General features: G+C 43.3%; 1 protein-coding gene and 1 long non-coding RNA gene across 2 annotated transcripts; both read left to right on the top strand.

Annotated features, from left to right (window-relative positions):
• Window positions 1-13,909: 13,909 nt before the first annotated feature.
• On the top strand, window positions 13,910-55,650 carry LOC111973654 (NMDA receptor synaptonuclear signaling and neuronal migration factor-like). Its single transcript, XM_070447100.1, is given in 16 exon segments — window positions 13,910-14,400; window positions 24,752-24,813; window positions 25,293-26,159; window positions 27,657-27,729; window positions 31,692-31,772; window positions 45,751-45,803; window positions 46,873-46,962; window positions 49,086-49,101; window positions 49,103-49,211; window positions 49,504-49,587; window positions 49,826-49,859; window positions 49,998-50,068; window positions 50,228-50,307; window positions 50,429-50,531; window positions 53,058-53,133; window positions 53,702-55,650. Coding segments are annotated over 16 exon segments (1,968 nt in total). The 5' UTR covers window positions 13,910-14,329; the 3' UTR covers window positions 53,800-55,650.
• Window positions 33,302-35,060, top strand: LOC111973655 (uncharacterized). Its single transcript, XR_002878611.2, has 3 exons — window positions 33,302-33,865; window positions 34,144-34,216; window positions 34,783-35,060. It is a non-coding gene; the product is annotated as an uncharacterized lncRNA (long non-coding RNA).
• Window positions 55,651-71,706: the final 16,056 nt, after the last annotated feature.

Below are 71,706 nucleotides of genomic sequence, written 5' to 3'. Positions count from 1 at the left end.
CAGCTTTCGTCTGGCTTTCGCAGATTCTGCCATTATCCCCCTGAAGTTGCCGATAATGGACTACACGAGGAGTCGGCAAACTTTCTCATCTGGAATGCCAATTTAACTTACCATTTCTCCTGATCTGCATGCCAGTTATAGTTTTCATATGCAAATTTTCATGAAACAGTTTCCTTTAACTTATAATAAAATCTTCATATCTCAAAATCATTGTCATGTGGTTAATCAAAATTCTATCCAAATCTAAATGAAAATGATACAAACTTAAAGAGTAACTTCTATTGCCACTATGTAAAAAAAGCCTCCTTAAAGCCATAAAGCCATAAAGCTGTTGGGACAGTTTGCACTAGCGAGTTTGCAACATTGTATAAAATATTCTGGGCACTCAGTTTCTGGCTTAGTGAGCTCGTGACAAGAGACAGGCTGTAGACTATTTGCTCATGGCTGGCTGGCGCTCTGGCTGCTCATGGCTGGCTGGCGACTCTGGCTGCTCATGGCTGGCTGGCGACTTGGCTGCTCATGGCTGGCTGGCGACTCTGGCTGCTCATGGCTGGCTGGCGACTCTGGCTGCTCATGGCTGGTGGCGACTCTGGCTGCTCATGGCTGGCTGGCGACTCTGGCTGCTCATGGCTGGCTGGCGACTCTGGCTGCTCATGGCTGGCTGACGGATCTGGCTGCTCATGGCTGGCTGACGGATTGGCTGCTCAGGCTGGTACTGGTCTGATGGCTGGCTGACGGATTGGCTGCTCATGGCTGGCTGACGGATCTGGCTGCTCATGGCTGGCTGACGGATCTGGCTGCTCATGGCTGGCTGACGGATCTGGCTGCTCATGGCTGGCTGACGGATCTGGGCTGCTCTTGGCTGGCGGGCGGCTCTGGCTGATCCTGGCTGGCGGGCGGCTCTGGCTGATCCTGGCTGGCGCGGCGCTCTGGCTGATCCTGGCTGGCGGGCGGCTTCTGGCTGATCCTGGCTGGCGGCGGCTCTGGCTGATCCTGGCTGGCGGGCGGCTCTGGCTGATCCTGGCTGGCGGGGTCTCTGGCTGATCCTGGCTGGCGGGCGGCTCTGGAAGATCCTGGCTGGCGGGCGCTCTGGAAGATCCTGGCTGACTGGCGACTCTAGCGGCTCCTGACTGACGAACGGCTCTGACGGTTCGGGACAGACGGGCGGCTCTGACGGCTCGGGACAGACGGATGGTCTGACGGCTCGGGACAGACGGATGGCTCAGATGGCGCTGGGCAGACGGATGAATCAGATGGCGCTGGGCAGACGGATGGCTCAGATGGCATGGGCAGACGGTGGCTCGATGGCGCTGGGCAGACGGATGGCTCAGATGGGCTGGCAGACGATGGCTCAGATGGCGCTAGGCAGATGGTAGCTCAGATGGCGCTGGGCAGACGGCAGACTCTGGCCGGCTGAGGCGCCTGTTTGTGGTGCGTGGTGCCGGAACTGGGTACCGGCTAAGGACACGCACCTTCAGGGCTAGTGCGGGGAGAAGGAACAGGGCATACTGGACCCTGGAGGCGCACATTAGGCCTAGTGCGTGGTGCCGGCACTGGTGGTACGGGCTGGGGACACGCATCTCAGGGCTAGTGCGGGGAGCAGCAACAGGACGCACAGGACTCTGGGGACACCACAGGAGGCTTGGTGCGTGGTGTAGGCACTGGTGGTAATGGGCTGGAGACACGCACCATAAGGTTGTGCGTGGAGGAGGAACAGGGCTTGAAGACGCACAGGAAGCCTGGTGCGTGGTGTAGGCACTGGTGGTACTGGGCTGGGGCGGGGAGGTGGCGCCGGAAATACCGGACCGTGAAGGCGTACTGGCTCCCTTGAGACTGAGCCTGCCCAACCTTACCTGGTTGTATGCTCCCCGTCGCCCGACCAGTGCGGGGGAGTGGAATACCCGCACCGGGCTATGTAGGCGAACCGGGGACACCATGCGTAAGGCTGGTGCCATGTAAGCGGCCGAGGAGACGCACTGGTGTTACCAAGATGCGTTGGGCCGGCTTCATGACATTCTGGCTCAATCCTCATCCTAGCCCTGCAGTGCGGGGGAGGTGGAATAACCCGCCGCGGGCTATGACAGTACAGGAGACACCATGCCGCTCTACTGCTAACACGGTGTCTGCCCTACTCTCGCTCTCCACGGTAAGTACAGGGCGTATGCGCAGGTCTCCTACCTGACTCGCCACACTCCCTTTCAGCCTCCCCCCAATACATTTTTTGGGTTGTACTCACGGGCTTCCAGCCTTGCTTCCGTGCTGCCTCCTCATATCCTCTCTCGGCTTTAGCTGCCTCCAGCTCTTCACGAGGGAGGCAATATTCTCCCGGTTGTGCCCAAGGACCTTTCCATCCAGTATCTCCTCCATGTCCATGAATCTTTGTGTATGCTCCTGTTGCTGCTTGACACGCTGCTTGCCGGTTTTGGTGGGTAATTCTGTCAACGATCGGCTTGATAAGAGAGAGAGAGGACCAAGGCGCAGCGCGTGAAATATCCATCCCTTTTATTAAGAGAAGATAAATGAACCGAACAACAAACTGACGAACGTGAAGCTATCTTAACAAATAAGTGCTGACACTAAACACTTAGACATAGACAATTACCCACAAATGCATGATGCCCATGGCTGCCTTAAATATGGCTCCCAATCAGAGACAAATGAAAGACATCTGTCTCTGATTGAGAACCACTCAGGCAACCATAGACATACCTAGAAACATTCACTCAACCATAGACATACCTAGAAACATTCACTCAACACAAACTCATACACTAAACCCAACACCCCCTTTACCATATAACCACCCAAAACGACAAAACACAAACATTCCCCATGTCACACCCTGACCTAACTAAAATAATAAAGAAAACAAAGAATACTAAGGCCAGGGCGTGACAGCTCTAGAGCAGTGGTTCCCAAACTGTGGGCTAGAACCCACATGTGGCGGCAGGAGTCCAGGTGGGTCTCGGGATGAAATGTTATTGTGAGGGAGAATACATTTTTGGGATAGAAAAACGCMTTCAGTGTAAACTAGGGCTGTCCCGACTAAAAAAAATCTTGGTGGACCGAAAGTTGTCTGTTCTTTTGACCAATCGATTGCTTGAAATGTTTAAATGTGTAATCAACTGGGTGCATTGAGCTTGTCTGATGCTTTAAGCTTACGGTTTGATGCCTCAAGAGAACCAGAAGAAAAAAAACTTAACCTGACCCAACTATTCTCCTCCAGSTTGTGCTGGCTTTCGCAGATTCTGCCATTACTCCCCTGAAGTTGCCGATAATGGACTACACGAGGAGTCGGCAAACTTTCTCATCTGGAATGCCAATTTAACTTACCATTTCTACTGATCTGCATGCCAGTTATAGTTTTCATATGCAAATTTTCATGAAACAGTTTCCTTTAACTTATAATAAAATCTTCATATCTCAAAATCATTGTCATGTGGTTAATCAAAATTCTATCCAAATCTAAATGAAAATGATACAAACTTAAAGAGTAACTTCTATTGCCAACTATGTAAAAAAAGCCTACTTAAAGCCATAAAGCCATAAAGCTGTTGGGACAGTTTGCACTAGCGAGTTTGCAACATTGTATAAAATATTCTGGGCACTCAGTTTCCTGGGCTTAGTGAGCTCGTGACAGAGACAGCTGTAGACTATTTGCAGAAGGGATAAGAAGCAGTGCTTGACTTGGGCAGGAGCTCACTGGAGCTGAGTACCAGCATCTCAAATGTTCTACTGCTTGAGCCCCTGTTCCTCTTATAGAATATTAGCTCAAAAGTATTGTGGAGCTCCTGCATCATATAAACAGTACCAGCAACCAAACTAAGTACGGGAACTTATTTCAGTCCAAGTCAAGCCTATTTTATGACGTTTCCACTGGATCAGAGCTTTACATTTTTCCCTTCTCATACTGAGTGGTTATCGAAAGGGAGAGAGCTGGAAAGATTTTTCAAATACCTTGAGGAACTATTGTAATTCTCAATGGATGTAAAAACAGGCTTTGTTTGCTTGCTGTTTGAGGTGAAGAAAACATTTATTTGAGAAGCTCCACAGGTCATTAGTGGTGGTGCGTTAAGCTAATCAGAAATACTATCAGATCCCCAAATGGGCACATTTATATGCCTACATTTGCACGCTGGCCAGGTAGTCTGTAGGCCTAATTTCTATGCGTGTGTCCGTACTCAACATTGACAGGAGCGCTCCAAACAAAAGACAATGACTAAATTGACAGAACTCGTCAATAAATAAGCCAAAACTTGTTTATCACAAGTGTAGCACAGGTTGTGCACTCTCAGTGGCGACCCTTAATTACATTTTTTTGGGGGAGGTGGTTGCCTGTTTTGCATGTTATTTTGCCATTAATACATGTCACATATCAGTTTGCAAACAATGTCAAATATATATGATGTCTTCACTATTATTCTACTAAGTAGAAAATAGTAAAAATAAAGAAAGACCCTTGACTGGTACTGTATATATACAGTTGAAGTCGGAAGTTTACATACACCTTAGCCAAATACATTGAAACTCAGTTTTTCACAATTCCTGACATTTAATCCTAGTAAAAAGTKTCTGTCTTAGGTCAGTTAGGATCACCACTTTATTTTAAGAATGTGAAATGTCAGAATAATAGTAGAGAGAATGATTTATTATCAGCTTTTATTTCTTTCATCACATTCCCAGTGGGTCAGAAGTTCACATACACTCAATTGGTATTTGGTAGCATTGCCTTTAAATTGTTTAACTTGGGTCAAACGTTTCGGGTAGCCTTCCACAAGCTTCCCACAATAAGTTGGGTGAATTTTTACCCTTCCTCCTGATAGAGCTGTGTAACTGAGTCAGGTCTGTAGGCCTCTTTGCCTCACACACGCTTTTTCAGTTCTGCCCACAATTTTTCTATGGGATTGAGGTCAGGGCTTTGTGATGGCCACTCCATACTTTGACTTTGTTGTCCTTAAGCTATTTTGCCACAACTTTGGAAGCATGCTTGGGTCATTGTCCATTTGGAAGAACCATTTGCGACCAAGCTTTACCTTCCTGACTGATGTCTTGAGATGTTGCTCAATATATCCACATAATTTTCCTACCTCTGATGCCATCTATTTTGTGAAGTGCACCAGTCTCCTGCAGCAAAGCACCCCTACAACATGATGCTGCCACCCCGTGCTTCACGGTTGGGATGGTGTTCTTCGGCTTGCAAGCATCCCCTTTTCCTCCTAACATAACGAGGTCATTATGGCCAAACAGTTCTGTTTTTGTTTCCTCAGACCAGAGGACATTTCTCCAAAAAGTCAGATCTTTGTCCCATGTGAGTTGCTTTTTTATGGCGGTTTTGGAGCAGTGGCTTCTTCCTTGCTGAGCGGCCTTTCAGGTTATGCCGATATAGGACTCATTTTACTGTGGATATAGATAATTTTGTACCTGTTTCCTCCAGCATCTTCACAAGGTCCTTTGTTGTTGTTCTGGGATTGATTTGCACTTTTCGCACCAAAGTACGTTCATCTCTAGGAGACAGAATGTGTCTCCTTCCTGACCGGTATGACGGCTGCGTGGTCCCATGGTGTTTATACTTGCGTACTATTGTTTTTACAGAATGAACGTGGTACCTTCAGGCGTTTGGAATTGCTCCCAAGGATGAACCAGACTTGTGGAGGTCTACAATTATTTTTTTGTGGTCTTGGCTGATTTCTTTTGATTTTCAATTATCTGTAAGCAAAGAGGCACTGAGTTTGAAGACAGGCCTTGAAATACATCCACAGGTACACCTCCAATTGACTTAAATTATGTCAATTATCCTATCAGAAGCTTCTAAAACCATGACATCATTTTCTGGAATTTTCCAAGCTGTTTAAAGGCACAGTCAACTTAGTGTATGTAAACTTCTGACCCACTGGAATTGTGATACAGTAAATTATAAGTGAAATAATCTGTCTGTAAACAATTGTTGGAAAAATGACTTTTGTCATGCACAAAGTAGATGTCCTAACCGACTTTCCAAAACTATAGTTTGTTAACAAGAAATTTGTGGAGTGTTTGAAAAACGAGTTTTAATGACTCCAACCTAAGCGTATGTACTGTATATAATTGAGTCAATAAAGCCCCCATACAAACATGGTCTCTTTTTTGCTTTCTTGAATAAAGCAGCTCCAAAATGCTGGTGTTTCAACCTAGCTCATTTCTTTCTGTAGTGGTGGTGCAGCCAGCGGAATATACGGAGCGTAGGGGTTGGTAATGTTCTCTAGTTGTGCCGTGATTGGCTCAGTGTTCTGCCACTCATGGGGACACTACGTCACTGCCAAACCTAAGGGTAGAGCAAAAAAATTCAAGCCCCTTAGAGTTACATTAGAAGTGCCCATCCAAGAAGGTTCAAGGTCATTAGCCACGGATAAAACAACGTCAAGTCACATTATATCTACAGTAGCTTGATTGGACTGATCATCATATTTTCAAAATCTTAGTTAGCAGTCATCATCGTGAATCAAGTTGACAATCTACTGGCAAATCCTTTTTAATCCTTGTCATATGAAGATAAATAATGAAGAGAAATTATAGATAAAATGTATCGGTGCTCATCAGCCAATGGACATGAACATTACACAACAAGTTGGAAATCGCAAATTCAACAATGAGTGGTTTTGAAGGAATCATTAAATAACTGCAAGCATTGCAAAGCAATCACTAGCCTGCTATTCAGTGGAGTGGGTGTGTGGTCCCAATTCTTGGTTTAAGGTACTATTTTCTAAGTTTAAAATTCTAAACATTCAACATTGGCCATGCAGTCAATCCAGCACGATTCCGGCCYCGCTCAAAACAACAACTCCAAACTGTGAAATCTGACTTCAGTGAGTTCAAGACAACTGGGAACTCAGGAAAAAAACAGCTCGGACTGGGAAAATACGTTTTGAACGGTCATCCAACTCGGAATTGTAAGTCGGGAACTCCGGCCTCTTTCTAGAGCAACGATTTGAAGATCACTGACGTCATCATGATTCAACCTTGTTTTTTCCCGAGTTGTCAGTTGTCTTGGAAGCAGCATAAATCCAGAGAATGCCAGACTTTGATGACAAAGTTTGATGCCACGAAGGACCGCGGRGCCACCTTCCTGTTCAAGTGGGCACAGCACAACAAGGTGAGTCCAAAAATGTCTTGTATGTTGCTGCAAAAATTATGTAATATGCCAGGGAGATATGTATACTGCAGCTAAGAAAGTAATAATAAGTATATGTTGTATAGTAAGCTGTTAGTAGCCCATGTGCCACCTCCCGGGTGGCGCAGTGGTCTAGGGCACTGCATCGCAGTGCTAGCTGCACCACCAGAGTCTCTGGGTTCACGCCCAGGCTCTGTCGCAGCCGGCCGCAACCGGGAGGTCCGTGGGGCGACGCACAATTGGCATAGCGTCGTCCGGGTTAGGGAGGGTTTGGCCGGTAGGGATATCCTTGTCTCAGTATGTAAAAAAAATGTAATAAAATGTATGCACTCTACTGTAAGTCGCTCTGGATAAGAGCGTCTGCTAAATGACTAAAAATAAATAAAAAAAATTAAAAAAAATGTGCCTCACCCTAATAATTTGGTATATTTTCCGCTCTTCATTTCGCCTACTGTTCTGACTTGGTGGTGCACATGTAGTCTATAACCTGTTTTAGAGAAATGGAATCATCGAATATTGTCAGTAGAATTGTCAGTAGAAACCGCATTTGTTTGGGAGGCCAGATTGGAACAATATTGAATGCATTAAAAGAAATTACCATAACCAAAGTAACAAACATTGTAGATTAGAAATTCTAGGAATTAATGGTAAATGTACTACTGGTGATATATGTAATGGGGAATTGATATACACCAACAATCAAACGCAAACAATTCACACAATGAAGTCATTAAACAATGACTGTGCACAAATTGGCGGGAGAGAGCGCATTCTGGAGAGAGAGGTGCATTGTGCATTTGGGCGCGTAGTCAATCCGACTTCTGCATTGGCCATGCAGCATTTACGGTGATATGGCCTCAACAGAAGTCAGGGCAAGAATGGCCTCAGCAGGACATTCATACATTGTGCGCTTCGAAGAGCAGTGCAAAGCTGTTGTCAAGGAAGTGAGTTTGTGTTTATACAGGATGTACCGCCCCCGCTTACCGTCAACCAATCATGTCAATGCGGTTTGTGGACTTCAGGAAACAGCAGGGGGAGCACCCCACTATCCACATTAACAGGACAGTAGTGGAGAAGGTGGAAAGTTTTAAGTTCCTCGGCGTACACATCACGGACAAACTGAAATGGTCCACCCACACAGACAGCGTGGTGAATAAGGCTCAACAGCGCTTTTGGCTTGTCACCAAAAACACTCACAAACTTTTACAGATGCACAATCGAGAGCATCCTGCCGGGCTGTATCACCGCCTGGTGCGGCAACTGCTCCGCCCACAACCGTAAGGCTCTCCAGAGGGTAGTGAGGTCTGCACAACGCATCACCGGGGGAAAACTACCTGCCATCCAGGACATCTACACCCCCAGATGTGGTGGAAGGCCATAAAGATCATCAAGGACAACAACCACCCGAGCCACTGCCTGTTCACCCCGCTATCATCCAGAAGGCGAGGTCAGTACAGGTGCATCAAAGCTGGGACTGAGAGACTGAAAAACAGCTTCCATCTCAAGGCCATCAGACTGTTAAACAGCCATCACTAACATTGAGTGGCTGCTGCCAACATACTGACTCAAATCTCTAGCCACTTAATAATTAAAAATTGGATGTAATAAATGTATCACTAGTCACTTTAAACAATGCCACTTTATATAATGTTTACATACCCTACATTACTAATTTCATATATTTATACTGTACTCTATACCATCTACTGCATCTTGCCTATACCGTTCGGCCATCGCTCATACATATATTTATATGTACATATTCTTATTCATTCCTTTACACTTGTGTGTATAATGTAATTGTTGTGAAATTGTTAGATTACTTGTTAGATATTACTGTATGGTCGGAACAATAAGCACAAGCATTTCGTTACACTCGCATTAACATCTGCTAACCATGTGTATGTGACCAATAAAATTTGATTTGATTTGGTAGCCATGCTGGTTAATTGCTGGTGACAGTGTCACCAGCAATGCACCCCCACACCATCCTGATTCACGCAGTCTCGTCTGAACAGTTGATGTTGAGATGTGTCTGTTAATTGAACACTATGAAGTATTTATTTGGGCTGCCATCTGAGGTGCAGTTAACTCTAATTAACTTATTCTCTGCAGCAGAGCTAACTCTTGGTCTTCCTTTCCTGTGGCGGTCCTCATGAGAGCCAGTTTCATCATAGRGCTTGATAGTTTTTGCGACTGCACTTGAAATGTTCCGTATTGACTGACCTTCATGTCTTAAAGTAATGATGGACTGTCGTTTCTCTTAGTTTATTTGAGKTGTTCTTATCAAAATATGGACMTGGTATTTTACCAAATAGGGCTATCTTCTGTATACCACCCCTACCTTGTCACAACACAACTGATTGGCTCAAACGCATTAAAAAGGAAATAAATTCCAAAAATTAACTTTTAACAAGGCACACCTGTTAATTGAAATGCATTCCAGGTGACTACGTCATGAATCTGGTTGAGAGAATGCCAAGAGTGTGCAAACTGTGTTGTGACGTTGTTATCGTTAATGTGATGCCATGCTATTTATCAAATAATTAACTATGTTTATAATTACGTGATGAAATTAATCATGTAACAATTAACTCAGTAAAATGGGGCACTACGGGAAAAGTTTGTTCAATGAGTTACTGTTTCCCGATTTAACTCAAAGAATATCAGAATTTATCGATTCCATAGTGGTCACTAATTAATTAAGTAATTTCCTCATCAGTCTCATTCTGAACATTGCATAATTTGTAAATCTGCACAAACCCGGGTCTCACTAATCATTCCGTACCACACAAATGTAGTTGATTTTTTATTTACTAACAAGCTAAATGATAACATAAGATACACATACACAAACAGTCTAGGTTATTGGTTAGAACTTAATACAATGGCAACAGGTCCCTAGCGAACCAACACAATATAACACTTGTTACACAAGATGGCGATTTAAAAAAAAGAGAGAGAGAAAAGCAAGAGAGAAAAGCAACACTTGGATGCATTTGTAAACTATGCTTAGTTTAGCCCTAACACCTTGCCCCGAACTGCCGCTCTTATGGGTCAGAATTGTTATTACGTGTTATTGATTATTTACGTGTTGAAGGTCTCCGTTGTGTATCTCTGAAGGTCTGGTCTTTCGTTTTCAGGTGTAAGTCTCACATTGTGACAAGATGTCACAATGTCCTTTCTCTTAGTTGTCTGTTCCCTTGCATTCGTTCTGTGAGAGTGGGCTTCTGAGGAGGCTAATCAGCTGTGTCGATGCTCCCAGCGTGGGTAGGAGGGCTGTGTAGACAACCGGTGACTTGAAAAGAAAAACCAGGTGCTCCTGCTTGAATTCACCTTCCTAGACACTGTAATCAACCGTAGCATTGACTGTTAAGAGGTTTTTTAAGAGGTCTTCCTTAACCTTGTGTAGCTTTTTGGGATCGTGGACCCTGGCTGCAGCGCGTGGTCCTCTAGTCTGATATGTAAATTCTTAACTCACATGTTTTCTACCCRAGGGTAGAAAGGGGCATTTCCGTCTTTTTGACACGCTTTCTGGGTTCCCTGGGGCGTAGCTAGTTACGAGGCAAAGTATCACAATTTATTATGATCTTGCTAGACAACTAAAATCAGCCTCTTCCGTCACAAAAATATTCTCTTTGATCTGGATATTTTCTACACAACGCACAGGATGTAAACATCATACACACATTATGAAAAATCTTTAAGTTATAAAGTTTCCGTTATAACGTCCTCATTTAACTTTTAATGACATCACAAAATCGACATTCATTTTCATATTCCATCTATCATTGTTACCACCATTTTGGCTGATGAAATATAATGTCCCAAAGTCCACTTATGGCACGTTACAGTTCTGAGGTAGACTCAGAGACACGCAGGCATTCCAATCCCCAACACTAAAGGAAAAAGGGTTATTCTGCTGCCTTAGAATTTACGATGGGCGTGAAGTGTCATAACCCCCCCCCCCATCAATCCCTCTATACCATTCCCCCTCTGCGGGAGGGAGAGATATCTCCGTAGAACTGTGATCCACTGTAACCTGATCCCCACAGGCCATTAATGACAGCTGTCATCAAGGCAAAGCGTGGCTACTTTGAAGAATCTCAAATATAAAATATATTTTGATTTGTTTAACACTTTTTTGGTTACTACATGATTCCATGTGTGTTATTCCATAGTTTTGATGTCTTCACTATTATTCTACAATGTAGAAAATAGTACAAAAAAATAAGAAAAACCCTTGAATGAGTAGGTGTGTCCAAACTTTTGACTGGTACTGTACATCCACCGTAACAAGAAATAGATGAAAATGTTGGTCAAATCAACTAGTTGTATTTTTACAGTCTGCTAAAACAGTTGTTTTATACATCAATGGTTATGAGTTCTAATCCCACATGGGGCAGATATCCCTTTCAAARACTTTATTTACAATATTCATCCACATATCCTGCAGCTATGTTCATCCCATGCCCACACACTTCTAATTCTGAAAAGTGAATTCATACCTGTGAGATGGGTCGCCCTGGTAGTAGTTGTAGGTTTTTATACAGTACCCAAGACCAATCTGTGAGTTAATTTGACCATTGGAGAAAGAGCTACTGCGTAAATACTGCGATGTGGATTGGATTGAATTGATCATCTAATCTTCACCTAGCTACCTAGCTAACGTTAGCCACAACAAATTGGAATTTGTAACATTTCATATGTTTTTCAAATTCGTAACATATTGTATGTTTTGCAAATTCGTAACATAGACGATACCAACATGTTTCAAGCAGACCACCATAGTCCTTGTGCCCAAGAACACTAAGGTAACCTGCCTAAATGACTACCGACCCGTAGCACTCACGTCTGTAGCCATGAAATGCTTTGYAAGGCTGGTCATGGCTCACATCAACACCATTATCCCAGAAACCCTAGACCAACTCCAATTTGCATACCGCACCAACAGATCCACAGATTAAGCAATCTCTATTGCACTCCACACTGCCCTTTCCCACCTGCACAAAAGYAACACCTGTATGAGTATGCATTGACTACAGCTCAGGGTTCAACACCATAGTGCCCTCAAAGCTCATCACTAAGCTAAGGACCCTGGCACTAAACACCTCCCTCTGCAACTGGATCCTAGACTTCCTGACAGGCCGCCCCCAGGTGGTTAAGGGTAGGTAACAACACATCCGCCACGCTGATCCTCAACACGGGGGCCCCTCAGGAGTGCGTGCTCAGTCCCGTCCTGTACTCCCCGTTCCCTCATGACTGCACGGCCAGGCACAAATCCAATACCATCATTAAGTTCGCTGATGACACAACAGTGGTAGGCCTGATCACAGACAACGATGAGACAGCCTATAGGGAGGTCAGAGATCTGACCGRGTGGTGCCAGAACAACAACCTCTCCCTCAATGTGATCAAGACAAAGGAGATGATTGTGGACTACAGMAAAAGGAGGACCGAGCACGCCCCCATTCTCATCGATGGGGCTATAGTGGAGCACGTTGAGAGCTTCAAGTTCCTTGGCGGCCACATTACCAACAAATTAACATGGTCCAAGTACACCAAGACAGTCGTGAAGAGGGCACGACACAAACTATTCCCCCTCAGTAAACCCATGGAATATGGTGTTAGGTAATTGCGTAGCTACTGTTACGATAATATTTATATAAATTGCAGTCGTCACAGTCTGCGTTTCTGTCATAGACGCTGTCCGTGGTGCTGAAAGAGCTGTTGTTGTGGTGAGAGGAGTAGGAGTTGTCAATGCCGCTGAAATAGCTGTTGGCACTTGGGGTGTTGTTCACAGCACTAAACCACATCTGTCAACAGAATTTGGTCAGATGGATGGTATGCTTGGTCAATGATGTCACCTCTGTATATACTGTGTTGATGACGATGACAAGGTAACCAAGATGGGTGATMCAGGCTTTGCTTTGAGACAAGGGCTGACTTACTTCATCTTTACAAATAATAATTTTGCTAGTAGCCTACCCACAGTTTACTGGTGCACTGTAACGAGGTTATCGTGAATTTGACAGTAGCTTACAGGCAGCAAGTAAAAATCTGTATTTCATATTACAGTACACCTACTGTAATGTAAATATGGTGTAATGACACACAGTACAATACCAGAAAGTTGACTGTATTATTCTATAAAAAAGTAAATACTACCGTAACCGGYATGAATGGATGAAATTCATTGCAGGGTTTGTATTTCAGAGTATTAWACTGTAATTACAWTGGATTGGTGCAAGCAGGTTGGCTTCTAGGTAAATGTTTACACATTACAGCATATTAATGAAAATGTGTTGTTTTATATCACTTGCACTTCTAATGGCCTAACAAAGGCAWCCAAACTAGCAGCGACTACAGGGCAAAACAGACCAAKAGGACATGGAAAAATGCTCAACCATTTAWGGTTCAAGACTTCCTGCCACTCCAATCTGTCCCCTATACATGTTAAATTGATGGGGCACTATAACACCATAGGAGTTCAATTGGTATGGCATTCTCCCTCACGGGTGCAACAAATATTGCTTCTTACAAGGCAGTCCTCAAAATACTGTATGTTAAGAAACTAACTGATTCAACTGAAGCGTGYTCGTCACTAGTTACCACAACCACAAAGTCATAAACCCCGCCTATTTCTACAATTTCTCTTCTTAAAATCTGYTTTTAAACCTAACCTTAACCCTAACCACACTGCTAACATTATCCCTWACACAAATCTTAAATTAAGAGGAAAAAGCAAAACATTTTGGGGGGAATTTTTACGATATAGCCAATTTTGACTTTGTCGTTGTATTAACTAGTAGAAACATTTTCACCACTAGTGGGTGTGTGATAAAGGAGTACAGCACGAGGGGCATGCAAGCAACCGCGCTCTACGAGCCGGGCACGTTTTCTGCTCTCTGAYTCAACAACGCTGTAGCTGCGCTCTCAATCACACACTACAAAGCTTTCAATAGTTACCAAGATATTTTTCAGATTGAACGTAATTGAGTAGTAGTCTATGAAATTACAAAACTGGTTTATTTTTTAACAACTCAGGGTAAAGGGGGAGTTTTCTGATTTGCCGTGGTTCCGCTTTACCTCCGTGTTTTCAACAAGCTTTTATTTCCTTCATATCCGAGCGCCCATCAGTGTAATGATCTGGCTTTTTTCTCGTGTCGTTTCCACTTCAGCATGGGAACTGCAGTGTCCAAAAGGAAGACTTTAAGGAACGATGCAATATCTTCTGTGACCGCAAAAGTTAGGTGAGTGCCTGGCCGGGGGCTCCTCCGTAGCTGGCAGGTATAACGTTAGTGATCAGATGCAGGGTGTAACCAGGTGCATGTTGCGGTGCTGATAACGGTTGGAATAACCGTGTTGGTGAATAGCGACTCTGCTTTATTGTTCAAGCAGTAATTCCAAACGAACTAAAACCTTTATAAACCTATATTACAATGATATATCAATGATAGCCTATCAAATGTGTTTCACTGTTTGCTGTTGTGGGGTTGAGTGATCAAATATCTGCTTCGCAAAAGTATTTGTAATTATTTATTTAATTTCATGGATACATCTCCTTTTATATCAGCCCATAATTTATATTCCTCGAATGRATTTTATTTTTATTGGGCTAGCTACAATGATAATGCATTTTTTTCAAGTCATTGGACAGCCATGTGAATWTGTAACAGATATGCTTTGAGCAATACGAGTTAGTAAGACCACTGAGACATTTATTTGTAGGCTATACTACTTATTCGGMCGATTTTGCAACTATGTTAAAGAAAAAAAGTGTTTTCTTTTACACATATAAGTTGACACTAAAATAAGCTTAAACGTTTTGTTCATTTTTCAAATATGTTTTTTGAGTCATTRTCAAAAGTATTTTATTCCTGTATTCCACTGTTTCGCACTGAGAAGGCAATTGTCCCACACCCTGACMTTTGATCTTCTGCTATGTATTTCAACATGAAAATGATGATCATTTGTAAATATTTAATGCACCTGGTTAGAAAAGGAGTCAAATAAATGAAAGCTATATAGATTTGTTATGTGTCATAAGTCCTAAATATATATATTTTTTTCTACTAAATACAGTTGTCCCACAATTTAATGTCATTACCGTTACTCTGAACAAAACGATACATTATAGTGCTTTTATCATAAGTCACACATGAACTGGGAACTGACCGTGGAGAACAAGGATATGCCATGGAGCGTGTATTATATTATGTCTCCATCTTCAAGAAAAGTCACTTTGAATATGTCAAGATCAGAGAATATTCTGAGTCATTACAGCAAAGYCTCTAACTCATCTAGGTTATCCTCTATTTGAAAGAAAATGTTTCATTATGTTGTGGTRGGAATTGATCAAACGATAGCTGATCATATTAACCAAGTAAAACTCATGGCCTGGCGGGTAAATCCATAAATGTTGCAAAGTGTCATTACCAGCACTGTCATTACCACATACCACCACAAAATGTGTCGGTAATGACGATTTCCAGATTATTACCATTGCAAAGTAGCGACTATTTGTATACCTTTAGTATAAAATGGGTATACCCCTGCTCAATAGTGCTTAGTAAATGATATTTTACTGTCTTTGTAGCAATCAATMATATTTTACTGTCTTTGTAGCAATCAATGATATTTTAGATATCGATTTCCACTCACTTATTTTAAACAACTAATGCAATGTATTACTGCCACAGAGTCATTACCACCTTAATGTACACATATTCCTTAAGAAAAAATACATGTAAACATTAAATATCACACATCTGTCTACATCAAGTAGAAATATGTTCCCAATATAACTAATGTAAAAATGATATAATAATTTGAACAAGAAATGACATTGTTGACGGTAGCCTCCGTGCAGGTATACAAGCACAGCCAGCAAAAACCCATATTTATGGATTAAGGTATTAAAATAATTATTTATAAATGTGGTGGTACCAAATCCTATAGTCAGATAAACCAAAGAATCCAAAAACCCATGATGTTTTTCAATCAGTTTTAAATGAAAATGTAATGTTTTATAATGCAATGGTAATGACATGTGCAGAGGGAAACAGAGGAAATTGAGTTAAGTCCATGTATTGTCAAATAATCTAGCTAGCACCAAAAAGGGTTCACCTATGGGAACAAACTGAAGAACCCTATATGTGTGAGTGTGTGATCTGATATGAAAAGGCATATGAAATGCTACCAATCAACTGCACACAAAAATGAATCCTAAACCCTTGATTTCCAAATGGCATGTAGCATATAGGCAACAACACATTTCTAAAAAGTTTCCATAATTTTTAAGCTTTCCAACCAACAGTCTCTGGCATCTATGGTGTACCAGAAAATGTATTTTATACGCTCTCTTTCTTTATCTCTCTCTCTCTCTACCTCTCTCTCTCTCTACCTCTTTCTTTCTTTCTACCTCTCCATCTCTCACTCAACCTCTACCCCTGTATCTACCTCTCTCTCTCTTTCGACCTCTCTCTCTCTCTACCTCTCTTTCTCTCTATCACTCTCTTTCTACCTCTCTCTCTCTACCTCTCTCTACCTCTCTACCACTCTCTCTCTCTACCTCTCTCTTTCTACCTCTCTCTCTCACATACCCGCACACAATCTCTTTCTGTCTCACACACTCTCTCATTCTCCTCTCATTCTCTGTTTCTCATCTTAGTCTTTCTGTCTCTCTAACACACACCGTCAATCAAACTGATCACATTATCAAAGACACATATTATTGGACTGAGGCCCAAGAGCTGTGTTTTCCACTTTTTCTATGACAGATTTCGAGACGTGTTCCAGACTCTTCAGAAAGCAATCACCCTTAACTTTAGTGTTCACTTTAAACACTATGATGGTATAATTCCCATGAGTTATGGACTTTTTTTTAACCATCTAGTAGATAGACTATAAAATCCATCAATGTAATGGTGGTGTGGTTTTACATCACTTCTGCCTCAGAATCACAATCGCTGGCTGATTGGTCTCCAACACCAGCGGCTAAACATTGAAGGTCACTTTTCCCATGTAGCTAACATGGACACCCTTGTTCTGACAATTACCCCGTGTTACCCAGGACAGATCTTACGACATATCTTATTTACTGCTAGAATAAAGGTAAAATGGGTAACAAGGTAAGGACACAGACAGGATACCGTCTACTTCTTTATTCTGGTATGTTCTATTATTCATCTTGCAATGCTGGACTGGACGGTTGCTGGACACAAGACTGAGAGTGGTTTCAGCCAAGAGGTATATTTATGCCCTCAAGGTAAATGGACTGATGTGTACCTGACAATGCACTGGAACAAAATATTGATGTATTTGGCCTGGTAACATTAGAATAAGTGTATAMTTGGCTACACTGGGTATTTTAGTAGAATTAGGAGGACAATTATTGCAGGCGGATTGAAGTTCGCTTTCTCTGGCTATGCAAGTCAATAGAACTCCAGAAGTGTTGACGAAACTGTTTCATCTGTTGTACAATGTCATGTCATGGCTCTACTCATCATACCAGGCAGAATGTATTGTGTGGCCACTTGCAGAGCAGTGCTKAAGGTATTGCTGAACACAGCAGAGAGAGCACAGTGGAGGTTAGCTCCATTACAGTCACGATTAGCCCTTTCTGGTTATTACKGCGCATCTTGGCTTCTGTCCTAATTATTCTACATCCACATTACAGGCCTGAGACGCATCTGGTGCCATGGCATTGATATGAGGAATAGCTGGTTCAGCAGCCTCTTGGTGTATTCCATTAGGATATTGTACATTGGCGTTGGGGTGGGTGCGTCCAAACTGGCACCTTATTCCCTATATAGTCAACTACTTTTGACCAGAGCCCTTTAGTCAAAAGTAGCACACTGTGTAGGGACTAGGGTGCCAGTTCGGACGCAATCGTTGTATTACACAGTCACACGCTGCCCTAGTGCTGAACCTACAGCCACTTCTGACAGAGAGGTAATTGTCTGCCTGACACCTAGTATTTATTGTCTGAATCTCAGGCCATCTCAGTACTAATGTATCTTAATTAAGCCGCCAGCCTTTTCACCCAACCTGTGTTCAATTTTCTCTCTGTGCTCTCAGGCAGTCAGAGGGACACAGAGCGATATCCAGAGAGGACAAATACTTTAGATTAGGGCTCCCAGATGATAATAGAGTGGGYGCTCTCTCTCTCTCACTCCCTATCACCCCCCTCTCTGTATGGCAGGGATTACAGTGCAGAGAGGATGTATCTGTGGTATCTAGCTGCTGTAATTACTTTGATTACAGCCTGTAGAGGGAGCCTGGACTGGAATGACACAGGGAGACAGTGATACTGTACAGTGGAGGCTGCCTGGCCCKCATTGATCTGAGTAATTACGCCCGTGTTACTGTTGCGCCAACGGCAGACGGAACAGCAGAATGGAACGCAGGACACAGCGGGTCAGAAACTAACACTGCACACTCAGCGGCTGGGCCGGCTACGGTGCTCGCGCTCAGCATAACTCATCGTGTTATGCAAAGTAGGGCTGAGGGTTGCGTTCCAAATGGCACCCTGTTCCCAATAGAGGCCCTGGTCAAACCTAGTGCACTATGTAGGGAACACGGTGCCGTAGGCTGAGACTGTCTGCGTGTGGTCAAAATACTGATTAAGCTTACTTGGCATTAACTACCCAGTGATTTCCTACATCTGGTGTTGTTGTTGTTGTTGTTTAATCCAATTACGAAGCAATCATTCTTACGGACTCTGATAAACATCAATTTAATCACCTAAGAACCACAGTGTAGAGAGTGAAACGGAGAAAGCGGCCAGCAGGTACTTTGAAGGCCTGCCAAATTAGAGATTTCCATTTGACTCCCCGAGAGAGAGAGAGCGAGAGAGAGAGAGAGAGAAAGAGAGAGAGCAATTGAGGACAAGAAACTAAGACGCTAAGTGGCCAACTTGATATTTGTTGTGTCATCTTGTCATTTCACTCAATTGGATGTATTTGTATTGGAGAGAGAACAGAGTCGAGAAGAGAAGGCGAGAGAGAGAGGGACTGAGGGAGATAGAGAGGAAGACTCTAGGGAAAGGCGAGAGAGAGAGAGAGAGGGTGGGATGGAGGGAGGGAGGGAGGGAGGGAAGGTGAGAAAGATGGGGAGAGGGAGATACATAGGGTGTCTCATAAAGAGGTCATCCCCTCAGTTAGGAGATCTGTGATGAGATTCAGTGGCTGAGCAGGAACACTCTGTGCCCCTCTTTCCCAAATGACTCTAACACATTATAAAAGAGCCCGGTTTGGTGTCAATGAGACACCCAGTAGCTGGGCTACACTCATGATTTCACTAAGGCACCCAGGGCCAGAACACTGAAGGCTGTCTTTTTGACCCAAATGGTAGAAAGAGGCTTAAGACAGTYACTTCAGGCACTAYCTCATTGAGCTGMACTTTTCTTTCTTCATGTSTAAGGRCCAGGATTCCTTCCTGATTACCTGATGAGGAACAACTCTGGGCTTATAACTAGGGCCTGTAGTTTTTCCTGGTCAGGTTACCCTACTCATGTCCTCTATTAAGGCCCCTAATGCATTTTGTCGTCACAGCCCTCTGCATACAACATCAGTATAATGTATTTACATTGCACCACACTGTATGTACAGTGGGAGAACAAGTATTTGATACACTGCCGATTTTGCAGGTTTTCCTACTTACAAACATGTAGAGGTCTGTAATTTTTATCATAGGTACACTTCAACTTCAACAAAAATCCAGAAAATCACATTGTATGATTTTTAAGTAATTAATTAGCATTTTATTGCATGACATAAGTATTTGATCACCTACCAACCAGTAAGAATTCCGGCTCTCACAGACCTGTTAGTTTTTCTTTAAGAAGCCCTCCTGTTCTCCACTCATTACGTGTATTAACTGCACCTGTTTGAACTCGTTACCTGTATAAAAGACACCTGTCCACACACTCAATCAAACAGACTCCAACCTCTCCACAATGGCCAAGACCAGAGAGCTGTGTAAGGACATCAGGGCTAAAATTGTAGACCTGCACAAGGCTGGGATGGGCTACAGGACAATAGGCAAGCAGCTTGGTGAGAAGGCAACAACTGTTGGCGCAATTATTAGAAAATGGAAGAAGTTCAAGATGACGGTCAATCACCTTCGGTCTGGGGCGCCATGCAAGATCTCACCTCGTCGGGCATCAATGATCATGAGGAAGGTGAGGGATCAGCCCAGAACTACACGGCAGGACCTGGTCAATGACCTGAAGAGAGCTGGGACCACAGTCTCAAAGAAAACCATTAGTAACACACTACGCCGCCATGGATTAAAATCCTGCAGCGCACGCAAGGTCCCCCTGCTCAAGCCAGCGCATGTCCAGGCCCGTCTGAAGTTTGCCAATGACCATCTGGATGATCCAGAGGAGGAATGGGAGAAGGTCATGTGGTCTGATGAGACAAAAATAGAGCTTTTTGGTCTAAACTCCACTCGCCGTGTTTGGAGGAAGAAGGATGAGTACAACCCAAGAACATCATCCCAACTGTGAAGCATGGAGGTGGAAACATCATTCTTTGGGGATGCTTTTCTGCAAAGGGGACTGGATGACTGCACCGTATTGAGGGGAGGATGGATGGGGCCATGTATCGCGAGATCTTGGCCAACAACCTCCTTCCCTCAGTAAGACCATTGAAGATGGGTCGTGGCTGGGTCTTCCAGCATGACAACGACCCGAAACACACAGCCAGGGCAACTAAGGAGTGGCTCCGTAAGAAGCATCACAAGGTCCTGGAGTGGCCTAGCCAGTCTCCAGACCTGAACCCAATAGAAAATCTTTGGAGGGAGCTGAAAGTCCGTATTGCCCAGTGACAGCCCCGAAACCTGAAGGATCTGGAGAAGGTCTGTATGGAGGAGTGGGCCAAAATCGCTGCTGCAGTGTGTACAAACCTGGCCAAGAACTACAGGAAACGTATGATCTCTGTAATTGCAAACAAAGGTTTCTGTACCAAATATTAAGTTTGGCTTTTCTGATGTATCAAATACTGATGTCATGCAATAAAATGCAAATKAATTACTTAAAAATCATACAATGTGATTTTCTGGATTTGTTTTAGATTCCGTCTCTCACAGTTGAAGTGTACCTATGATAAAAAATTACAGACCTCTACATGCTTTGTAAGTAGGAAAACCTGCAAAATCGGCAGTGTATCAAATACTTGTTCTCCCCACTGTATATGTACMCAGGCACAGCAGCGTGATGTATAGGCTTGTAACGTTCGTTCTTCTCCTCGTCTGAGGAGGAGCATGGATCGGACCAATATGCAGCGTAGGTTGAATTCATAATGATTTATTTAAAGACGAACACGAAGCACACTGGAACAACAACAAAATAACAAACGACSTAAACAGACCTGAACATGAGAACTTACAGACAACGAAGAACAGGAACAAACTAACAAACGAAACAGTCCCGTGTGGCACAAACACTGACACAGGAACAATCACCCACAAACAAACAGTGTGAACAGCATACCTTAATATGGTTCTCAATCAGAGGAAACGTAAAACACCTGCCCCTGATTGAGAACCATATCAGGCTAATTATAAGAGCGTCTGCTAAATGACTTAAATGTAAATGTAAATGTAATTGAAAAGAACCCAACATAGAAACACATAACATAGAATGCCCACCCAGCTCACGTCCTGACCATACTAAACAAAGACAAAATAAAGGAAATAAGGTCAGGAACGTGACAAGGCTTGGCTACACTATTCCTGCCTGACCACACCACTGTATACAYGAGGGTGTTTAATTCCCTATACATTGCAGCACCACAGACAAAAGCAAAGGCATTTGCTCTGCTTTCACAGAACATGCAATTTGGTTTTACATCAYTTTTCTTAAATAATCTTCTCCACTTTCTTACTTCAATAAGCATGATTGCAATCCAAGGTGAGCTAGGAACAGGGAGATATCAGTTGGTGTTGTATTGGACCTTTGTAGTGTCACAAGGAGATTKGCTCCATGCCACTAGCTAGTTTGTCCTCTGGAAGTGGTTGTTGTGAATGTGTTTTGTCATCCCCATTACCTTTTACACACATCCCTTTAGAATGTGTATAGGAAGGAGTGGAGCCAGAGAGATAAGGGATGATAGCATTCTTTCCTCTCCCTCTCTCTATCAGTTACTGGGACTTTTCAGGGCAGGTTGTTTATTGGGATGAAGCGATTTCCACTAAATGTGCCAGCTGCAGAGTCAAAATTAGCTAGCCTATATATCGTAAACATTTATGAAAACACAAAATTGCTTTTTGGTCTTCATTTAAGGTTAGGTTCTAGGCATAAGGTTAGCAGTGTGGTTAAGGTTAGGGTTAGGCATAAGGTTAGCAGTGTGGTTAAGGTTAGGGTAAGGCATAAAGTTAGCAGTGTGGTAAGGGTTGGGCATAACATTAGCAGTGTGGTTAGGGTTAGGCATAAGGTTAGCAGTGCGGTTAAGGTTAGGGTTAGGCATAAGGTTAGCAGTGTGGTTAAGGTTAGGCATAAGGTTAGCAGTGTGCTTAGGGTTAGGCATAAGGTTAGCAGTGTGGTTAGGTTAGGGTTAGGCATAAGGTTAGCAGTGAGGTTAGGGTTAGGCATAAGGTTAGCAGTGWGGTTAAGGTTAGGGTTTGGTTTAAAATCTGATTTGATGACTTTGTGCCTGTGCYAGCTAGTGACTACAGAGCTGCCTCCAGTACATGAGTCATCCCAATAAATGCCAACCTGCRTTTTCAGGGAGAGAGCTGCTACACGTGCTGCCTCATATTTAATTAGTTTGAGTGTGTGTGTTGTAGCAGGGAGAGGGCCATGGCTACAACAACAAAGCAATCCCATTTCATAGCAGCATCCCCCGGAGATGTGTACAGACTGCACAACGCCAGCCAGCACCACTGACTGGGGGGGAGGATTATAGCCCTGTGTATCTATGTAGGTGTGTGTGTGTGTGTGTGTGCGCGCGCACGCATGCGTGTCATATGTGTGTAAATATGTGCGCACATGCTCTACTTGTTTTAGGCTATATCCTCTGTGTCTCTAGCCAATATTATGTGGAGTCTGCATAGCTATGTGGGCGTGCTTAGAAATGTGTTTGTAGAAATGTGTTTGTAGAAATGTGTTTGCATTCGAGAGTTGATCTAATTACCACTATTAAACCACTTAGTACTGCTGACCATGTTTTTTTTCCTGTTGCCAATTAAGAGAGCGAGAACAATAGCTCTAGCCACTAAATAAAACATTTCCACATTCACTCCACATTTTAAGGGAAAGGGAATTGGGAAAATGATTTTTTTAAAGAAATTGATGTTGAAGAATTATAATGAATTGTATGGTAATATTTCATAACCCACCCTATTACGTTTTAAGTATTCATAAAGATGTTCCGTATGAAATCCTTTGTCAGAGGGTTGGTCATGGAGCYGCAGATTGTGCAGGCTTTTGTTCCGGCACAACACTTAAAACCTGATTCAACAATGGTCTTGATTGTAATCTGGTAGTTTAGCACTGAGCTGGAATAAAAAGTCTGCACAGTTTACAGCCTTCACATGACCATGTCTGAAGCACTGTTCACATTCCAAGTTGGCCAGTTAGAACGCCTCTGTTTGTGTTCCAAATGGCACCCTATTCCCTATATAGGTCCACTACCTCTGACCAAAGCCCCGTGGCCCCTGGTGAAAAGTAGTGCGCTGTTAGGAAATACTGTAGGGTGCCATATGCAAGACACATTTGTCACAAAAGTCTAAAACTGAATTAAATGACCCTGCTACTGTGTGTGGTACAGTGCATGGCAGATCGTATTAGGAAGTATTAAATCTGGAGAAGAGAATTGCACGCGGCTTTTGTTTCGTATTGCAAATCTATCCCCAGGCCCATGCTAAGAAACCGTAGGGGAGATTGAATTTGTGACATGTGAAAGGAGTGCTTTTAAGTTTTACGAAGGTAACGATTGATTTCATGTACATACTCAGTCTCCCACATCCTTCTTCTAACTCTCCATGCCCAGTGCTCCCCACGTGACTATGTGTGCTTGTGTGTGTCTGTGCTTGTCTGTGTGTGTATTTGTGTATGTGTGTGCAAGCGTGAGGAATCATATCAAACCTGTCTGGAACACACTGCATATTGGATTTCACCTTCTGTAGGAGAGAATAATGGCCACTGTGTAGGACACGTACCATGAACATGTTTGCGATGTATAGATAGACTAGCAGCGTGAAGTGACCTTCTCGAGTAGTTTCGGCTTAAGAAGACAGTTCCATAGGGAAATCAGAGTAAAGTCAAGTCAATGAGACAAATGTTCAGGTTAATCAATGATTGCGCAAGACAATCATAGAACATTGCTTGCGTCGCAAATGGAACCCTATTTCCTATTAAAGTGCACTACTTTTAACCAGAACCCTATGGGCCCTGGTCAAAAGTAGTACACTATAGGGAATCTGAAGCTATTTGGCACGTAGCTAGCTACTGAGTAGRTGACGCATTGGAATAGTGAATCACTCTCAGTTGGAGTCAGCAGGAAGGCTCACGGTGGCAGGCAGGCAGTCAGGCAGGCAGGCAGGCAGGCTGCCAGTGGTCCAGTGCTAATCAGTGTTGTGTTGTGCTTCTTTTTGCAGAGCAGCCAGAGCTTTTGGAGATTACCTGTCTCACACACACCCTGAGAACCGTGCCGGCTCAGGTAGGCAACCTCTTCACCTGTGMCCAGCCTCATCTGGTAGCCTACATCCCAACCTCATCTAGTACATTCCAGAGCTTTCCTCATTACATGGCTTGACATTTCCAAGGACCTTCCTCATCACTCGGCCTTCCTCTCATCTCACTGTATAGCAGTTAGAAGCAGAGAATGCTCTGAAAATTTGACCACATATCTGGCATATTTTACTGTGAGAGTGTGTGTCCTCCCAAGGCCCAGGACCGGGCAAGTCTGCCAAACCCCTTCTATCCTTCAACTTATCCTCTCAAAATCCCTACCAATTCCCCTTCTCCGTCATCCATCTCTTCACATCTCATCCCCCCTCTCATCTCCCAAAAGCTTTCTTGGCTCCCTGATGTTTGCTCAAATGTTGCCAAGGCCTTGAGATCACAAGACGAACAGCTCATCTCTTCGCCCCCTCTCTCTCTATCTCTCTCGCTCTCTCTCGCTCTCTCTCTCTCCAGATCACCTGCTGTCTGATACCTTTATCGGCCAAGACACAGACTCCCCTGACCTCAGTCGTTTCCACAACAACCTACACCCTCAGAATCAGCCCCAGGCCCACAGTCTCCAGTCACAGCCCAGCACCCTGCATTCCCAGCCCAGCAGTCTCCAGTCACAGCCCAGCACCCTGCATTCACAGCCCAGCAGTCTCCAGCCCCAGCCCAGCACCCTGCATTCACAGCCCAGCAGTCTCCAGYCCCAGCCCAGCACCCTGCAGCCAGATAGTTTGCAGCCCACAGGACCGTCCAAGCGCAGGCTCTCAGCAGGGCTCTCAGCGGAGCGCAGCTTCTCCTTTGAGGAGCAGCAGCCGCCTCCCAGGTCCACTGAGGGAAGTCTGACGGGCCTGAAGCCAGCTGCCCAGCGGGTCTACACCATCACTAGGGAGGGAGGCATGCTAGGGGGCCGAGGCAGTGAGGAGAGCCTGGAGCTGGAGGTGCTCAAGCAGCCCCTGTCCCCTCCTCCCTCCTCCAACCAGCCCTCGTACTCAAATCCACAACCACCAGGCAGCAAATACCAACGCGGTGGCGGTGGTGGCAACCATCACCATGGCAACCATAACCATGGCCCACAGAACCACAGGTCCCAGTCCCAGCCCCTGCAGAGCTCGGGGAGCGCCCATAACATCCGGGACTGGGGGGTGCGGAGGGGGGGCTCGAGGGAGGACTGCACCCCAGAGTCTGTGACCTGCATCAGGGCCCCATGTCAGAGCCAGCGCTCCCTGGATCTGGAGACGTCCCCGCAAGACGGAGGCAAACAAAGGAAGAAGCTGGAGAGGATGTACAGCGAGGACCGAGACAGAGACAGACAAGGCTCTGCTGAGGAGAGAGGTGAGGAGGAGGAGGGGGAGGGAAGAATGGAGGGGAGTGGGGCCTTAGGTGTCTATATATCTCTTTATCTCCATCCCCTGTCCACTATGATAAGATTCATTTGCAATATAATGTTTTTCTCAAATGCAAAGCACTTAAGGTTGGAATCTGTATCGGTGAAACTGCCATGTCCGTTTGTAATATTACAACAACAATGATGTTACTTCAAACAGTGGGGCCCGCGGAGGTACTGCAGGGGGCCCGCAGCTAAATCTCAATCACACCTACTCATTCAAGGTTTTTTCTTTATTTTTACTATGGAATAATAGTGAAGACATCAAAACTATGAAATAACACATAGGGAATCATGTAGTAACCCAGAAAATGTTAAACAAATCAAAATATATTTTATATGTCAGATTCTTCAAAGTAGCCACCCTTTGCCTTGATGACAGCTTTGCACACTCTTGTCATTCTCTCAACCAGCTTCATGAGGTAGTCACCTGAAATGCATTTCAATTAACAGGTGTGCCTTGTTAAAAGTTAATTTGTGGAATTTCTTTCCTTCTTAATGTGTTTGAGCCAATATAAAATATAAAATCTATTTTGATTTGTTTAACATTTTTTTGGTTACTACATGATTCCATATATCTTATTTCATAGTTTTGATGTCTTGACTATTTTTCTACAATGTAGAAAATAGTAAAAATAAAGAAAAACCCTTGAATGAGTAGGTGTGACCAAGCTTTTTACTGGTACTGTATATATATATACTGTAAAAATATATATAAACTCATAATTATTTTTTATTTTTTATGAATATTACTAACAACAGATTAAACACATTTTGGCCAAGGGATCTGTGGAATAAGTGTAGAGTGAGTGATACAATACAATGTAATATTATTAAACTAGAATTTATGTTCTTAACCCTGGGTTAWCATGAGCCTGGGAGGCTCACAGGGATTTTGGTATCCACAGTACACCAATTATAGATTTTTCAACTCAATACTTCTTGTATTCCCCAACAATCTTTATTTTTCATAAATGCACTGTATTTTAATCTTTAAAACACCAAAGTTTTCTATCTGCCTCATGGAAAAATGTGTAGAATTGCAGGATATTAACGTTAAAGCTGCAACAACCCAAAATCTCTGCCCCATGACAAAATGTGTAAAATTGTAGGAAATTGGCTTGAAAACGGCATAATTTTCTCTCCAATGCCAAGAGGCGAGCCTTTAAAATGTTCTTTCCCAGGGCCCKAGACTTGGTTAGAGGGGGTACCTGACTAATTTGCTATCAAAAAAGGGGTCCCCGGCCCCCAAAAAGTTTGATAACCCCTGCTTTGATAAACAAAAACAATAACAAATCCCCCATGATGGCCAGTGGCACTGTTTCCCCTAATACAGATCTCAGCTCTTTTTAACATTGTATGAAGCATGGTAACTGCTGAGAGAGAACAACAGTTGGAGTCTTATGTTGTGGGCTAAACTTCTGCTTTGTCTCCTTTGTTTGTAGAGGACAACCCTAATAGCTGGTTCCCCAAAGAGAATATGTTCAGCTTCCAGACGGCAACCACAACAATGCAGGCGTGAGTATAGGATACGCCCAGTCCAGATATAACACACTCCTAACGAACATGACATGGCTTCCTCAAGAGTTCTGTGTTCTCAACACGGATCTAAAAATAGATGAGAGTTCAGAGTGCCTCCCAAATATGCACCGGATTCCCAACAGTATATAGTGCCATTTCAGATGTTTCGACTCCTTCACATGGCTCTACCCTGGACACAGTTGGAGGCCAGTAGTTTGAGAGAGGCTCTGTCATGCAGTACAGAAGGGCTAATGACTGTGCAAGGCCTTCGGACCTTGGGCACTGTGTGTTGCATGAGCAGGTTCATTAGTCTACACACATACACACACACACACACACACACACACACACACACACACACACACACACACACACACACACACACACACACACACACACACACACACACACACACACACACACACACACACACACACACACACACACACACACACACACACACACACACACACACACACCGCTGCTGACTGCTTAATTATCACCTGTCTGGTTGAACTAGTAATTACGGCCCACACACACCCTGCACTCCCAGCACGCCATGTCATTCTCCCTGCTCCCTCTCTACTCCACTCATCTCCTATCTGGCCGTCCCCCTGGATCCACGCTCTCTCTCTCTCTCCATCGCTCCCTCTCTGTGCACATCTGTCAACGTCTTTTGTTTATTTTTCTTCTCCATCTGTCGCTGTCCCTCCTTCCCTCTGCGTCATCTGTCCCCCCTCATACTCCCCATGGAGCACTGCACTATATCCCCTATATAGTGCAGTACTTTTGACCAGGCCCATAAGGCTCTGGTGAAAAGTAGTGCACTATATAGGGAATAGGGTGCCATTTGTGATGCACACAGTGTCCTTGACTGGAATAGCATATGATTGACAGCTAGCTCTCCCAACCGTATATCTCTCTGTCAAGTTCTTTATTTATACTAAAGGGTCTTAACTTGATTCTCCTCTCTTTCCTTCCCTTCCTCCACACGGCCTGCACCAACTCCTGCGCCTACAGTATATCGTGAGTAACTCTCTCTTTCTCTCACTCCTTCTCTGTGCCCTCAGACAACTCACTGTTAAACTCTTGGCTATGTCCTCCTGTGTGCTATTACCCACTGTATCCCTCATCCTTATTAACCCCTCTTAACCCCCTGCTGGACTGAGTGTTCGATGTTACGGAAAAACATCAACGCGTATCCAAAGCTCCAATGAATAAACAATACATATTCTGCACAATAGGTCTAAATTGTAAATAAGTACAGATTGAATTCTCACTTTAACAGTATAGCTAGTATTAAATTGTATTAATCTACGGATCAACAATGCAGAACATAAAAGACACAGTACTGTAGCACAATGAGTCACACTAGAGATGGTAGTGTATTGTTTGTTCCTCTGTAGCCGGGGTCATGACTTACACACACACACACACACACACACACACACACACACACACACACACACCCACAACAACACAACACACACACACACACACACACACAACACACACACACACACACACACACACACACACACACACACACACACACACACACACACACACACACACACACACACACACACACACACACACACACACACACACACACACACACACCCCTCTCCACACTGACGTTGTTTTAAGCTTGGCTTCATCAGTTCATTCGGAGCAACAAAAGGACGACTGACTCTTCAAAAGGACGCATTCGGAAGGAACATAGAATTGCCTAGAGCAATATAGGCTTACTGTAGTTATGCAATATTGTATAATACACAAGTGCATAAGTGTAATGAAAAGTACACATTGTAGGTGGTCTCAAGAAAAGGCCATTATGGCGCTCATTGTTTTAGTGGTCCCCGTCTAGATAGAAGTAGATCCCAACTGACACCCTATTCCCTATGTAGGGCACTACCTTGGTCAAAAGTAGAGTACTATAAAGGAAATAAGTTCCCATTTGGGACGCATTGAGAGTGAATAGATTATATTTCATAATTAAGCAATAAGGCACAAGAGACCATGCTATGCGCTGAATACAGTCACAGGTAAATGCTGTTGTTCAGCCCGATGCGAAGCGAAGGGCCAGTCAACCCATTTAACTTTGACTGTATTCTGCACATAGCACGGTCTCGAGTGCCTTATTGCTTCTATAAAACGGTTTCCAACATATAAAATGTAAATAAATGACACATTTTCATGAACTTTATCTTGATAATTAAATTCATACTATTTAAGTATTCCTTTAGAGGAAAGAGTCCGGACAGAAACTGGTTGTMAATTTTTTGGGCAATTTTTGTTAGGGAAAAACACTGGTTGTTCTTTCTATWCTTCTAACAAACAATTGTTGCTATGCTAGCTAAACTAGCTAGCTAGCCGAAAGCTTATTTAGTTATGTCTGCTAACTTTTAAGATGTTTTGTTCACATTAATCTGTACATTRCCATTTATTGTGCATCCACTATAAAAGTGTCGCCTGGTACATTGTCTCCAGGAACAGGATCCATTCTCTTCCTATTTTCTGCCGGAATGGTTCACCAGGCGACACAGAACACTTTTTTAGTGGATGGACGATAAATGGCAATGTACAGAGCGTTAGCAGACATAACTAGGCTAGCTGTAGGCTAGCTAGTTATCCAGTTTAGCTAGCATAGTCCCAGTTGGTATTAGATATAACGTTGCACCCTCTCCCGCCCATGGGGAAAACAACCTGTGGTTACCTAGGTTGCCCCATTGGCTCACAGCAAAAACTTCACCTTTTTCGAATGCAATTTTTGTTGTTGTCTGCTTGTTTTAGTTAATTACAAAGCTACATTTAAGAAAAGGGCAACACGTTTATAGATTACTTTCAACATTGCTTGCTCCCGAGCGTTCTCACTACATAGAAAAACATAATATTGTAGGCATGTGGGGCTTCCCTCATGCCCCTTTTAATGACGGTGCTGTAAGTGAGTGACTGCTAGCTAGCTACCAACAGGAACATTAAGCTAGCCAAGACCAACACAAACAAACAGACTATACAGCTACAAGTAGTAAGTGGAGTTTCAAACAGACTATACTAAACACGTTAAATGTATTGTTATTTTAATGTTGRTAACTGTTTTATTAAAGCAATAAAGCACTCGAGACCGTGCTATGTGCTGAATTCTGTCACCGGTAAATGGGTTGACTTCGGGCCAAACAACGCAATGTACTTGTAACTATATTCAGCACATAGCAGAGTCTTTTGTACCTTATTTCTTAATTGTGCACTGTCCAGTATTCATAGAACAGGTTGTGAAGTAATTTGTTTTATAATCCTCATTAGTAGTTATTAGTTTATACCACAGCATACAGCAGTCTAGTTTATGCACAGTAGGCAACACACACACACACCACACAACACACCACACACACACAACACACACACACACACACACACACACACACACACACACACACACACACACACACACACACACACACACACACACACCACACACACACACACACACACACACACACACACACACAGACAGCTCTCATCATCTGTCTGACAGCAGTGATTGACTCCATGCGTAGAATATGGATAGCATGTCACACATGATGGTTACTCTTTTTGGCACCCTGTCACAACATATATCCATTTAGGAGGTACACACACACAAACACAATTGCTAGTTTCCTGTGTACTTCACCTCTGTGGCTCTGTGTCTGTCTGACCTCTGCTCCTCTTGGTCTCTGATTGGTGGCTTGGTGGTATCCTTATGTGTGTGTTTGCAGTGTGCGTGTGTCGTGTACAACAAGCACCTGTGCTGCTGGCTCTAACCCACTAGCCACTAACCAGTGCTAACCCTGTGATGGCTAATTCTCTGTGGCGTGGATCCCCGCTCACTAACGCCTTCTAACCCTGCACTCACAAACCCAGCCCCTCACTTCTGACCTCTGAGCCCTGACCCCGTTAACACTGTGACGTCCCAGCAGGGCATTCCGGTGCATTGCTGAGAGAAAGAGGAGGAAACGAGAACAGGAGGCAACCTCTACTATAACAGAGACTGAGAGGTACCTTCCTTATCCGACCTGGCTGCCCTGTACACAGTGCTGTAGTGTGGTGTGGCCCCCGCCCCAACAACCCCTGCACACACACACACACACGTGCACACACACAGAAACACACAGAYGCACAGGCACCCTCTAACATTATTGTTGTGCCTCCCCCCTCACACTCACACCCTGTCCGTCAGACCAACTCTAATGATCGACCATGTCTCAGTAGCCTCTCACTGTTCCAGGTAGCGTGATCATACAACACTTTGCTTAAGAGCCAGACAGTTGCCTCCAGAAGTCAATAATCATTGGTGTGCGTGGGTGTCTGGGTTGCTGTGCATGGATGGGYTGGTGGTAAAGGAGGAAAGCTAGTGTCTGTCTCACCAACTCAAACCCAGCTCAAAAGTTGCGCACTACAGTATATATGGAATAGGGTTCCATTTGGGAGACAGCCYAGCTGTACCACTGTAGATGGGACCAGGAGCTGGGTTTGCGTTGGTGAGACTGACACTGCTACAACAGCTTGTCAACATTTYAGTCCGCAGGCCTGGCAGCTGTGCGACAATGGGCAGTGGTGTGTAACCGTGGCAATGAATCARTGTATGAACATTTACAGCGTGGCGTTGGCATGACAGTTTTAATCAGTGTTAAACACCGAGCTGCTGCAGTGCACAMCGTGTGACTGTGTTCATGGAGACTGGACTGTAACTCACTTCTCTGCCGGACAGCGTTGTGTGGCTGTGACTGTATGAATCATGTGTCACAGTGTAGCTCTTACAGGATAAARGGTACAATAAATTGTCGGTGTATTCAGTGCACCAGGGTTCTCATGTGTTGCAGAGGAGTATGGACAGTGTTTCATTGTATCAATTTGGTTCGATTTATTATATTCAGATTGAAGGAACACATATGGATGGGTGGAGATTGGACTAAGAAGTTTGTATATGAAGAGTAACGCACGCACGCTAATACACACACGCACGTGCACACACACCAAAACATTAATTTAGGTCTGGAGGAGGTGCTCTCTCTTGCTCGCTCGCTCTCTTTCATCACTGAGTAATTTCAGGGAGTGCATCGTGCTGTCACAGGCACCCAGTTGATTTGTGTAAGAGACCTTGACAGCATTTTATTTGTAAACCAGCTGTCTAGAAAACACACATTAGCTTTAGCTTGTTATCTAACACGCAAACCGTTAGGCTGCCGTTACACGATGCAACTTGCACACAATTTTAGTTGCTAGCAACTGAGTTCTTTCTTGATTGCTTCGCGAAGCACCCCCCTGCAACTAATCTGTAAACACTTTTGTCACATGATCCATTCGACGGTTCGGAATTCTGACCCAGTTGTCATGTCAACACACAGCTGTCAGTTCTGCGCAGCACAATCCGCGACCAAGGTTGACAGAACAAAGACTAGCACAGCAGGAGATGTTTAAGTGATAATGCACTTGAAGCCGGTGTTTGGAGGATATATTGGCACGGGTGTTGTTTGGCCCGAGACAAAGTTGAGTTTAACAACACCCATGCCAATATATCCTCCAAACATCAGTTTTATACATCAGGTTACCAACATATTCAAATAATGACTTGTTTGTTTCATCAAAAACATTATTTMGATTTTTTTTAAATTCATACTATTTCATCCTTCCACAAGATATAGTCCCGACACAAATCTAGGGTTGCTACCCAAGCCGGCTGGTCGTTCGTTCTATCGGTTCGGTTGCTAGAGACGCGACACATGGACGCGACCCAGTCATTCGTTCTAAATGTTCCATTGCCATACTGGCTGGCAACGTTCTTATCCCTTGCCTGCTAGATAGCCAACTACGGCTAACTTACAGTCAYGTCAAAAAGTGCAGGCAGAATAACAGCAAAGTAGCTGCATTTGCATTTGTTTAACCCTCTGTGGCATGGTGTTGCCCTCAGGCAACATACTACCTTTTTCTACCTCACACCACCACTTACATTTTTTGGGATAAATAAAATATATCACCTAACATGTTTGTATCCAATGAAATGAGGGACTGAAGTGAGTGTGGCCTTTTGTCTGGGGTGGAGCAGTCCTTTCAGGAAGCAAAGCCACATGGGACACAGTGCCACCAATTGGTAAGATAAAATCACTTTTTAACATGTTTAAATTGAAATAACGTTATATAAAAAAAAATATGCATGAGTATGTAAAGACGTATGTTTGATTGTTTAAAGACTTATTTTGTTTTTATTTATATACTAAAACTGTTTTTTGGTTCGTTGCCTCAGGGCAACATTGTGCAGTTAGACCACTTTTGTTTGGGCAATATCATGCTAAAGTGTGGAGATGTGCTYGGATGCATAATTATGACCATAGTCAATGTTTTTACTTTACTATCTACTGATACTTACAGGAAATGGACACAAGAACGTTTTATGGGCRGAAGTGTCATGGCTGTCGTTGAAGAAAGACCAAAGCGCAGCGTGGTGAGCGWACATTACTTTTTATTATAGAAAATGTTGCCAACAAAAACAATAAACAATACAAAACGACCGTGAAGCTTAAKAGGGCTATAGTACCCCAAACAAAGACAACTTCCCACAGTGACACAAGGGAAAAAGGCTGCCTAAGTATGATTCCCAATCAGAGACAACGATAGACAGCTGTCCCTGATTGAGAACCATACCCGGCCAAAACATAGAAATACACAAACTTAGAAAACAGAACATAGAATGCCCACCCAAATCACACCCTGACCAAACCAAAATAGAGACATAAAAAGCTCTCTAAGGTCAGGGCGTGACAGGAAGGAACATCATGGAGCAGTTAGGGTCATTCCCTCTGACAGTGAGCTTGAGGAGTCAGGAAGAGTGGATCCCCGAATCAGGTTTGAAAGACAGTTAGGAGGTCAGKGGTCAGTTAGGGGTCAGTCAGCAAAGTAATGTGTGTGTGCACGTGTGTGGTGTGTGTGTGTGTGTGTTTGCATGCGTGTCGGGATGAAGAAGGGTATATGACACATTCATATGTGTGCTTCCTGCTTTCTTTTTTAAAGGAGAATGCCTGAGGATGAAGATGTAGCAGAGGTTGATGTTCCACGGCTACCCCGGTGGAGAACACCCCACAATGCATACTTCATTGCTTACCCAGAATGGCAGGGCCTGCTTTCAAGATCTGATGATATCATGTCCCTCCTCCAGTACTTCAAGCAGTTTTTCTCTGAAGACATTCTGGAAGTTATTGTAGGGCAGTCAAATCTATATGCGATACAATGTAACGCAAACAAGCCCCTTAACCTCACTACAGAAGAATTGGAGCAGTTCCTGGGTATTGTGRTGTACATTGTTTGGTTTACCAGGCACCTTCATGTTTTGGAACAAAGCCTGCCGAGTGTCCCAAGTAGCTGACACCATGATACTGAATAGATGGGAGGCCATCAAAAAATCCCTGAGGTTGACAGGTGGGATCGCAAGCRAAAGATSATCACCAAAGTCCCCTGCCCTGCTGTGGTGTAAGAATACAACAAGAATATGGGTGGGGTGGATCTGCTTGACTCACTGAGTGCACTGTACCGGGACAAAATCAGATCAAAGAAGTGTTCCACTTCCTGGATATGATCATCGTGACCACCTGGCTGCTCTACCGAAGAGATTRTGAAGGCACTGGCATGAGAAAGAAGGAACAAATGAAGCTGTAYACCTTCAAGTCATACATCGCTGAAGGCCTATGCAAAAATGGAACGAGTCTGGGGCGCAAAAAATGTCGTCCCAGTTCCACAATTGCTTGTGAGGTATGAGGAGAAGAGGAGAAAAGGACCCGCTGCTCCAATTCCAGTTCCTGATGTGCRCCTGGATGCCACAGCCCACTGGAAGATTATGGCTGAAAAGAAGGGGAGMTGCAAGGTACCAGGGTGCACAGGTACACCAAAAGCCAAGTGCCAGAAATGTGATGTCCACCTCTGTTTCACATCCACCAGCAACTGCTTCCTGAGGTTCCACACAGAAGAGAAACACTGATTCAAACAATAACCCACACAAACACACATTCAGACACACTTGCACATATACCCACACACATAAGCTAACCCCTCCACACACACACACACATATACCCGCACACATAGGCTAACCCCTCCACACACAGACACACACACACACTCATTTGGATGTTAGTTTATATGTTTGTATGGAATGTGAGAAACGTTTATACATGAGGTCTCAGTTGTAATTAGTAGTAGTTTGTTTATTTGATTGTTTAATGTTTTGACTTGAAAGCTTCTAATTGTGATTGGCTGAAACTATTTGTGGTTGATGTTTGTCTAAATAAAACTTGTTCTAATGCATATATTGCTTGTTTTCCTTATTCCACTTATCATACGTACTATAAAAAACCTTGGTGTTTCAGTACCCTCGTAGCACATTGTTGCCCTGAGGCAACAAACCAATATCTGGTTGGAAGGGATGACGACACATTTTATGATGGATATATTATCAGGGACCCCCAAGCTGCCCAAAAATCGGGTGAAATATTCCCCCCCCCCAAAAAAAATTAAAAGTCATGCCATAGAAGGTTAAGCTGTTTTCCAGAGACATTTATTTGGATACATCCATAACAATGAGATAATGAGGCATGGTTTCGCCTGGAAAATGTGCTCACTCGTCAGGACACTGATGTTCAGAGGAGCTAGCCAACAACACAGCTAATGTAACAGGGTTATATTGGTGATTCCCCTTGCCACTTTATTGTTAAGCCAATGGGTTTTTGGTTTTAGTTTTGTCTTGCCTTCACCTACTCAACATGGCATCTTATTGGCTGGTTTGCGTAGCTTGCTTACGAGGGAGGATGTTTCAGTTAGAATCGTCCCAAGTGAACAAGCACCAAACCAGCGTTAARTTGTTGGTTGCATAGCACTGTACGTCAAAAGTGATTTTTATACTCCCAAGTGATGATTTAAATGTACAATTTATATCAATTTGTTATTCGAACATCACAAATAAGATGCAGCGTTTTTTGGTGAATATTTATTGTGCATTTTGTTGTAGAGAATTCCCGCCAATACTAGCTAGCAACTTACCGTGTCTGGTGGGGGGGTTCGTATATTTTGTACAGTGTACAGTGCGTGAGTGCAGAGTTGGATGGTGAGCCGTGAATTGCATGACGTGCAATTTTGTGCTGTTTCTATCAGGTATATTGTTCAAAATATTATATTGTATATTGTAATTGTTGTATTATTTTGGTAACTACATTGCCAGTGAACAAGCACCAAACCAGCGTGCGTGAGTGCAGAGTTGAATGGTGAGCCGTGCATTGCATGACGTGCAATTTTGTGCTGTTTTCTGTCAGAATAAAGCTCCATGACTGGTGCTACAAGTTGGAGTTCGTGTCGATGATTGATTGTACACAACGCAAGAAGAGTACTGTTACACTAACACAATCACTTCAAACTGAAGCTGGAAAGACTGCAAACTAGCTGCACTTCGTTTCGTTTGACATTTTTTCAATTTACATTTCTTTGTATATATCTATAAACATGATGCCAGCTGATTCATGATTTCGACTCGTTGAGAAACGKTGCCTGCCTGTCTATCTGTCTCGTCCCGAATCCCGACACGTTCATTACTATGGGACAGCTGSACATCGAATTTGAATATTGAAACAATGTTGCAAATGTCGGAGAGACAGTAGGGTTTTTACAAATCTCCGCTGTTGAAAACGAAATGTTAGTCTAAAAGAAATAGATAATGTCTAGATGCTTTTTATAGTAGAGATAAAGTTTATAAATTGCCTGGCTGAGCTGATGAGACAGTGGATTGCGCAGTCGGATGCAACAGAGTAAACAGGCATTTTAAAGGCATAGATTTAGCCTGTGGTAACTTGTGGAATAGACACCGGCTGGAATGCGGTTTTAAACAATCAGCATTCAGGATTAGACCCACCGTTGTATAAATACAAATTATTGTACATGGTATAGCAGTTAATAAATGCAATTTTGAAGTGAACCCAAACCTCTCCCTGACCAGTTTCAACTGAAATTGTTCAACATGAGCTACGCTAGCTAGCAAGTTTGTTGCTAGCTTGTTTAGCGTGTTGCTAGATACCTACCTAGCTTGATCAAAAAGTGCTGGCAATAAATTTTTTCTAGCGATCTAAATTGAACAGCCAGCATTTTGTCTTAATCGTTCCTTATACAATAACGAAACGCTTGGATAAACCAATAATAATTTGTGAAATCACGATGTAATGCRGCAGATGACACGGGGTGAGTTTAGAATTCTCAAACAATATGACAGAAGCATCTTCAATTTGATTGGCTGTTCCATGCAATTTTAATCGCATTTGAGTTGCTTCATGTAACAGCAAAGTTACTTGAGATGATGTCACTTGCAACTGCAMCTAAAATTGCATGATAGTTGCTTTGTGTAACCCCAGGCTTAGGCAACAGTCTCAATAAAGGTATTACCGTTATAAATTGGACACAGCAGAATGCACAACATTAGTTATAATTTATGAGTGTTTCCTCCGACGTGTTTGTCTTAACTATGGTATTCATACCACAACAGTATAGAGAGAGATTCAGTATTCCATGCTGGACAACACGTGGGACCAGTCCTCTTAAACAAAGACTAGCGACGACAGTGCTAAAACCGTCTTAACAGAGGCATGCATGCACAATAGCATCACGTGTCAAACAAGCATTCATGAATTATGAAAAAAACTGTTTTAGGCTTGTTTCTCTTCTACAACTCTGTTCCACTTACATTTAGGGATGTTTCTTTTCTCTGTTTCCCCTCATCCTTTTCCCTCTCTACTTCCTCCTTTAAAGCAGGCAGTGTTTGTGGGTAAACTGACGACAGCAACTCACACACACACACACCGCCCACACACACACACCCATATGCATAATGCCTGTGTTTGATCCACAACATGAATCATAACCATGGATATGTGTATACCAGACAGCTGTGTAGGACGAGAGACAAGGGAACAAGGGATGAAGTAGGTTGAAGAGACGAGGAGAAGTAGTGAGGGATGAGAGGGAGGGCAGTATTCAACTTCAAATTCAAAGTCTAATTTCAACTTCTAAGTTAGAGGGAAAGAGGAGGTTAAGCACACATAAATTGCACCTTAAGCCATACCAGTGGCGATTTTAGCATGTAAATCTTTGTGGGGCAAAAAATCAAATGTTTTTAGATGCATGCCAGCAAAGCCACTAAACAACACAACACTAAACAATGCATTCATTTTTGAATTTTACTAAACAACACAACACTAAACAATGCATTCATTTTTGAATTTTTTATTTCACCTTTATTTAACCAGGTAGGCTAGTTGAGAACAAGTTCTCATTTACAACTGCGACCTGGCCAAGATAAAGCAAAGCAGTGCGACACAAACAACAACACAGAGTTACACATGGAATAAACAAACATACAGTCAATAATACAATAGAAAAAGTCTATATACAGTGTGTGCAAATGAGGTAGGATAAGGGAGGTAAGGCAATAAACAGGCCATAGAGTGGTGAAATAATTACAATATAGCAATTAAACACTGGAGTGATAGATGTGCAGAAGATGAATGTGCAAGTAGAGATACTGGGGTGCAAAGGAGCAAAATAAATAACATTATGGGGATAAGGTAGTTGGATGGGCTATATTTACAGATGGGCTATGTACAGGTGCAGTGATCTGTGAGCTGCATTGAAAGCTGGTGCTTAAAGTTAGTGAGGGAGATAATGAGTCTCCAGCTGATTTTTTCATTTCGTTCCAGTCATTGGCAGCAGAGAACTGGAAGGAAAGGCGGCCAAAGAAAGAATTGGCTTTGGGGGTGACCAGTAAATTATCCTGCTGGAGCGTGTGCTACGGGTGGGTGCTGCTATGGTGACCAGTGAGCTGAGATAAGGCGGGGCTTTACCTAGCAAAGATTTATAGATGACCTGGAGCCAGTGGGTTTGGCGACRAATATGAARCGAGGGCMAGCCARYGAGAGCATACAGGTCGCAGTGGKGGGTAGTATATGGGGCTTTGGTGACAAAACGGATGGMACTGTGATAGACTGCATCCAATTTGCTGAGTAGAGTKTTGGAGGCTRTTTTRTAAATKACATCRCYGAAGTCAAGGWTCGGTAGGATAGTCAGTTTTACGAGGGTATGTTTGGCAGCATGAGTGAAGGATGCTTTGTTGTGGAATAGGAAACCGATTCTAGATTTCATTTTGGATTGGAGATGCTTAATGTGAGTCTGGAAGGASAGTTTACAGTCTAACCAGACACCTAGGTATTTGTRGTTGTCCACATATTCTAAGTCAGAGCCGTCCAGAGTAGTGATGCTGGACGGGCGGGTGGGCGCAGGCAGCGATCGGTTGAAGAGCATGCATTTAGTTTTACTTGCATTTAAGAGCAGTTGGAGGCCACGGAAGGAGAGTTGTATGGCATTGAAGCTCGTTTGGAGGTTAGTTAACACAATGTCCAAAGAAGGGCCAGAAGTATACAGAATGGTGTCGTCTGCGTAGAGGTGGATCAGAGAATCACCAGCAGAAAGAGCGACATCATTGATGTATACAGAGAAGAGAGTCGGCCAGAGAATTGAACCCTAATTAATTGCACTATAAYGGTGACAAAAGGTGCCTACAAACTGTTAGGGCCTACATAAAGTTGTCCCAACAGCAGAGCTTTCTTTTCAGCACCATGGAGTGAATCCTTACCACCGCTACACCTGGCTATCAGCGGAGCCTTGTCTGGCAGTGAAACAGTTCATTCAGCCTCATTTACTGCCTTTAAAAAAAAAGCTGATATGGCTGACTTGCTTAAACAAATGTAGTTTCTACTGACCATTGAGATGTACAAACTATGGTATAATGGGACGACGAGCAAATARGAGGCAATCCGTAATTTCGATTAAGACATTAATGAGCGAGCTAGGACGGACGTATATATATATAATATATTATATAATATATAAGTATATGTTCAGCACTTTTGAAATGTACAGCGACAGAATTCAGATCATTGGCCGTTCTTACCGTATTCTCCCTGAACACCAAGTCAGAACCGTAGGATAAATAAAGGGGGCATATACGCAGACAATGAAAGCTCTTACAATATTCAATKATGACATTTATGTAAAACAGGCTATAGGCTACATGTGCACCACCAAGTCAGATCAGTAGGCTAAGTTATGAGGGGGAAAGGGACCAAATGATTAAGGTGAGGCACATTGGCTACTAACAGCTTGCTACACAACATACACTTAGTATTACTTTCTTAGCTACAGTATACATATCTACGAGGCATATTCAATAATTTTTGCAGCAGCATACAAGACATTTTTGGATTCACCTTGTTGTGCTGTGCTGTGCTGACTTGAACAGCAAGGTGGCACGGCAGTCCTTCTTGTGGGCAAATTTCGTCATCAAACTTTGTCATCAAAGTCTGGCATTCTCTGTATTGATGGTGCTGTCAAGACAATTGGGAACTCGGAAAAAAACAAGGTTGAATCATGATGTCTGTGATCTTCAGGTCGTAGCTCTAGAAAGTGACCCGAGTTCCCTACTTGGAATTCCGAGTTGGATGACCGTTCAAAACATATCATTTTCCCAGTCGGAGCTTGTTTCTTTCCGACTTCCCAGTTGTCTTGAACTCACTGAAGTCTGAGATTTCCCAGTTCCGAGTTTCCAGTTTTTTTTTACTTGGCAGAAGTCATACTAGATTGACAGCATGGCCAATGTATTCAACCTTTTAGGCTAATAATAGCCAAAACAAACCGTTATAGCACCATTATTAACTTTACATGCTTGCGCCACCATTATCTTAGGCTATATTGTTGAGCGTTTGACACAATATAAAACTCACTACAATGCAAACTTACCTCTTTTACTGAACTAATTTGATCCAAATCAACCCCTGGCACAGTGCTGACCTCCTCAATCCTCCGTTTTGCCCGGTGTTGAAACGGCCAGCTGTCTAATTCCCTGTCCTCGAGCTGACGTAGTAACTGCGGCGCTCATCGGTGGTGCGTCAAGAGTTTCCCCTTTCAAACAGGGAGCCCGTCCACACTAAATTAAAACGGTTTTACGGTACATTAACAAAGATATAAACAACTCATTCACTTGTGCTGTATTCAAACTTTTCTGGCCCATGGTGTTGCTTATGAATGTTTATCCTTTTGAAATGCATATTTAATTGGTCACTGAAAAGGGGGATGTTTGCAAATGTATGGAAGAATGCTAAACTGTGTCCTATTCCGAACAACAGCAAAGAACCCATTACTCCTGCCAATAGTCGACCAATTAGTATACTCCCTTCACTAAGTAAGATATCGGAGGGTATTGTCAGTAGACACATATGGGAGTACATGGAAAATAATGATCTGATTACAGCCAATCAGCATGCTGTTCGCAAAACCATTCCATTACCACTGCATTGGTTGACATGACTGACCAGAGGCTCAATGCTATGGATAATAGCAGGATTGTGGGTGTACTATTTTTAGATTTTAGTGCAGCATTTGATTTAGTGGATCATGAAATAATTTTGACAAAATTGTTGCATTATGGTTTTAAGGAGGTTAGCATTGAATTGGGTACAGTCATATCTAACTGACAGGAAACAGTCCACCTATATCAATGGTTCATTTTCTTCCCCTCATGCTTTAAACTATGGAATACCGCAGGGCAGCTGCCTTGGGCCACTTCTTTACTTAACATATACCAACAACCTTCCTTATGCCTTATCTGAAACTCAAGCTACTATATTTGCAGATTATACTACAATTTATGCAGCAAGACAATCGGTTCAACAGGTACAGCAAGCTCTACAAGTAGAGTTGGAAAATATCAGGAAGTGGGTTTGCCGGAACAAACTTGTTTTAAACACCAAGAAAAACAAATATATGTTGGTCTGTTCCACCAGGAAAAGGCTAACACAGCATGGGATACAATTAAGTATGGGGGGAGTACAAATTGAGGAAGTGGCAGAAACCAAACTACTAGGAGTGCAGCTAGACAACTGCTTATCATGGTCGTCTCAAATAACTAATCTATGTTTAAAAAAAATATTTAAACTGCATGCATGATCAGAAGGATAGCTACATATTTACCGGGAAAGATTCTTAACCCAAGCATTAATTGAGATTCAGGTGAACTACTGTTCTGTGGTCTGGGGAAATGCATCAGCAAGTGAAGTTAGGAGGCTGCAGAATGCACAGAACAAAGCAGCAAGGATTGTTTTAAGGTGGACATATGGGTCTTCTGTTGTAGTCATACGCAATGCTCTTGGTTGGTCATCAATCAACAAGATAATTGAAAAAACATGCTTATTTTATTTCATAATGTACACCATTTAAAACGGCCAAACTCTATTCACAACAGTATTCAATTGGTAAGAGACAGACATTCAGTAAATACTAGGAATAGATTGTCCACCATCTATGTGTTATCCAGACAGAAAAGACTGTTAGAGTATTTATCAGATCAATATGTTAGTGTATTATGTCTGTTTGTAACAGTGTGTTATATGTGAAAATGTGACCGTATTATAAATTGTATTTTAATGTTTAAGGACTCTTTGAAGATTAGTCCAAATGAGGACTAAAAAATATCCTAATAAAATAAAATTGAAATCCTTTTAAGCTTGGAAAAGAGATGCTTAAACGTAGACTTGGACCACACACCCAATCAACTGAATAACAGGCTAATGATTGCTTAGCAACGCTTGCAGATAGCCACTGATTCCTTCCAAACCACTCATTGTTGAATTTGCAATTTCAAATTTGTTGTGTAATGTTTATGTCCAATGGTCGATGAGCATGGATACATTTTCTCTATAATTTCTCTTCATATGACAGATTGAAAAGGATTTGTCAGTAGATTGTTGACTTGATTCATGATAATGACAGCTTGTCTAGTTAGCTAGCTAGGATTTTGAAAGTATGATGTTGACATGATCAGTCCAATCAAAGCTATGGTAGATATAACTTGATTTGACGTCATTTTATCTGTGGCCAATGACCTTGAGCCTTGATGGATGGACACTTCTAATGTAACTCTATGGCAGCACCCAAAGGGCTTGATTTTTCAACTCTCCCCGTAGATTTTGCAGTGACGTAGTGTCCCAGTGAGTGACAGAACACTGAGCCAATCATGGCACAACTAGAGAACATTACCAACCCCTACGCTCGGTATTTTCCGCTGGCTGCCCCACCACCACAGAAAGCACTGAGCTAGGCTGAAACACCTGCATTTTGGAGCTGCCTTACTCAAGAAAGCAAAGATGAGACCATGTTTCTGTATGCGGCTTTATTAACTCAAGGATTTTTTAAAACATTGTTTGCAAACTGATATGTGACACGTATTAATGCCACATTAACATGCAAAACAACACATTTTTTATATTAATAACAAAAAATATATATAAATAAATCAAGTAATACTGTATATATACATACAGTGTCTTTGGAAAAGTATTCAGACCACTTGACTTTTTCCACATTTGTTACGTTACAACCTTATTTCTAAAATCAAAATACAAATCCTCAGCAATCTACTCACAATACCCCTAATGACAAAGCAAAAAAACTTTTTTTCAGAAATGTTGGCAAATTTATAAAAATAAAAAACAAAAAACAAATTTCCGTAAGTATTCAGACGCTTTGCTGTGAGACTCAAAATTGAGCTCAGATGCATCCATTCAATTGACTGGACATGATTTAAGAAAGGCACACACCTGTTTATATAAAGGTCCCACAGTTGACAGTGCATGTTCAGAGCAAAAACCAACCATGAGGTCGAAGAAATCATCCGTAGAGCTCCGTGATAGGATTGTGTCGAGGCACAGATATGGGGAAGGGTACGGAAAAATGTCTGCAGCTTGAAGGTCCCCAAGAACACAGTGGCCTCCATCATTCTTAAATTTAAGAAGTTTGGAACCACCAAGACTCTTCCTAGAGCTGGCCGCGCCGGCCAAAGCTGAGCAATCGGGGGAGAAGGGCCGTCGCTCTGGGAGTGACCCAGAACCCAATGGTCACTCTGACAGAGCTCTAGAGTACTTCTGTGGAGATGGCAGAACTTTCCAGAAGGACAACCATCTCTGCAGCACTCCACCAATCAGGCCTTTATGTTAGAGTGGCCCAGACGGAAGCCACTCCTCAGTAAAAGGCACATGACAGCCCGCTGTTGAAGAATGTTTTTCAGCGGAAGGGAACGAAGGTCTGTATACTTTTGTAAATGTGATATTTCAGGTTTTTATTTGTAATAAATGAGCAAAATGTCTAAAAACCTGTTTTTGCTTTTGTCATTATGGAGGTATTGTGTGTAGATTGCTGAGATTCTTTCAAATCCATTTTAGAATGCACTGTATATATTTCTTGCCAAACAGGTGGGGCCCAAAACAGTTGGGGCTCTGCCCATCTGCTCTGAATGACAGTTCGCAACTGAGCCAAACCATTGCATGTGTTTCCTTAAGAAAGTGTTTTAGTAATTGCCTCTTTCACTCATATGTTTATGAGGATGCTCCAGTAACAAGTTATCTCTACGCATACTGAATCTAGTCAGTATTTACAATCTGTTGTAACAACATCACTGTTTTTTTATTTTTTTGAACGTTGTACAGTCAGGTAGATGACAGCTGAGTCACAGGAACTTGTTTCACAAGCTTGGATTTTTTTTTAAATTCACAGATCCACAATGTTTTAGATCTTTTTTCAGAGGTTTGAATGAGTCAGTCTGACCGAACTTGGAAAAGAGTTCATCTCTTTTGATCCAGTTGAATCATGTTGTGGAGAGAGTTCGAAAGGAATCAGTTTGATCAGACTGAATACTTCAAACAGCAAGCACCCCCCCCCCCACCCACCCCCCCAGTACATGAACAGGCATTGATTGACAAGCTGTTCACATTCTGTCCAGGTAAGTTACTAAAACTGTTACTCTTCTTCTTCCCTCTGCTCTCTCCCTCTTCTTCTCCCTCTGTTCTCCTTCTCTCCCCTCACTCTTTCTTCTCCCTTCTACTGCTCTGTTCTTTTCTGTGACAGGAACTTCCGGAAGCACCTGAGAATGGTGGGCAGCCGCAGAATGAAGGCTCAGAGTGAGTTCCCCAGTGAGTGTGGCCCTGGTGCCTGTGCCGTCGTAGCTTGTTATTATGGGCTCAACTTTCGTCAGTGTGGTTGTGCTAAATGCATTCAGCCTGTACAGTACATGTGTCAGTGTGTGCTGGATAAAATATACTGCATGGTACATTCATGCATTCATAAATAAGTGTGGCATGGCTCAATATCAACTAGTTGAAGCTACAGTAAATGGAACCAAGTGGTCCATTGTGGGAGTGTGGTGAAACTGTAGTAGTATAGTCTCCCAAGCACACCGAATCTCACTTCACCCGCCCCTTTCCACCTGTTCTCCCCTCTGAATTCTGTGTCCCTCTCTTACATTTCAACCTGTCTGAAAAATAGACATCCAACTCCCGGGTGAAAGTGGTCAAAGAGTCAAGATGGTCAATGTTACGGCATGAAAGCTTTCAAGTTGGCGTTTTATAGTAGGATGTCTGGTTAGACGAAGCTGGTAGAGGTGTTGACTTTATTAGCATCTGTTAAGTGACTGGGTGGTTTGGATAYGACAGGCCCACCTGTGAGCTGGAGTACCAGATGCTCACCCACTCAGTATCACTGTTTCGTGATGATGACTCAGTCAGAGCAATACAAGGAACGTGTTTTCACCCAGGCTGTTTTTGAATGAACCGGGATGTGTTGTACATATGGGAAGTGTTTGTGTGTGTTGGCGTCTGTATAGCGGACTAAATCCCACTCCGTGGTGAAAGACGTTTCTGWTGAGTTCCTAGCGTCTGTGTGGAGTGGCTACATCCCAATTATCTCTCCTTTTCTCCCAAAGTGTTCCTTTGTTCACTTCCCTTCACTGATTTGAAAGGAAATTACAGGTATTAAAATACAAGGTGGAAACTCCCTCTAGCCTCCACCAATCCAATGCTTTTAGGTTTGTGGGAAGTAGTGAACAAGTGTACACTTCAGAAGAAAATAGATATTATTGGAACACACCCAGTGTCTTTTGGGCTTGATTAGGGAAAGTGTGTGTGGCACTCTCCCCCCCCGCCCCCGGCCTCCTCCTCATCCTCCACTCATTCTCCTCCACTCCTTCATCAGCATACGCCGACCGCCGAGCTAAGAGTTTCAACCGCTCCTGGAGTGACCCAACCCCTATGAAGCCAGACTCTCTCCATGGCTCCAGAGACAGTGAGTCCAGACACATACTATACACACACACTCGCTCATGCAAGCTGACGTGCCCAGGAGACATACGCAAACACACTTTCTCACTCAAGCATACTCGGGCACAAGCATGTACAGTTAAGAATAACTTTACTGAGGCACAAACAGGCACTATACGTACACTATGGACACGCACACACTCACACAAACACACACACACTCATTTGAAAGAAGCTCCCCTGTACAGACTGTTTGACCCTGATTGTATTTTTCCTCTACCTATTCACGTCTGTCTTTTGGCGGCAGCGGTCTACTGTACCTTGCGTCTGTACGTCTGTCCTTTACGCCTGTACTGTCTCTGCAGTCCTCCATATCTGTCCAGGGTCTGTCCGAGTCTGTGCTTGTATGTTCCGAGCTCTGTCTTTCATCTAAATATTTTGCGTCCGTGTCTCTCTGCAACCTATTGTCTGTGTATCTGATGGCTTTGTGTGCCTGCTTTATGTGCCTATGATTTCTTGTGCTACAGTGCATTCGGAAATTATTCAGACCTCTTGACTTTTCCCACATTTTGTTACGTTACAGCCTTATCCTAAAATGGATGAACAAAAACCAAAATCCTCAATCTACACACAATACCGCATAATGACAAAGCAAAAACAGGTTGTTCGGAATTTTTGCAAATGTATAAAAAATTAAAAACAGAAATACCTTATTTACATAAGTATTCAGACCCTTTGCTATGAGACTCGAAATTGAACTCAGGTGCATCCTGTTTCCATTGATCACTTGAGATGTTTCTTGAGTCCACCTGTGGTAAATTCAATTAATTAGACAGGATTTAGAAAGGCACACACTTGACTATATAAGGTCCCACAGTTGACAGTGCATGTCAGAGCAAAAACCAAGCCATGAGGTCGAAGGAATTGTCCGTAGAGCTCAGAGAAAGGATTGTGTTGAGGCACAGATCTGGTGAAGGGTACGAACACAGTGGCCTCCATCATTCTTAAATGGAAGAAGTTTGGAACCACCAAGATTCTTCCTAGAGCTGGCCTCCCGGCCAAACTGAGGCATGGTGGTGGGAATGTTTTTCAGCGGCAGGGACTGGGAGACTAGTCAGGATCGAGGGAAAGATGAACGGAGCAAAGTACAGAGATCCTTGATAAAAACCTGCTCCAGAGAGCTTAGGACCTCAGACTGGGAGCGAAGGTTCACCTTCCAACAGGACAACGAGGCTAAGCACACACCCAAGACAACGCAGAGACCTGAAACCCAAATGCAGACACAGGAAGCAGATGATTGGAGTTTAAGATGATTAATAAATCCAAAAGGAATAGGCAAAAGAATGGTCGTGGACAGGCAAAAGGTCATAACCAGATCAGAGTCCAGGAGGTACAGAGTGGCAGGCAGGCTCGAGGTCAGGGCAGGCAGAATGGTAAGGCAGGCGGGTACAGAGTCCAGAACAGGCAAGGGTCAAAACCGGGAGGACTAGAAAAAGGAGAAAAGGCAAAGCAGGAAACCGGGGAAAAACGCTGGTCGGCTTGGACATACAAGACGAACTGGCACAGAGAGACAGGAAACACAGGGATAAATACTCTGGGAAAACAAGCGACACCTGGAGGGGGTGGAGACAATAACGAGGACAAGTGAAACAGATCAGGGTGTGACAAAAATAGCTGTGCCTCGATGCTCCCCATCCAACCTGACAGACCTTGCGAGGATCTGCAGAGAAGAATGTGAGAAACTCCCCAAATACAGGTGTGCCAAGCTTGTAGCGTCATACCCAAGAAGAGTCGATGCTGTAATCGCTGCCAAAGGTGCTTCAACAAATGACTGAGTATAGGGTCTGAATACTTATGTAAATGTGATATTTCCTCGGTGTGTGTCTCTCTATGATTCCTGTCTTCTTCTCTCTGCAAACAGCCAGCAGCCAGGTGTGCTGCATTGGTTGTATACTCTCCTGTAATCAGCTCTGTTTGTCATCCTTTCATCTCTCAACAAGGGACTGTGTGTGTGGTGTGTTGTGTGTGTGTGTGTGTGTGTGTGGTGGTGTGTGTGTGTGTGTGTGTGTGTGTGGTGTGTGTTGTGTGTGGTGTGTGTGTGTGGTGTGTGTGTGTGTGTGTGTGTGTGTGTGTGTGTGTGTGTGTCAGATGGGGACCTGCAGTCCTGCAGGGGCTCTAGATGAAGGGTCACAGGAGGATGCAGACTGGGAGGAGGAGAGAGAGCTGGAGAGAGCAGCCTGCGAGGGAGAGGACTTCATCCCACCCAAAATCATAGTGAGATTCTCAGCTCACCTACGAGACCAGTTAGCCATCTCATAGCAGTGCAAAGTGAATAGGGTACATTGTGTTGTTAATAGCTAAGTGTCAACTGTAGTAGAATATCTCTGTAGCTCTGTTCTAGATGACCTTAAACAGATATCATACTACTAAGTAGGGTTGTTTCTGACAAATGTATTTATCTGTTTCCATTCTTATTATGATGTTACTTACAGTATATAATGTACCCATTGTGGACAGTTTTTCGTAGATTTTTGTATAGATGTTGAGACTGTCCGTCTTCTTCCAGCTGATATCCTCTAAAGTCCCGAAGGCTGAATATGTCCCTAACATCATCCGTCGGGACGACCCCTCGGTCATCCCCATCCTTTATGTGAGTCCCTCTCATCCACTGGTCCTGTTATGATAATTCCTGGATATTCTGATGACTGTCATATCGATTTACAAGAGCCTCTTCTACACTTCCTAATTATTACAGTTTATATGGAAAAGATCAACTTTTTAAATGCTACGCCATAACGGGCATACCATAAACCACCCCGTTCACACAGTAGTCGGAATTGTCTTACCGTCTCATCTTATTGTGTCCTATTTTTCATTTTTTTCTGTAGGATCATGAACATGCCACATTCGATGACATCATTGGTGAGTAGATTGATGTGTTTGTTTTTCAGTCATGGTATGCCCTGAATAATGATCATAGTACAGTATGTGGCCTCTCTCCCCAGCCTGCAGAAAAGTAACATTTTTACTTTCCCTTCTCATCTTTCCCTCCAATCACAGAGGAGATAGAGAAGAAGCTGACGGCCTACAGGAAAGGCTGTAAGATCTGGACCATGCTCATCTTCTGTCAGGTGAGAGAGAGGAAGGGGAGATGGTTTAGACAATATTGTGTGTTTGCGTGTGTGAGCTGGAGAATGGGTCCTTGTTGTCTCAAACTCAGCGTTTAAGTCAGCTTATTGCTGCTGCGGTTATTGTTGCACGCACATAACTGGAATTAACCTGTTCTCCAGGGAGGTCCGGGGCATCTGTACCTGCTCAAGAACAAAGTGGCCACGTTTGCCAAGGTGGAGAAGGAGGAGGACATGATCCAGTAAGTTCACTCACTTCTGACAACAATATCACCATGACAACTGTCACTGGATTGCAGGAACATAGACTACCATATTAATGCAGATTAATTTAATCTCTTCCACTTTTATTTGTATGGGCAGGTTTTGGAAGAAGTTGAGTCGGTTTATGAGCAAACTAAACCCTGAGGCCAACCTCATTCACATAATGGGCTGCTATGTTCTGGGGAGCGCCAATGGAGAAAAAGTATGGATTTAAAGTTTCCTATTGTAGTTGCAAAATTCTAGTAATTTTCCCAAATATACCAGGTTTTCTAGAAATCCCAGTTGGAGGATTCCTGGATTTCCTGCGTTCTCCCCTCCTGATTCCAGGAATTTCTGCCAAAACCTTTGGGATTTTGTGAAAGTTACTGAAATTTTGGCACCATAGTCTGGGTAGCAGTCTGTTTAGCTGTCATTCCACTCCTTGACAATCCTCGTCATGCTAATCTTTGTCATATGACAGCTGAACAGACTGGTACCCAGGCTAACCCTACCCAGTACTATATTAACTTATGTAAAGAGTTGTTTCCTATTCTGTCACTGTCAACATTTATTACCACAACCGTACTGCTTCATTATAGATTAATGCACAGTATATAGGCCTATCCCTCTTTTTTTATTCATGTAGCCAGTATAGAGCCTCACACACACACACATCCCCCTGCCCTGGCCCTCCTCACCCACAGAGCCTAAGCCGTACTGGCAGACACTGCAGGGAACAAGCAGCTATGCACACAAACAGTTTCACGGACACACACAGACACACACGCACGCACTCAGGCACGCACACACAAACACACACACACAGGCACTTAGTTCAGATGGTCTTGAAAATGCATGCACTCTCACACAGAAACTCTGTACACATGCTACAGCATTTGTGTTTACTCATTTAAATAATTGAACATACCGTTTTCACAGGCTGTATTAGGCAGTCCAATATACAGCAACACATGCATGCATTTTGTACATTAGCATGACTGTACAGTCTGTCTACACTCTGACACAGACATCAGTGTTGTTCAGTCTATCTGACATTTTCTCCACGTTGTTCCTTCTCATGGGGTGGTGTGTGTGTGTGTGTGGTGTGGTGTGTGTGTGTTGTGTGTGTGTGTGTGTGTGTGTGTGTGTGTGTGTGTGTGTGTGTGTGTGTGTGTGTGTGTGTGTGTGTGCGTGCGTGCGTGCGTGCGTGGTCGTGCGGTGCGTGCGTGGTCGTGCGTGCGTGCGTGCGTGCGTGCGTGCGTGCGTGCGTGCGTGCGTGCGTGCGTGCGTGCGTGCGTGCGTGGCGTGCGTGCGTGCGTGCGTGCGTGCCGTGCGTGTGTGGCAGTCTGGAGGCTGTACAAGTCGCAGAAATGAAACAGGGAAGCATTTTTCAGTGCATTTTTCAGTGTTCTCTTCTGCTATCTGTAATCCCCTGCTACCTCAGTTGGAATGCAGATAGAAAGCTTTAGTCATCCGTCTAATAATAGTCTGCTAGTTTCAGAGACCTACGTACCGGTACACACCCAGCCTACCTGTATCTGCAATTCAACTCTAACATCTCCTTGATTGATTTTGGGTGTCTCCCAAATGGCAACCTTTTCCATATACTGTATAGTGCACTACTTTGACCAGGGCCTATAGGGAATGGGGTGCCATTTGGGATGCAAACCTTAACTTTGTTATACAGCTCGTTTCCACTCCTTTAGTTGTATTCACTCCCTGTACAGTCTTCTTCTGGGGAGCAGTCACCTCTAGCCTACAAAGGGCAAGACAAAAACATCATTAGTTCCTCCTCTGAATTCTGTTCATCCGTGAGTCTGCTGATTTCTGCCGATAGAATCTACCACCGAAATCCTTCTGTTGCACAGTATTCCCCTCTTTTAAAACAGTGACCCGGCTTTAAGGGTTCAAACTATTGTTGTTCATCTCTGTCGACACGGTCAGGGGAGATGAGGTTAAGCACTGTAACACTGGAGCACGTTATATTAGCAGAGTCCCGCTAGGGGCCGCGAACCCTGACCTCTCCCACACACACACACACACACACACACACACACAAACTCCCCAGAGGTTCCGTGCATTGATTTAGATCCTGAGCATGCTGCTACTTCTTCTGCTCTGTGAATGGCGTCAGCAGAGAGGAAACGGGCTTCTGGAAAAACATTGTTAATTGGTTGCGAGGCTCCATGGGGCAGTGGCACTGGCTGGTCCAGACTGCAGGGAGTGGAGTAGGAGAGCAGGAGCGGAGAAGAGAAGAGGTGCAGGGAAAGGGGAGGTGCAGAGAGAGGGAGAGGAGCGGGGAGAGGGGAGGTGTAGGGAGTGAGCGGCGAAGTGGGCAGGAGGAGGGTTATGTAAGGTACAGTAATGTGCTCTGACAGGCTCTCTCCAGCAATGAGCACTCTCCTCGTACACAACAGCCACTCAACAACAGATATACTCAGGGAGACAAACACAGGTTAACACTTCAGTGTCACTTCCCATTCTGCTGTATACACAAGACACACTCTGCCCCTGTCGTTCCCACTATGAAGGGCTCTTTTCAGTTGATGTTATGACATTTAACTTTGGAGTTAGTTGTATTGCTTTTGGAGGTACAACTGAGCGTTAGTTTCCTTTGGAAAAAGAAYGAGTGACAATATGTCTGCAATTGTTTTTGCTGTGAACAGAAGACTATTTTCTCTCCTCTCAAGAGGTTTGTCTGTKTTGCCAGATGGATGTTTTTGAAAATGTAAAATGTTCTGCTTCACAGCTAATCCAGAATCTGAAGCAGCTAATGAGACCTCATGCCATCGAATTCAAGTCCCCACTAGAGCTGTCTGCGCAGGGTGAGTGTAGTATGCATGACCCCACAAACGCAATTTCACATATGTACATGATCGATTTTCCAATATCTGCTACATGCGCCGCTGTGCACGTTCCCATGAATGTAAACATTAATCAAACCCAGCAAGGCAAACCAAGTTAATCAGGACATTAGGGAACACGCCGGCAGACATGTCTGAAGTTCCTGAGCCCATCAATCATTTCCCCCTGACACTTATTGATGTCATGCTAATTATTTCTCAATTAATTTCTCATGATCTCCACTGAGTGTTTCCCTCTCCTCTATTGACCCACAAGACCCCTCTATTTCTCCACCTCTCTCTCTCTCTTTTATCTTGTCTCCTCCATTTCCACCAGTTTATAGCTTGATCAAGCTTTACAGTACATGAACACTTCAATCAACTGTATATTTCAATCAACCTTCGAGAGTAGTTGTTGGGAAGGGGGGGGAGTTAATTATTTTCCTTTCTGAGAACAGATTAGCTAGCGGAGGGGTGAAGAGAAATCAACTGTACTTAACCGGTGCCCCTCGACCCCACCCACTCTCTCTCTATTTCTCTCTCTCTCTAGGCAAGGAGATGATCGAGATGTACTTTGACTTCCGTCTCTTCCGCCTGTGGAAAACCCGCCAGCACTCCAAGCTGCTTGACTATGACAACCTTTTGTGACATTGCTCACCTTTCACCTTTGTCAGCCTACTGGCTGTGTATCTCATCACCGATAGCCTATAGTGACGGCTTTCCTTGAGAGGTCCTGGACGGGAGCGCTCTGTAGAAGAGGTGCAACAGGAAGACGGGGTTCAGGTGGTTTTACTCACTGAGGAGGCTTCAATCCTCAGCTCTCAGATGAATTGAAGGCACTAAGTGAAATCCAGTAGCAGCTACTGTCAAGAGGTGAACTGTAAATTTCCCCCCATCCATTTTCACTGTCTCAACTAATGCCTCTACTGGAGAGAACCAGAGAGAGAAGGTAAAAGAGAGGAGTGGATAGATCATCCTTTAGTCTCAAGAGACACATAGAGTTAGATTTTAAGCTCAGGAGCCCAGAAAGTCTTCTTTTAGAGAGAGAGAGAGCGAGAGAGAGCGAGAGAGAGCGAGCGAGAGAGCGAGAGAGAGAGAGAGCGAGAGAGAGAGAGAGAGAGAGAGAGAGAGAGATGCAGCACCTGCAGGGAAAATAAAAACTCTTTGAGAAAGGGGAGAAGAGATGGCGACATATTTCCTCCTTTGTCTACCTGTCAGCTGTGTGAAATCAGATTAAAGCTCATTTTTTTTCAGGAAGTACGTAGATCTCCCTAAGGAGCTAAATGTATTTATAAAGTGTTTTGGTGGTTTTCGGAGCTTTAGAGAATAGATTTCCGTTATCTATACATGTACCACAAATAGAAAAGATAGTACTAAATTAGTCTTACCAATAATTCAAAGTATCTATATATCGTATAAAACAGCTTTTATTTTAACTTATTGTATTAGTATTTCTTATGGACTGTTTGACTTGAATATCTCAGGGTTACTGCTATCCCTCGTATGATAATTGCCGTCACCTCATGTACCGTCATAACGTAACGGAATAGGATCGGAGATGTCTTTCGACTAGTTCCGATCCTCTCCGCTCAGTGGTTGTCAGGGAAACCATTTCTGTGTCTCTGAGCACCTGTGCGTGTTTGTGTGTGAACGAGGCAGGTGTTTGTATTTTTAGATTCTTCATACACTAGGTCAATTGTAGCTTATTGCTCATTACACATGCAACAGTGACACCGTACCAGAGCCCTTCCACGTTGATGTTTTACCCTGCTGAACTATGGACACRGACGTTTCTTTCTTGTCGTGTTCAGTTCACTCCCAGGGAATGATACCCTTATGCTGTGAGCGCTCTGTCTTACTGTGTGTGTCTGCATTGCATTGCTAACTGTGCATCATTTAATACTGCCATGAGGTTTATAGAAAGTGGACTAGGCCTAGCCTAGATGACTTGTGTCACACTGCTTATGGTAATCTCCCTCTCTTTATATCTACAGTATATTTACTTGTGTTGAACTAGTATTGCTGCTAGTTACTCTAGTTCTCTCTGCACTGCCTGTGTTTTTCTTCATTCTTGTATGAACCAAAATCTCAGTATTCTTGTCATGTCATTCTTATGGCATTTACTTTCTKTGTATTGTGCTATTGACTTTTAACAAATGGGCTCTCTGTCTTGCCTATGTGATATTGTGCAACACTCAGTAGTGGTTTACAGTACATCTCAAACACGCGGAGCAGTTCTGTGAAGGAGTGTGTAATGATATTGAGATTRGTTTCAAACTTTTGCTTGTGCTCAAAAGTGGCAAAATAACATCGTTTAAGGATGCTTTTCTCATTTCCTCCTTAAACTGTTCCACCAGAGCTAATAACTGAATGTGTGTGTAGCTCCCTGGTGTGTGTGTGGGTGGTTTGTGTGTTTCTCAGAATCCTTGCCTGATGGGGCACTGCAGGGGTACTGAACTGTGAGGAGTCTTCATTATCAGTGTTTTCTCTTAGCTGGGGAGGGGGGGAGGGGCAGAGAGTGGGATGATAATACACATCTTTATGCATCCATGTGGACATACTCAGTACAGAGAGACAAAAGAGAGGGGGGATTTTCTTTATATTCTGTAAGATTTGCTAATATTCAGCAATGTTGGTACAGAGGGTACACGTCTAACAATTCTTTGTTGACCTTCCTAGAATGAGGCAGGCACTCCGTGTATTTTACTCACTTGTAGTTGTTCWACATTTAACTCTTTCTCACTAACATACGAGTATTACTGTACATGCGTTATATTGATGTGCAATCAACATTCAGTTTGTGCCACATGGGTACTGTATCTCTCCCCACTCCTCTGTTTAATGTGTACCTTTACAAAACTGTTAACCAAGGATACAAACCCTCTATCCTGTAGCAATAGACTTCGTAACATTTCCTACACTGTTATTAGAAAATATGCGTTTTGCCTTGTTTTGGTCCCAACTGGCCCCAATGCACAGCAATCTCCAACATTACTGACATTGATATGGGAAGTAGAGACAGAGGGAGAGCGCACGAGAGAAAAGAGAGAGAGTGAGAGAGAAAGAGCACGACTGTACACTTTGATATGTGAGGCTCAGTGTTTCTAGCAGACGAGGATGTGTGTGTATCTTGCTACTCAGAAAGTAGCCCACTGTATGTGTGGTCTTGGACATCCCACAGTTACTGGCCTTCCACTTCCTCTGCTCAGAGCCTCACTGCTGCCTGTCTCAAAAGCTAACCCCAGGAGGGATTAGGGCCTAGATTTAATGCGGAAGATCTGCGCAATAGCAGAATTGAAATTTAAAAGACAATGTTCCTGTGTTCGCCGAGACTACATTCACGGTACACACTGCATATGTCGGCTCTATCGGGAAATGGCCTAACACGGCTCTTCCACGATGTGGATTGAATCTAGCCCAAGGTGTTAGAGCACCAGGACATTAATTGTTACCGTATTAAAGTACATCAAATTGGCCATATCTATCTGTCTTGGTCTGTTTTAATGCAAGTTAGCTCGAAAAACGGAAATGGAAAAACTGTGAATTAAGTGAAGTGAATTACTTGAGCACAGTGAATWAAAAAATGTTGTATGAATCATTGATGTATGGTTCTGCTTTAAAAATATGTTTATGACCCAGGAGATAGGCCAGTGGACAGAGAACCATCCTTTAAATACCATGGATATAGGAATATTTATTATCTGGTATTTGAGGATGATTTCAAACCATTGTGCCAGCAGAGCCGRAAGTGGCGGAGCAAAAGTAGTGCACTATATAGGGAATAGGATGAAATTTGGGATGCATATGTAAGAAGAGGAGTGTACGAGGGCTATGGCAATATTTCTTGGATAGTTGACAAGCATGGATAGACATGGATAGACATTAAAACTTTGAGATTGCAAAAGAGAGACGTGTAAATGAGAAGTTGGTCTGGCCCATATTTAGATGAGAGCTAGGGGCTTTGTCCCAAATAGCTCCCTATTTCCTATTTAGTGCCCTACTTTTGACCAGGACTCTGCTCAAAAGTAGTGTACTTTCTATAGTGAATGCAGTCACTGTAATGTATTATACTGGAGCCAGAATCAGCGGAGCGAGCGCTGGCTGCTCATCGTGGTTTGACTTATCATCCTGGCCAACGAAGCAGCCATTTCCATTTCTGTGAGGAGAAATATAATCACACAAACCAAGACATCCATCTCACACGCTCTATTAATTCAAAATGTAACCTTCTGTCATCACCAATGAGTAAATAAGACATTGCCATGAACTTTCATCCCATTTTTAATGTTTGAGTTTCTCCCCCGTTGACTGCGTCCACTTTTTATCAAGATATATTGTATGCCTCCCAAATGACACCATGTTCCCTGTATAGTGCACTACTTTTGAACAGATGGGGAAAGGGTGGAATTTGGGACTCAGCCATTGCCTAGTTCTCTGCTCTGTATGCTCTGCTCTGTGTTGGGGATGCTGATTGAGTTATGATGATTGATTGATGCTGCTCTAATTGCTCTGACGCCTCATGTTGGGAAGTGATTGTATTTTGGGACGAGGGGGAGCGCACAAAGATCTCATATTGTGTAACCTCGGTCTTAACTTTTCACAAAGTCTGGACCAGGGCATTGCATTTTCAGTAGATTTCTTTCGGTAGATTTACATAGCATACTAGAATAGAAAGGGAGACTTTAGAAGTGATAACTATCACTAATGTAATTCTTTAGTCAGGTTGAATATCCAAATGTCTTGATAAAAGTATTGTTTAAAATGCTAATTATGATAATGATAAGGATTGATTATCTGTGGTGATTTTAATTCGAGGAGATACTAAAAAAAATAGACTGGGGAAGTGTACCTTTACTTAGAATAGCCATATATCTTGAGAATTGACATTTAATTGACATTTTAAACTTGCTGTAACTGAACTAATATCACGAGCAGTACAGTATGTTTCGCACTGTACAATATTGGTACTAGCCAGTGGCAAATGTTTTTAAAGTGTTATTTTTCTTTTCAGTAAAAAAATGTATCCAGTTCTAATCAATTTGTGTCTTCGTTGTTTCTTTGTTGGCTGACTCACCTGAATCTGTAAATAACTTTCTCTATTTTACAATGAACTGTTGGGAAATAAGCAGCACAATGATAGATAGGTGATTTATCCATCCAGTCCAGCATCTCAATTTATCCTCAATCATCTCTTGCCTCTGCCTATAATACACAATGGTTGATAAACTATTTGTCTCTGACACACCAACAGCCACACACACACCACACACACACACACACCACACACACACACACACACACACACACACAACAACACACACACACACACACACACACACACACACACACACACACACACACCACACACCCACACACATAACACACAAACACACACTTTACACAGTCTCTGGCTGGTCATCAGCTGGTGCTTAAAAGGTTGTCAGCTCATAGGAGATGTACTTAAGTGTGACTATTCACAGAGCAATGCTTGTAAACAGCAGGCAGAGAATAACTGAAGGGCAGTGGTGGAAAAAGTACTCAATTGTCCTACTTGAGTAAAAGTAAAGATACCTTAATAAAAAATGAATTAAAATATAAGTCACCCAGTAAAATACTACTTAAGTAAAGGTATCTGGTTTTAAATGTACTGAAGTACAGGGGTGGAAAGTACAAAAAATGGTCAAGTAAACTAAATGCCCTACATCAAATTCCTTATATTAAGCAAACCAGAGAGCTCAGTTTTCTTTTTTCCACAGGCAGAATGGGTGGGGCACACCAACACCCTGACATCATTTACAAATGCAGTATTGGTGTTTTGTGAGTCCGCCAGATCAGAGGCAGTAGGGATGACAACACGTTATATTGATAGGTGTGTGAATTGGACCATAACATCTTCCTGCCTCAGCCTTCAAAATTTAACAAGTCATTTTTTGTGTCAGGTAAAATGTATGGGAGTAAAACACACCTTATTTTCTTTAGGAATGTAGTGGATAAAAGTAAAAGATGTCAAAAATATAAAGAGTAAGTACAGATACTCCAAAACGACTTAAGTAGTACTTTAAAGTATTTTTTACTTTACTACTTTAAACAACTGTTAAAGGGAGATGGAGGATGGAGCTGCTGAGACCAACACTGAAAAACAAGAACAAAGTGATGGTGAGCACTCATGGGATTGGCTGGTTGGAGCCTTTCATTAGCAGGTAGAGAGAAAAGGAGAAAAAGAGGGAGGGAGGGAGGGAGGGAGGGAGGGAGAAACAAGCCATTACACGTGATGTAGTCTGAATCTGGGCCACTCTACTCCCTCTGTCTTAAGCCCCAAAGTTAACATTCCTCTAAGGGCACACGATTGGATTACGTGACATTCTCAGGGTGTTGGTGTTTAATTGGTGTTGTGGCTTTTGGCAACACATTTGAAAAAGGTCCCCAGGGATATTAATAATTCAAAATAATGAGTCAGGGTTTTCCATTAGCTCAGAGTGTTTTCTGTGCCTCATCAAAGACGTTCAACCACACACAGTCGAGAGTGATTTCCTATGGATAACTGTACAGTATCTGTACACAAACACATCTCTTTACCTGCACACAGACACGTGGAGCTCTTTGTTTGTGTGTGCATGTGCACTTCCATTTGTGTTCTTATATGTGTGAATGTCTGCATGTGTGCGTGTGTGTGTGTGTGTGTGTACGTGCCTGTGTGCATGCATGCATGGCTCAGATTGGAGTGAAGAATGGCATTTATAAGCACTTTTATAGCAGGTATGTCTCCTAGGTTGTAGGTTTCACCAGGCATTTACAGCCTGTATGAATCAGGGCCAGTAAGATGGGTGATCGTATGACAGGCTGACACGCTTGGATGAGACAGACTGCTTCAACCTTTCTGCTGTCTTCACTGATGAAGGGTGCTATATTCCACACTACACTACCTCCTGCCTCTCCCCCCGAGCCCCAGTCCTACCAAGGGCAATGCTTCATTGCACTTTCCTCATAGAATGTGGGCCCAAATGACACCCTATTCCCTATATAGTACACTACTTTTGACCAGAGCCCTATTGACTCTGGTCAAAAGTAGTGCACTAYAAAGGGTAAAGGGTGACATTTTGGACAAAATACTGGGGTCCTGACCCTCCTGGTCCACTTCACTACATTTCACACCTCACATCTGAGGAATGGAGGCCATAGAGGAGGCTTTATAGTCCTGTAAGACCCTTAAATCTGAACCCTTTATACTCAAGGGAAATGGCCTATATGGATAGGGCTAAATTGAAATGTTTCTTATAGAAGAAATATRSAGAACTATGGTAGCAATTGAAAAGGAACAGTTTGGAGATKATGTAAAAATTATTAGACCAAAGGTGATGAGAACAGTTCACAAGACTGAACCCGAACATTACACTGCTGATTTTATGTGCGTTTTACATTTACTATACTTTTCGCTGCATTTGTTGATAACGAAATCTATAAGTAATCTGTATACATTCAGTAACATGATAAGAATATTCCTGGAAAATGTGGGGTAGGTGCAACATAAGACAAAAAATTACAAGGGTTTAARTGAGAGGACTAACTTGTGACTCCAAATGGCCACATCTCTCCAAAGTGTGCCCAGTTCCAAAGCAATTTCAATGCACCGTTTTAACTCAAAAAAGAGTCTTCAACTATAAGATGCTTTTTTAAGCTCTCCTAGCTGTGCCGTTGAGGAACTAGAGCAAGCACACTTGTAGTTGTTTTGTTTGGAACACAGCCCTGCATCCCCGCCTTTACACGATTACTGTTGTTCATTGCGCAATCCAAAAACAGTCGATTATAAATCGCAATCTGGTTCAGGTGGGTATCATTTGAAAGCCAGTTCTATTTCCAACATGTCTAGCTAAATTATAAAATATAATATTACAATGTTAGGCTTTCACAATGTAATTCAGGAAAAATATTGTAATTTTAGTGGACATAGAAAAGAGTCATGAGTGCATTCAGGTACGTGTGCTGCGTGAATTTTCTTCTCAATAGACAAACAGACTCATTGGGGCGGTTTCGCGGATACAGATTAAGCCTAATCCTAGACTCAATTGCACTTTTAAACTGGACTAACTGAAATGGCATTTCTCAGGTTTAAAAAAGTCTCAGACTTGCCATAGTAGATTTAAAAAGTTTGATTTCCAGAAGGACGATTAGAGTTAATCTAGATCTAAATGAAGCCTTAAATTAAACCTGTCCAGAGGCAGGTTAAACTTCAGATTAATGGATGTTGGCCCCCAGGTGATTTACAATTATTATTTTCTTAACTTTTACCCCTTTTTCTCCCCAATTTCGTGGTATCCAATTGGTAGTTACAGTCTTGTCTCAATGCAACTCCCGTACGGAGACGGGAGATGCGAAGGTCGAGAGCCATACGTCCTCCAAAACACGACCCAACTGCTTTGTGACTCAATGCCCACTTAAACCAGAAGTCAGCCAGACCAATGTGTCAGGTGGAAACACCGTACACCTGGCGACCGTGTCATTGTGCATTGCACCCGGCCCACCACGGGAGTCGCTAGAGCACGATGGGACAAGGACAACCCTGCCCGGCCAAACCCTCCCCTAACCCGGACGACGCTGGGACAATTGTGCGCTGCCGGTTGCAGCCGGCTGCAACAAAGCCTGGACTCGAACCAGGATCTCTAGTGGCACAACTAGCAACTGCGATGCAGTGCCTTAGACCACTGCGCCACTCGAGAGGCCACCCCCAGGTGTACCTTGGCAATGGAGGAAAATGGATGACCTGGACTTCTTCAGTGATGATCAAAGAGCACCACCAAGGCCAGACAGAAGGGTGGTTATAGACAGGAGGTTATAGAATGATTTTGATGAAATCGGTTTCTGTAACGTTTCCGTACAAAAGAAAATGCAGCTGACGTTTGTTTGCTTGAGTCAAGGACTTCGTCTGACTCTCTTAGGGGAATGCCCATCCCTCCTTCCCTACAAGTACTGTATATGTTATATGTGAACTGAAAGACACTTACAGTACATCAAKATCCCTAATGCTGCCTCCCACAAAGTATAGTTAATTGAATATGGGAACTTCCCTGGAGTCGTTGGCTGTATAGATGGATGTCATATTCAAGTGTCCCTCTAGGAGTTGAAAAGAGGAGTACAGGATTAGTAAATACTGGTTCTCAATCGATGTACAAAGTGTGTGCACTCCCAATTAGCAGTTCTCCAACGTTGTTGCACATTGAAAGGTGCAACTCATGCACTCAAGGATTTTCCAAAACTCCTCTTTTCATGCTCAGCTTGGAGGACAACATAGTGGAATCACAGACCAACTTCTTGTTCACCTCCTTTCTTCATGGAATATGACCTGAGCAACAACAGTACAACCAAGCACATATACGCACCAGAGGTGTAGTGGAGTGCATGTTTGGTGTATGGTGTCTCAGAAACACATTGCGCTTCCAACCAAGACGATTCTGCATTGTCATAATTACAAATGTTAAATGAATGTGTCCTACCAAATGAGGAGAGGAACGATCCCCCATCTAAACTGTCCAAATGGTCATCATCGGGGATGCCTCACAGGGGTTGCTGGCTATCAGTGATCCCGGTCAACAAGTCCCCCAGCTCATATGTCTCCGTGTTTCCACTGCTCCAGAGTCCAATGGCGGCGAGCTTTACACCACTCCAGCCGGTGGTGATCTTAGGCTTGTGTGGCTGCTCAGCCATGGAAACCCATTTCATGAAGCTCCCGACAAACAGCTCTTGCGCTGCTGTTGCTGCCAGAGGCAGTTTGGAACTCRGTAGTGAGTGTCGCAATTGAGGACACACAATTTTTACGCGCTACGTGCTTCAACACTCGGCGGTCCCATTCTGTGAGTTTGTGTGGCTTACCACTTCGCGGCTGAGCCGTTGTTGCTCCTAGATGTTTCCACGGGTTTGGCTGAATTAGCTAAATCCACTAATTTGAAGGGGTGTCCACATACTTTTTTATGTATAGCGTACAGTGAATGTACAAAACATTAGGAACACCTTCCTAATATTGAGTTGCACCCCCTTTTGCCCTCAGAAGAGTCTCAATTTGTCGGGGATGGACTCTACAAGGTAGAGCGTGGAAAACCCAGCAGCATTGCAGTTCTTGACACACTCAAACCGTTGCGCCTGGCACTTACTGCCATACCCCGTTAAAAGGAACTTCAATCTTTTGTCTTGCCCATTCCTCCTACTGCATGATTCCATGAGTTATTTCATTGTTTTGATGCTTCACTATCATTCTACAATGTAGAAAATAGTAAAAATAAAATAAAAATCTTGACCTAAGTGTATATATATATATATATTTTTTTACACTGTTTGGACCTGAAAAAATGCCCAAGGAATCGAATGACAGAAAAATCGTCCCATTGGATTTGTTTCCTTGGTTAAGATTTTAGATCATTACATTATATAACAGAAGATGGTTTAGAAAAACAATCAATATTTGAACTTATGCATGACATTTTCATCAGCAGTACAACATTGATTTGAGTGATGTAAATGAGGGCTGATATCTAGGTATCGGAGGTGAAATTCTGAGAATATGGATGTACTCCACCTACCACCACCGCTGAGCTCAATAACCATCCTTCACCCTCCCTGAAGAGTGTGTATGATGAATATTATTTCCTACATAGTGCATTACCTTTGACCCATAGTGCATTACCTTTGACCCATAGAGCTCTGGTCAAAAGTAGTGCCCTATGTAGGAAATAAATGAGGATGCCATTTCAGACTCAGCCATTGGTGAACCTGTCAGGGCCCTGTCGCTCCCCCACCGCATCCTAACCGTTCTCCCACCACTCCTGTACTTGGGGTTTGAAGGTTAATTGGGTTGAACCCAGATACACATCATAATGGTCAGATCAATCATCAATCAGGTCTTTACTGTGTGGGGGTCAGAGGGGGGAGAAGAGTACAGAGAGCAGAGCTCAGTGTGCGTCTCAAATGGCACCCTATTCCCTACATAATGCACTACTACCTTATGGGCCCTGGTCAAAAAGAGTGCATTATATAGGGAATAGATTGACATTTGGGACGGGACCTCAGAATTGATTCAGGCTGAGACTGAGAGGGAATTGAATGCTTTTACAGTGTTATCATGCCCTTAAATCCATCCACCCTCACTAGTCCTCACCATCCCTCACTGATATAAAAATCTGTTATAGATATATTATAGAGCGGGGGTAGGCAACAGATTTGAGTATTTTTTYCCCAAAATGGTATTCAGCTAAAAATGTGTTTCATTTAGGAAATCTGTTCACCAAGTACAGTACTCCCATAAAAAAAGAGATGTGATAATTTCTCAAGATATGAAATTATTGTTATTTTCAAATCTCTTTTTGTGCTTAGTTGTGGTCACTTTGCAGKGTACAAATGATTCAAATTATTTTCCAGCCCCCTGACCACCCGCGGCGGAATCTAGTTGCCTACCGCTGTATTAGAGGCACAGCATCCTGCGCTGGCTGGGTCATGAGCATMAACAGATTGYCCAGTATACAATACAAGACTGCCGTATTTCCACATCACTTCACATTTCACACACATAGGCTGAGTGTCTTATGTGATATACACTGCCAGGTATAATCACATAAGACACCAGCCAGCACTGAGCACACAGACCAATTCTTGCTAATAAAGTGGACAAAATCTAATTGTATTGGTCACATACACTTGTTTAGCAGATGTTATTGCGGGAGTAGCGAAATGCTTTTGTGCAGTGTGTAAGCAGGCAGGTATGACTTTGTCCCAAATGGCACCCTATCCCCTATAGGCCCTGATCAAAAAAAGCTATACCATATACGGAATAGGGCGCCACTTGGGACAAAGATTGTACAGCCATTAAATGCATGTCATAGCAGTGCTATAGCCTGCTGTAAGTTTATTTTCCTTATTATTTCCAGAACCACAATTCCAGTTCTCACTGGATAGGATTCTCAGTTATCTGAACCGAGAGAGGTCAGGTGTGTGTGAATGTGGACATCTTCCTTCTTAAGCCTCATTCCTTGTTCTGACCGGACATTCTGTAGCGGTTGCTACCGGCCTCTTGTTACATTTATGGTTCTCCCAATCTCTACAACCCAGCCCTAGTTTACAGGGCCATTTGGGGCATCCTCCRCCTCTCTTGCCATTAGGATGGTAATAACTCTATGATGGCACTGGAGAGAGAGCGATGGCCCACACCACAGACCCCTGGGAAGGGAGGACACTGATGCAGTGTAATACGCCATGGACACTAATGCTAGCATTCTGTACATATATCTACTACAGTGCAACCTCTGGACCTCAGGATACTGCTGATGTAGTTACTATAAGGTAAATGGGATTTCAGTCCCTTTCATTAGGCAAATCCTCATCGATCCAGAAGACGTTATCCGTCTGTCTGATTATGGTAAAGACTGGCCTTATCTTCTAATATATTCATATTTTATTCTTTATTTTTYCCCCCAACTTTTACTCTGTTAATGTTTTATTCATTCTGCTAAATTATCATGTGAGGTGATGAATTTCCTGTGTTGTAAAGTAATTAGTTAAATCTACCATGAATTGGCCAGTGTGTGTTCAACCTACTTTTAAATCCTTAATAACCGTGTAACTTGGACTTTTACTGTTAATCCTCACCCCAGGCCAGCTATGTAGGAGAAAGCTTCTCTCTGGTCTCCCCTTAATCTCCCCTGTAGTTCTGAACGTGCTTCTACACCTGCATCGCTTGCTGTTTGGGGTTTTAGGCTGGGTTTCTGTACAGCACTTTGAGATATCATCTGATGTAAGAAGGGCTATATAAATAAATTGGATTTGATTTGAACGTCAGAAGTTAGTAATAAAAGCTAAGTTCCTCTATTTCGCAAAGGTAGCTATAGTTCTTTGTATAGAAATATACATTATTTATAGACCCCAAGGAGAGATATACTGTTAGCTTTCCTGTTTGTTCAGTGTCTCTCTACATTTTTTATTCTATTCCTCTCCAATATGCTCAGTCAGCTCTCCTCTCTCACTTTGTAGAAACCTGCCTCTACGGCACATTACCTGGCCCAGGGGAGGAGAGGAAAACAGAGAGATGGAGAGAAGAGACAAGAGAACTGACAGCTGAACTGATGTACCTTCTCTCTGCTGCTGAGTCCTTTTTTTCTTTGAGTTGGTCACAGTTTGTTTCTTTTCTTATGGCCAGAGAGAGAGAGAGAGAGAGAGAGTCAACAGTTTGCAGGGCATTAGGTGTGACCATGTGACCAGGCTGCATTTCCATCCATGTTTCCCCTCCTCTCAGCATCTTGACCCACATACACACCTGGCTGATGCAAGACATGACATCTGGGTCTAGTTGGAAGATGGTTTTAAACATTTTGGGGGCAAATCGGAGATCGGAAAAGGTTAATGACTCCGGTGTCCTGTCCTATCTAAACCCAATGATTTTAATGCCGTCAGCCTGTCATGCAGTCTGAATGCTGGTTGAACCCCACCTCAGACTGCCAGCAGGGTTCAAATAATGAACCTGTGAACTCAACATGAATTAATTCTTCATACCACTTCACATATAACACATATMATTTGTTCCTCACGTCATTTATACACTTACTGTAAGAAGGTATTCTTCTATGTTGTCTCTGTCATTCCAGCTGAGCTCATTCACAGGTTTACGCTCTGATTTACACTACTCATCTACCTAAYCAGGGTGTTTTAATTGCTTCGGGGTGAGAGAGAGAGAGAGAGAACAGTGTGTGGATAGGAAAGCTGCTAAGGTGGCTTTTTCAACTCTGGCCTGTAATGGGGAAGTGACAGAGCTGGAGCATTTTCACACATCAAGCGTCCAACAGAGCTGTGGCTGCTCACACTGAACCCAGAGGCAGGACTCAAATAGCATTCATCGCYTGCCTTCTACAATTAAATGCATATAATTCAAATTGTGCTTTTAGAACTACAGGAAGCTCTATAAATTACAATAACTCTTTTCAAATTGTGTTAACATAACTCCAATTATATCCCATGTGATATCTCTTTATTGGCCCTGGCCACCTGGTTGAGCCAAAGTACCAGTCAAAGGTGTTTACTCCCCATTATGGAGAAAGTTAGAGCCTGAAGCAAGCTATGAGTCACATTTCCAAATGAGCCACTGAAATTGGCAGAGAAATTACTCACCTCTCCTCGAGCAGAAAGGTTAGGCTAGAGTGGTGTGTTACGTAAGGCTTATTTTGGATGAAATACCACTTGGTGACTGATGCTGAGTGTCGTTTGTGGCTCTCCCACTGTGACTGCTGTTAGCAGTTGATGTTATTCTTCAATAACACGAACTCCAAAGCAAATCAGGGGGAGAAAAATATGTTTATTTGAGAAGGACAAATCATAGATGTTATGCTGGGAGATAGACGTTCAKTCTCCCCTGTCCTCAGCTTTTCTCCACCGTACAAAGGAACAGGATGCCATTTATAACCCCCCCACCCTAGCCTGGGGTTGACCATTCAGAAGTCCTTGCAGTACCACTGGGCCAATGGCCAAATAACAAGTATCCTGCTCCCGACTCAATGTACAGACCGTAGCACATGTAGCTCTGAGTTCAGGAGTGGCATTCCACAGATTCTAAACAGCTGTTGAACTGAAACCCAACTCCTAATTACAATTCCCTATTGACCATTAGTACTCTAGTTTTTAGTCCTCTCATCCTCTGCGTTGTGTATTTATCTTCTTATACTGGCCTAGTTGAACCTGGAATCCTGAGGAGAGGTGAGTGGCTCACCATGTGGCCTGGTCTAGATGCTCTGTCCCCAATCAATCAATCTCTACTCCCCCCCACATCTCTCAAGAATGGTCTAACACCAATATCTGTCCCACAGGATGTGACAGAGCTGGTCTAAATTCTAGAAATGGGGTCGCCTTGACCCTGGAACGCCATGTCTTATCCATCAGGTCTCAGATGTATTTTTCCTTGCCCTGCGAGTGTTCTGTCTCGTCTGATCATGACTCAGGGAGTATTGAGCTGTCGGTGAACACATTTTAAGCCAACTCAGATTTGCAACACTTACCATGCTGTTTCACTCTCACAAACACTCTCAGCCCTTGGACTTTTTTTTAATGACAGGCATGATATCTTTTAAATAGAATTTCAGAGTACCCACATGAAAATACAACAGTATACTATGGTTTGAATACTGTAGTATTATTTGTAAGAAATTGTCTAGTTTTGAAAAGACTGTATGGCTGGATTTAGTGAATGGTGAAAATAAAAAGGCTCCCGTCAGAGTGACTCAAATTCATGAMTTCTCTTTAAGAYGTTTTATTTTAGGCAGGTCAATCGYCAGAGGACATTGAAGTTAAAGAATATATACTGAACAATAATATAAAACGACACAYGTAAAGTGTTGGTCCCATGTTTCTTGAGCTGAAATAAAAGATCCCAGAAATGTTCCATATGCAGAAAAAGSTTATTTCTCTCAGATTTTGTGCACACATTTGTTTACATCCCCATTCGTGAGCATTTCTCATTTGCCAAGATAATGCATCCACCTGACAGGTTTGGCATATCAAGAATCTGATTAAAACAGCATGATCATGACACAGGTGCACCTTGTGCTGGGGACAATACCACTCAAATGTGCAATCATGTCACAGATGTCTCAAGTTGAGGGAGCGTGCAAATGGCATGCTGACTRCAGGAATGTCCACCAGAGCTGTTGCCAGAGAATTTAATGKTCATTTCACTAGCATAAGCMGCATCCAACGTAATTTTTGAGAATTTTGGCAGTACGTCMAACCGGCCTCACATCCGCAGACCACGTTTAAGCAYGCGAGCCTAGGACCTCCACATCTKGCTTCTTCACCTGCGGGATCATCTGAGACCAGCCACCCGGACAGCTAATGAAACTGTGGGATTGCACAACCTAAGAATTTCTGCACAAAATGTCAGAAACCATCTGAGGGAAGCTCATCTGCAMGCTCGTCGTCCTCACCAGGGTCTTKAMCTGGCTGCAGTTCGGCGTCGTAACCAATTTCAGTGTGCAAATGCTCACTTTAGATGACCACTGGCACRCTGGAGAAGTGTGCTCTTCATGGATTCATCCTGGTTTCAACTGTACCGGGCAGATAGCAGACGGCATATTCTGTGTTGTGTGGGCGAGCGGTTTGCTGATTGTGAACAGAGTGCCCCATTGTGGCAGTGGGGTTATGGTATTGGCAGGCTTAAGGTACGGACAACAAACACAATTGCATTTTATCGATGGCAATTTGAATGCACAGAGATACCGTGATGAGATCCTGAKGCCCATCCACCACCTCATGTTTCAGCATGATAATGAATGGCCGTTTGTCACAAAGATCTGTACACARTTCTTGGAACCTGAAATTGTTGGAACCTGAAATGGCCTGTCCCCAACTGAGCATGTTTGGAATGCTCTGTATCAACATGTACAACAGCGTGTTCCACTTCCCGCCAATATCCAGCAACTTTACACAGCCATTGAAKAAGAGTGGGACAATATTCAACAGGCCACAATCAGCCTGATCAACTCTATGTGAAGGAGATGTGTCGCGCTGCATTAGGCAAATGCTGGTCACACCAGATACTGACTGGTTTTCTGATCTATGCCCCTACCCTTGTTTTAAGGTATCTGTGACCAACAGATGCATCTCTGTTTTCCCAGTCATGTCAAATACATAGATTAGGGCCTAATGAATTTATTTAAATTGATTGATTTCCTTATATGAACTGTAACTCATTAAAATCTTTGAATCTGTTGCATGTTGAGTTTATAATTTTGTTCAGTGTAGTATGTATGGTTCTAGGAACAAAGGAAACAGGTGACAGTTAAATCCAYAATAAGCTACAATAACCCTGGCACAATTCATCAATACAACTTTGCCATATAATGCTACTCAAATAATGCTACTCAATAACTAGCAATACTGAACTGGCTTAAACTTAAATGAACAATATGCTAAATGCTAAAGCTAAGAAGCCATAAGAAACAAYAGAGCAATACAGCATCAAAAGTAAAGTTCAAGAACATCATCTGATAARTCAGAAACTATAGAACAAATCAAAGTACATAATAAGACAAAACATCAGGCAACAACTCACTTTTGGTCAATGACGTATACYGCTAGTCCTCAGATGATGGCTACTGTTCAATGAGTTGTGTGGTATGAATTGTGGCCATCTTTAATATGGTTAGCGGGTGACCACCTGACCTGTACGATGAGTCGCCAGGGGACTTGTCTGCYATTTTGGAAGCACTTTGCCACTGTGATGGTGAGTTTGATCGTGAACTGGGCATTAAACATWGTATAATCTGCAACAACCGCCACCACATTAATGCAGCTAATGTGTTCCCTAACCGCTCTTCAGGCATTGTCCTTTGCGATGGCTGGCAAAGACGGGTCGCTGCTTACACAGGTCTTTGCATCTCTTGGCCACCGAGCCAGTGGTAGGGTTWGTCCATTTTTGGCAGGATTGCAGTGTGGGTTGACACTGACGGATGAAGTCCATACACTTGACTGCGGCACCATCTCTGCCGCCCCATGGAGCCAAGGGCAAAGGCAACTTGAGGCAGGGATGCATCCGGGGTTTGCAATGTCAGAGATTGTGTGGTCAAATCAAATGTTATTTGTCACATGCGCCAAGGTGTAGACCTTACAGTGAAATGCTTACTTACAAACCCTTAACACTTTCTTTTTCTTAACTGTGTTTTTGATTTTAAGAAAATAATTACCAAAATAAACGGAAGTAAAAAGAAATATTAAAAAAACTATTAAAAAAGAAAAAGAATTACAAATAATTAAGGAGCAACAAAATAACAGTAGCGAGGCTATCGGTACAGGGTCAACATGCGGGGGCACCGGTTAGTCGAGGTAATTGAGATAATATGTAAATAGAGGTAAAGTGACTATGCATGGATAATAAAACAGAGAGTAGCAACAGCGTAAAAATGGAAATGCAATGCAAATACTYCGGGTAGCCATTTGATTAGCTGTTCAGGAGTCTTATGGCTTTGGGGTAGAACCTGTTAAGCAGCCTTTTGGACCTAGACTTGGCGCTCTGGTACCACTTGCCGTGCGGTAGCAGAGAGAGTCTATGACTAGGGTGTCTGGAGTCTTTGACAATTTTTGGGCCTTCCTCTGACACCGCCTGGTATAGAGGTTCTGGATGGCAGGAAGCTTGGCCCCAGTGATGTACTGGGCCTTATGCACTACCCTCTGTAGCACCTTGCGGTCGGAGGCCGAGCAGTTGCCATACCAGGCAGTCCAGCTAGTGGCCTGGCAGTGTCCGAGAAGCGTCATTTCAGCATCACTGCGAGAAGGCTTGGGATCAAGAACCAGTGAACTTGGCATCTCCACTTGACAGGACAGGGTGTCAGAGGGCATAACCAGGGAAGACAGAAGGCACTGTTGCACTGGAGTGTAGCTGGTAAAGAGGCCCTCATAGCGTTGCAGGGTCCAGCCAATGTGTCTTGAAGCCACATTGGCAGGTTTTGCAGATTGTAGGGATTGAGGCTAGTCGAGTTTAGTTTACCCTTGAGCTGTAGGAACTCTATGAAGCCGTCTGGGACACTTCGGCAGTTTGCT

The sequence above is a fragment of the Salvelinus sp. IW2-2015 genome, linkage group LG15 (genome assembly GCF_002910315.2).
Source record: "Salvelinus sp. IW2-2015 linkage group LG15, ASM291031v2, whole genome shotgun sequence".
Lineage (NCBI taxonomy): Eukaryota > Metazoa > Chordata > Actinopteri > Salmoniformes > Salmonidae > Salvelinus > Salvelinus sp. IW2-2015.
The sequence above is the reverse complement of the archived record's forward strand: the minus strand, read 5'-3'. Positions and strand labels throughout refer to the sequence as shown.